The sequence below is a fragment of the Rutidosis leptorrhynchoides genome, chromosome 4 (genome assembly GCF_046630445.1).
Source record: "Rutidosis leptorrhynchoides isolate AG116_Rl617_1_P2 chromosome 4, CSIRO_AGI_Rlap_v1, whole genome shotgun sequence".
Taxonomy (NCBI): domain Eukaryota; kingdom Viridiplantae; phylum Streptophyta; class Magnoliopsida; order Asterales; family Asteraceae; genus Rutidosis; species Rutidosis leptorrhynchoides.
In genome coordinates, this window is record NC_092336.1 from 96225997 (window position 1) to 96286944 (window position 60948).

Here is a 60948-nt window from a genome sequence, read left to right on the forward strand (position 1 = left end):
AAGCAATGAGCAGTAGAAGTTATCGAGAAGACGTTTTAGTCTGGCCAATAGTGTAAACGGAGGTGTAAATGGTGACGAAGATGTGGCCGAGAGCACATTTTCTCTGTCATGCGAAAATAATGAAAGTGTAAGTGAACTTCGTGTTGATGTTCAAAATATCCGTTCAGCTACCGTGACTTATTTTTCTCAGTTTAACGAGATCGATGATGCATTGTGTGTGAATGGTTTGGTATTAAAAATAAAGTTGAAGGAGTTATCAATGTTTTGGTGGTGGAAAATCTATTCGGTAGTGTCAGAGTAGAATCAATTACTTTAGACGTGGTATATCTTTGGATTCACGCCATCGAAGGTGGATGGTGGTAATGAAGCGGGTAGGAAATTTTGTGCTTGTTCGTTTGTAGAATGTAAGGATATTTGCCGGGGTTGGTTTTTCACATCACTAAATTTCGGCTTCCCATAGTTAAGTGTTCTACTAGTAAGAATGGAGCTAAGAAGTCAAAAAAGACAAAGAATAAGGCGGACCTGGTTGACTCGTTTTGTTTGCGGGACAATGATGATGATTGATTCTGGTGACGTGGTCTAAAACTTGTTTAGGAAGATATGAGGGTTTTTCATACATGTGCTTTTATCTTGAATTTGGATGCGGGTTGCTCAGTTAAAAATATTGATATTTTCGAAGGGCTTGCAAAGCAAGGATTCCTCCCTCTTCAGGTACTCTATACGGCGACAATTCGTACTCCTTCAAATCTCGTAGGGGCAAGTTCGTAAATTTCGTTAAAGTTGATGGCATGGTTTTCAATCCGAAGAATCGTAAAGTAAAATTGGTGGTTCGATAGGTTGTCTTGTTTCCGGGTTCGATTTGCTTATCCAGTGTTTTTTGCTTCGATGTTAGTTTTCTTGGTTGTCAGTTGGGTTTTTTCGTATATGGGTTGAAGCTCACTTCAGTTAACACTAGCTCGTTTTTTGTATCGTTAGGGATTGTCTACTGCCTCGAGCCTTGATCCCTTTGTATCCCGGTATCTTCTTTTCTATTAAGAATTTGTTATAAACTTCTATTTTTTTAGGAATTTTCTAATAACAAACTTAAAGGTTATCATTAAAGAACTAAATATATGCAATAAATAATATTACAGTGGTTACTTTCATGGAGATGGAGAGTGATTATCTAATCTAATCTTATATTGGACTAAAAAATGATGTCATTAAATTGGTTTACAATTTTATTTAACCATTTGAGAAAACAATAAATAAAACTACAATTAAAAAAAATGACAGTAACATGTTTTATGTTTTAAGAGGAAAGAGTAAATAAAATTACAATTAAAAAAAATCTTCTCTTGGAAGACAGATAAATTAATAAAAGATTGTTGCAAAAAACATGTGTATCGGCAGGGACATGTTAGCTATGTGTTGACTTTGTCAACCCATCCAGCGGTCCCTGGTAGCCCACTGGAGCCTGGCGAAACACCATCACCCATTTACCCACAGCATGCCAGGCCCGAGATTCGAACCTGCATTGTTATTGTTGCAATCTTCGCATGCGTGGGACCAATGGATCATTTGGGCCCGATAAGAATGATTTTTGATTCAATTATTTGTAAAATCGAGAATCGAACCCTCACATCCGGGAGAGTGAGTCGTTCACCAATGGGGTATTGGCCCATTCTTATAAATTAATACTCTAAAAGATATGGAGCAGATACAGAGCATCTCTTGGAAGCTGCACACGCGTGACTTATTCACCCTTTTCTATGTTTCAATTTCAAAATCAAAACTTATAGCCATGAAGAAACCATCCTCATCCACCTCTTCATCCTTCATCAATCACCACCACCACCGTTGCCGCTTCTATTACCACCGTCGTCGTTGCCTCTGCTGCTACCATCCCGTTGTCTCTGCCGCTGCTGACCAGTGTCGTTTTCACTGCTGTAATCTTTTCTTCATCTCACTCATTTTTTTCCATTTAAAAATCCTTTCACCAGCTTTTTTATCCTCCGACTCTTTCAAAACAGGTTTCCATCATTTATCTTAATTTTGTCATGTGTAATTTTTGATTATGAAATTCATTCATATTTCTTAGCTTTATAGACTTTGATTTTTCTATTAACAGTAATTTAATATCCCAATTTTTTATATGAATCTCAATTAACTTTTAGAGTTTTACCTTCCACGAAGTATTATTTAACATCCACTGAAGTTATTATATATATAAATTTGTATATTTACTAGGTTAAGGTGATGTGTGGATGCTTGATGATAGATGCAATTTAAGAAAAAAGAAAAAGAAAAAAAAAGCAAGGGTAAACATAATTTAGGGAAAAAATTACGCCATAGTGGTTTGTTCACATTTTCATCACAACACCTAAAGTTTATTTTTTGCGTTGTTGGTACCTAGTTTTTATTAGAATTGCATGGTTAGTACCCATATCAAATTAACCCCTCACATGTGCCATACATGTGAGGGTAATTTTGTCTTTTTAACAATTGGAAAAATTAATATTGAAAACCATGCAATTATAAACCTCGAGAGTAATAGCGTAGTCAAGCGATTAATTATCTTTTCAGTAAATGTGTTACAGTACCAAGTGTTACACCAATAAGAGTTATCTCTCATAATTTTGACTGCTCATTCGATTATTACCAGTTCACATATTATGATGTGGTTTTTATTAATTTTATAGCATTACAGATCCTCTTATGTTTATATTAATATTAACCTGTACGAAATGAAGTTACAAAGCTTAACTTAGTTGTTAAACAAAAAGTACTACTTCGTGATAAACCAAATATCTTCGGTTTCTTGTTGACGTCTTTTTTTTAACGGCAAAGATTGATTGACTATATTAAAAAACTCTCCCTAGCAAGACGTCAAAGAGAGGGAATTACAAAGGCTTTAGTAGTCAAGAGTTCCAATTTGAAACTACATGACCTCTCGTTGACGTCTTGCTGGTGCTGAGTTTTAAAGTGGTAATTACCAATAATATATTACAAGACTTATTGCTAAAAATCAACATTATTCCATGAATAAAGTATTCTTTATAAATAAAATAACAAAAGTAAACATTTAATAAAAGTAACTAGATACTCATTCTATAAACTTCACGGTTACACATTTAATTACACAAATTGCAGTGACTAAAAACACAAATAAAGTGTGCGGACTTAATTATTTAAAAAAAAAAAAAGTCGGAAGGTCAAAGAAGAAGATTGAATTTATTTTCCACATGTTAAAAGGACGAAATTACCCTCACATGTGTGGCACATGTGAGGGGTTAATTTGATATGGGTACTAACCATGCAAGCCTAATAAAAACTAGGTACCAACAATGCAAAAAATAAACTTTAGGTGTTGTGATGAAAATGTGAACAAATCACAGGTACCAACGGCGTAATTTTTTCTAATTTAGGGTTTTTGTTGAGTTTTTTTATTTGGGGTTCGATTATAAATTGCATAATTATTTGAAAGATGTCTAAATTTTGCACATTTGCAAGTTTGGATTTTTGCTCTTATATGTTCTTAACATCTGTTCAAGTAACTGAGTTTTTAATTAAGATGATTTTTTTTGCAGGTAATGCATCTAGGATGATAATGAAATGCATGCCAACTTGGTTGTGTCTTTATTATTCGAAAATTTCCAAAAATTTTAATGTGTTTGGGTCACTACTTCTAAATAATTGGAATCCTTTGAGTTGTGAATTAAATCTCTATTCAATCATTAAGGAAACTGAGTACGAGCCACTAAAATTCCTATTGGTGTTCTTTAAGTAGCATGCTTGAGTGACAAACATTAGCAATTATTCAATAATTGAATCAAATGTGACTATGCGTCCAAGACAGTTAAATAATGTAGACATAAGTGCTAGTTTGTTGAGTATGGTTATGTCAATATTGGATCAAATTTACCATGATTTAGACTTTCCGTTTTTGATTTTTTGTAGTATAGATTTGAAGGATTAATGTGCAAGGTACAATATATAACTATATAGTTAAATTCATTTGAACCTTCGGGGTCACACACATATACACCTAGACGTCAAATGAAATATATATATATATATATATATATATATATATATATATATATATATATATATATATATATATATATATATATATATATATATATATATATATATTACTCAAGTAACAAAATAAATTATAATATTTTTTTTTTTTTTTGAATTAGTTAATTAATTTAGTGATTAATTAATTATACTCCGTAATTATATGTGAATTCATTTTTTCATATATATAAATAAAGTACTTGATTGAACCAGCAAAGTAGATATTAAAATTATTTGTTTAAGGACTTAAAAACTGTTACATATCACCTATTTCAAGTGGCTTATATATAATATTGCTAGTGGTTGTATGGAGTGGGTGAAAAGATAGAAATATAGTAATATATACCCACTGCTTTTTCTTTTGATCATTGCACAAGATTAAAGAAATAAAAAGGTTTCCAAAGAAAGTCTCTATATAGCTATTGGCTGTTATTTGGTCATGAGTGAATGAAAAAAAAAACACAAGCCAGAGATTAAGTTTCTCTCTTTTGAAAGAACAAACGAATAGATACACGGAGTACTATCGATTATTTATATTATTAATATAATTTGATTATATTAATAAGTTACTTGGGGTTTGGACTAGCATCCATTGGCAGTCGTTTTGAAGTGTAGTGTGGACTATCCAAAGAGACGGTCATACTATTGATCGTAAGTTTCTCTCCTGCAATCCGTTTCTTCAGGAAAGGTATATCGTTTACTCACTTTGTGAATTTATATATTTTGACAATTATTAGTGGTGTAATTGGATCTTGTTGGAACCGTTAATCGTGTGCATGTTTTGTAATATAAATAAGTTTATTTTAACTATCCGCTGCGTTAATCTGATTTGAAAGTGCATGCGATTTTCCATCAAGATTTAGTTATGCCACCTACTTATTTGTGGACTTAGACTAAGACTTCCTGTTTGTGCTTCTGACTTTATACAAGATATACCAGAATTAGTACACAAGGATTTGTTGTGTGGGTATGATATGCCATGGATAAAGATTTTGCTTTGTTGTTATGTTGCTTAAGATACAGTATTGTATCATCTTCTTCACTCCATTAGGTTTTGCTGTGCACTGTGCAGCCCCAAATCTTCCAGCCCAAGTCATAGCGAAATTTGTGATTGAAAAGTGTATTATGAGCTCATGAGGTGAATGATACTTAATAGTATGCACTGTTAATACTATTTATAACGAAATTCATCATTATTATTGTCAATTATTAGATTAGTCATTTTTTTGGTGGTTAAAATTGTTGGAAATATGTTCTCGGGTTGGCTAATGGTTTGACCGTGGTACATATATCCCGAAGGTATGCCCATGACATTAAATAATACAAAGTCCATTTATCTTATTCGGTCACACATAAAGGCCAATCGTAAATTGTTCGACATACTTTCTAATAGAAATTTAATTTATTAAACATTTGTTAATGGTTTTAATAAATTAAATAAGTTTTGAGATTAATATAATTAATTAGTTAATAAGTTAACTAGTAATTAATTATACATGTGCAAGTATTATGTAGTTAGTGTATATACATATATTTTATATACATGCAGAAGCATGCTACTGGAAAAGTGAACCCACATGGGTAAAAGAAAAGCACTCTTGCTTTTTAAGTCACATAGACATGCATTCTTGTAATTATGCATTTTTCATCTAATCTCACTACTTTCGGGATCCCTTTTTCTCTCTACTACAAGAAAAAAAAAATAAAAAAAAAATAAAATAAAAAAATAATTGATATCATAGAAGTGGTTCGGTGATCTTGAAACAGAGAAGAAAGGATTTGTGAAGGTAGAAGGTATAGGTCGAACAAGGTTGGAACTTTGGGTGTTTGCCGTTTAGAGGAACTCTCCTTTGAGTTCTCTACAAGCTAAGAATTTCAAGAAAGACTACAAAGGTGTTGTAATCTAACCTCTTCTTGTTCAATTTATATTTTGTTTGCTAAAAGTTTTGTACATGGGTCCTTGGGAGAGTATGATTTTGTAAATTTTTTAAATTGCTTCCGCTAGCTTTGTGTTTGTATCATACTCCAACAAGTGGTATCCGAGCCATCTTGTACAAGTTTTAGCAAACTTTTCTTATGATAATAAGTTTTGATGAATATGTTATGCATGATACTTGGAGATGATTATGCATAACGAACTTGCAAAACTATTATCATGATTTGTGTTTTTATGTTTCCTAAATAATATTTGAATCTTGGGTTTTGGCAAAATGTTAAATGGTTAATCTCATTTTAAAAGTTATTTTTCAGCTTGAACAGTCTGTCTTTCATGGACTGTTTCGAGGCTTTAAACTCCATATTTTCGTATGAGGCCAATTGTATTTGAAAGCTAACTGAAAGAACTTAAATTTGAAAAAAAAATCATCGAAAATGGATTAGAAATGAGTAAGATATGACCATTTAAAGTTGATGTATGAATCGACAAAAAATTAATTCCGAAAATTAAAAAAAAAATAGCTTGCATGTTGACTATTAAAGAATCAATGTTTAGGAAAATAAAGTACATAAATTATATTCATGTTTTTCATTTAATGAGAAAATTAAAATTGTTAATTTTAGACTTTTATACTTTGTTAAAGTAAATAAATCTCCAACATGTTTTAATTCACTTGATATGTTTGTTTAGATGGTTTTGGCATGAAAACCATACTTACAAAATATGAAGTGGGTTTACATACAAATGTTATGTAAACAATGATTGAATATTATAAGTGCCATTAAGACGACTTTTAACGGTAGGGTGGCCACGCCGTGGGGGATGAGGTGGCATCCGGCCACGCGGTGGGAGGCCCGTATCGGGGCGTGGGAGAGGGGCGGCAGAGGTGGCGTGGCGGTGGTGCGTGGGTGGGAGACGGAGGTGGTAACGGGTGTGGGGGTTTGTGATTGGAACACTTGTCAAAATTTCATTAATTGGGGAATATATCCGTTGCATAATTCGGGGTTTAATAATAATAAAAAAAATTAATCCAATATTATTTATCCTATATATACACATCTATTTTACTCATTCTATATACATTTCTTTCCTCCAATAATACTTTTCCTTTCTTATTTAAAAACACTATAAAATTTCATAATGGATAAAATTTTCAAAATGCTCGAATTTGTTATTGATGACGATTCGAATGATGAAAAAATATATAATTTTGTTAGTAGTTTGGCGGACGAAGATGTCGAGGGAGAAGCTACAAGTTCACGAGTCCCTCGCCCCCGTACCTATATTCCAAGGGATCGTGAAGATGCGGCAGTGAGGTTATACAACGATTATTTTTCTGAAACTCCAAATTATACGGAAAAGAACTTTAGACGACGTTATCGAATGAGTCGTGAATTATTTCTCCGTATCATCGAAGGTATATCAAACTTTAATAGTAGCGATATTCCCGATTATTTTATGTTTTTTAGGGAACGTCCCGATGCTACTGGTCGTCAAAGTTTGACGATACTTCAAAAATGCACGGCGGCCAAACGTCAAATGGCGTATGGAACTACACCTGATTTACATGACGAATACATAAAAATTGGTGAGAAAACAGCTGCTTTATGTTTAGATAATTTTTGTAGATGCGTGTTTCATTTGTTTGCACGTGTTTCATTTGTTTGCTAGACAGTACTTGAGAAAACCAACGCCGAAGATATTGTTCGGCTTTATAGTTTTCATGCCCAAAAACATGGTTTACCGGGTATGCTTGGTAGTATTGATTGTATGCATTGGGAGTGGAAGAATTGTCCAATTGCGTGGCAAGGTCAATATACTAGAGGTGATAAAAAAGGCCCGTCCATTATGCTAGAAGCAGTCACCTCGCAAGATTTGTGGATATGGCATGCATTCTTTAGTATGGCAGGTGCGAACAACGACATTAACGTTTTAAATTATTCACCATTGTTCAACACTATTAAAAAAGGAACTGCTCCACCTTCACCATTCGATGTTAACGGGCATCACTACGAAAGAGGTTATTACCTAGGTGATGGTATATACCCCGATTGGGCAATGTTGGTCAAAGCCCCCATTCTCCAACTGACGAACCGCGAAAAAAATTTAAAAGGTTTCAAGAAAGTGCAAGAAAAGATATTGAGCGTGCATTTGGAGTATTACAGGGTATATTTCAAATGTTAAAAACTCCGGCGAGATCTTTGGACTTCAACAAAATAGGAAGACACATGTATGCGTGTATCGTATTACATAACATGATTCAAGAAAATAACGGGTTTGTTATTGGGAAGAAAGAAGAAAGAATGATACAACGGAACCCACCACGACGGTTACACAGGGATTTGAGGGATCGAGATGCAATGGTTAAGGAAATAAGAGATAAGCAAGTTCACAAACAGTTAGAGGCAGATTTAACCGAGCATGTTTGGAACTTATCACCTTACTTTCGTACCGCTAATATTATTGAGTAATTTGTTATGTATTTCTAGTTTCGGTTAAGATTTTTAAATTATGTAATTTTTAATTTCGGTAATTTAAATTAATGTTCTTCGTGTTTACTTATTGAGTAATGTAATATTATTTTTAAACATCACTTTTATTCAACACACAAACGGTTACATTTTTTAAACAAGAACTACATTAAACTGAAATACAACATAAGATCTTAAAACACAACACAAACATCGATGAATTCAGTAGAGTTCATAAAAAAAACGACCATCTGTGTCGTACTCTGGATCCACCGGTTCTTCTTTTTCTTCTTCGGCTGCTTCATCGATGTAACGTCAACCCAACGTTTCTTCATCTTCAAGAACCACATACAGAGTAATGCGGTTACCACGATCTTCAATGGTATCTTTTATCCCGTACCATTGATCATAGGTACGGAGATAGCTTGCCTCCATCTCATCATCATAATCGTCTTCAAAAAACAACACATCCGTGTATTCACACGGTACATTTGCCTTCAGAAAGGCTAGCAGATCGTTTAAACCAACGTCACGGATATCGATTCCTTCGAATGAAATTTTTTTGCCAGACTTGTAGACCTTCATATGATTATGGAAATCACCCCCGTAATGAACATCGTATGCAACAATCATTGGGGGAATTGTTTTCATTTTCACTGATTGGAAGTGTTTTGATTTTGAGTTGAGAAGTGAAGTGTGTGAAATGAATTGGGTTAGTGGGTGTATTTATAGGTGAAAAAGTATCCGTTTTTGAAAGAAAAAAAAAATAACGGTCGGATTTTAAATCCGTTTATTTTTGAATTTTAAAAATTAAATTTGAAAATATTAATAATAAATTCAATAAAGCAAAAAATAAAACAGAAAAATTAAAAATAAAATGCCACATCAGCTTTCCACTAACCCACACCACTAACCCACACCACCACTACTTCACTCAAACCACCCACACGTCCTATGTAGTGACCCGAACTTTTCCATGTTTATATATATTATATGAAATTGTTATCTACATAATTAAATGTTTCCAACATGTTAAGCAATCAAACTTGTTAAGACTTGATTAAATGAAATAAGTTTCATATAGACAATTGATCACCCAAGTTGACTGGCGATTCACGAACGTTACAAAATTGTAAAAACTACATGTTGTGGTATATATATAGACATATATATATATATATATATATATATATATATATGGTTGACATAAGATTATGATGAGTAAATATCTCACTAAGTATATTAACAATGTGTGATATACATAAGAAATGAGATTACTAAGTTAAGAAACTCGAAATGATATATATAACGATTATCGTTATGATAACGTCTACTAAATACATATGTATCATATTAAGATATTGATACACTATATTTAACATGATAAAATGATATTTAAATATATCATTAAGTGTGTTAACAATGAACTACATATGTAAAAACAAGACTACTAACTCAAGAATTACGAAACGAGACATATGTAACGATTATCGTTGTAACGACATTTAAATGTATATATATCATATTAAGATATATTAATATATCATAATATTATGATAATATAATAATTTAACATCTCATTAGATATAATAAACATTGGGTTAACAACATTTAACAAGATCGTTAACTTAAAGGTTTCAAATCAACATTTACATGTAACGACTAACGATGACTTAACGACTCAGTTAAAATGTATATACATGTAGTGTTTTAATATGTATTCATACACTTTTGAAAGACTTCAAGACACATATCAAAGTACTTCTACTTAACAAAAATGCTTACAATTACATCCTCGTTCAGTTTCATCGACAATTCTACTCGTATGCACCCGTATTCGTACTCGTACAATACACAGCTTTTAGATGTATGTACTATTGGTATATACACTCCAATGATCAGCTCTTAGCAGCCCATGTGAGTTACCTAACACATGTGGGAACCATCATTTGGCAAATAGCATGAAATATCTCATAAAATTACAAAAATATGAGTAATCATTCATGACTTATTTACATGAAAACAAAATTACATATCCTTTATATCTAATCCATATACCAACGACCAAAAACACCTACAAACACTTTCATTCTTCAATTTTCTTCATCTAATTGATCTCTCTCAAGTTCCATCTTCAAGTTATAAGTGTTCTTCATAAATTTCATAAGTATAGTTTCATAAAAATCAAGAATACTTTCAAGTTTGCAAGTCTACTTCCAAGCTTTCTAATCCATTCCAAGTAATCATCTAAGATCAAGGAACCTTTGTTATTTATAGTAGGTTATCTTTCTAATTCAAGGTAATATTCATATTCAAACTTTGATTCAATTTCTACAACTATAACAATCTTATTTCGAGTGAAAATCTTACTTGAACTTGTTTTCGTGTCATGATTCTGCTTCAAGAACTTTCAAGCCATCCAAGGATCCTTTGAAGCTAGATCCATTTTTCTCATTTCCAGTAGCTTTATCCAGAAAACTTGAGGTAGTAATGATGTTCATAACATCATTCGATTCATACATATAAAGCTATCTTATTCGAAGGTTTAAACTTGTAATCACTAGAACATAGTTTAGTTAATTCTAAACTTGTTCGCAAACAAAAGTTAATCCTTCTAACTTGACTTTTAAAATCAACTAAACACATGTTCTATATCTATATGATATGCTAACTTAATGATTTAAAACCGGAAAACACGAAAAACACCGTAAAACCGGATATACGCCGTTGTAGTAACACCGCGGGCTGTTTTGGGTTAGTTAATTAAAAACTATGATAAACTTTGATTTAAAAGTTGTTCTTCTGGGGAAATGATTTTTCTTATGAACATGAAACTATATCCAAAAATCATGGTTAAACTCAAAGTGGAAGTATGTTTTCCAAAATGGTCATCTAGACGTCGTTCTTTCGACTGAAATGACTACCTTTACAAAAACGACTTGTAACCTGCAATTCCGACTATAAACTTATACTTTTTCTGTACAGATTCATAAACTTAAGTTCAATATGAAACCATAGCAATTGGATTCACTCAAAACGGATTTAAAATGAAGAAGTTATGGGTAAAACAAGATTGGATATTTTTTTATTATTTTAGCTAGGGGAAATGTTTAACAAATCTATACAAATCATATCCTAGCTAACTTATATTGTATTATACATGTATTCTAATATATTATGTAATCTTGGGATACCATAGATACGTATGCAAATATTTTGACATATCATATCGACTCATGTATATATATTATTTGGAACAACCATAGACACTCTATATGCAGTAATGTTGGAGTTAGCTATATAGGGTTGAGGTTGATTCCAAAAATATATATACTTTGAGTTGTAATCTAGCCTGAGACGTGTATACACTGGGTCGTGGATTGATTCAAGATAATATATATCGATTTATTTCTGTACATCTAACTGTGGACAACTAGTTGTAGGTTACTAACGAGGACAGCTGACTTAATACACTCAAATCTTTAAAACATAATAAAAATGGTTGTAATTATATTTTGATCATACTTTGATATATATGTACATATTTGTATAGGTTCGTGAATCGATCCGTGGCCAAGTCTTATTTCCGAGGAAGAAAATATCTGTGAAAGTGAGTTATAGTCCCACTTTTAAAATCTAATATTTTTGGGATGAGAATACATGCAGGTTTTATAAATGATTTACAAAGTAGACACAAGTACGTGAAACTACATTATATGGTTGAATTATCGAAATCGAATATGCCCCTTTTTATTAAGTTTGGTAATCTAAGAATTAGGGAACAGACACCCTAATTGACGCGAATCCTAAAGATAGATCTATTGGGCCTAACAAACCCCATCCATAGTACCGGATGCTTTAGTACTTCGAAATTTATATCATATCCGAAGGGTGTCCCGGAATGATGGGAATATTCTTATATATGCATCTTGTTAATGTCGGTTACCAGGTGTTCACCATATGAATGATTTTTATCTCTATGTATGGGATGTGTATTGAAATATGAAATCTTGTGGTCTATTGTTACGATTTGATATATATAGGTTAAACCTATAACTCACCAACATTTTTGTTGACGTTTAAAGCATGTTTATTCTCAGGTGAATACTAAGAGCTTCCGCTGTTGCATACTAAAATAAGGACAAGATTTGGAGTCCATGTTTGTATGATATTGTGTAAAAACTGCATTCAAGAAACATATGTCGATGTAATATATTTCTATTGTAAACCATTATGTAATGGTCGTGTGTAAACAGTATATTTTAGATTATCATTATTTGATAATCTACGTAATGTTTTTATAACCTTTATTGATAAAATAATGGTTATGGTTGTTTTAAAAATGAATGCAGTCTTTGAAAAACGTCTCATATAGAGGTCAAAACCTCGCAACGAAATCAATTAATATGGAACGTTTATAATCAATATGAACGGGACATTTCATCCTAGTCATCAAAAAGCAACCTATGCCCTCAACTCACGCCCCCTACCGTTACGAATGGTCTAAGTGTTGTTTCAATCAATCCTTATCGAAACATGTAATATGAAAATGGACGGTTGGCACTCCATTTATTATGTATGTGATTGTTGTATGAAATCGGTAGTATTTGCCTCAATAAGACCCTTGTGTGGATGTTTGGTTGTATGATTTAATTTATTATTTATTCGGATGAATGTAATAATTTATTAAACGGCTTGCATGTCGTGTTTATTATTTATTCGGGATGAATGTAATAATTTATTAAATGACTTGCATGTCGTCTTTCTATTTATATTGTATTTGTAATAGTATAGGAAATAGAATAGATTTTTGTTTGTTTTGTAAGATAATTCAACCAAGAATGGAATCAAGAAGACGATGTTCACAAGGCGGCCCATCCGAGCATATAATGGAGATGGCGGTTTTAGTGGGAGTCAATTCTCACACAAGGTTATGTCCCTAGTTGACCATGTTTTTTCGTGTGTTGGCTCACCGAAAAAACGCATAGGACTCGAGGCATACTACCGATATTTGCGTGTCATGATTATTATTGTTTTATTATTTTTCTATGCCATGCTAGCTAGAAAATGTTTTAAAAAACAAAAGGACAATAATCATATAAAATGGTTTGGTTAAAATTAGTTTAACAAACGCAACACGCAATACATAATTAGCAAATGTTTTAAAATGGTATAAACTATTTTTGCTAAAAGAAAACAAAAACCCGTTTTAAATGTAAACTTTACGCTACCCATGAGTAGTACACACATCCGAACCTTCTACCTATTAGAGTTCGCAATACCCGAGAGTCTTGGGCCGGACTTTAATTGAGTGTTGGGAAGGGTGAGGTGAATTTCGCGATATCCGAGAGTCTTGGGCCGGATTTCACGTGTATCTATCACGGACGGTTTACAATCTGAAATCGTGGTTCGCGGCAAACCCGCCACGAGGAAGGATTAGCATCGAAGGGATTAAACATGCCAAGTGAAATAATTGATTATCACTAAATCCCGCAGAACCTAAGAATTTCATAATGGATGAAATTGGTAATATAGTAACCTACCTAAATAGCTTATGGTTAGCGATCCACGGTAAACCCGCCGTTACCATAAGTGAAATATGGATCTTAGCCTTGTTAATTATAATTGTTTGAATATTGAACACACTTGGGTAATTATTTTAACAAGGATTACACATATCAAACTAACTAATACAACTTACTTTAAAAATATGACAGATGTCTGCAACTAACACAAATCCTACTCCGTCATCAATCACTAATTTCTGCCTTAAAGGGCTCCTCGAAAAGGACAAGCTTACGGGCTTGAACTACATGGACTGGCTTCGCAACCTAAGAATTGCTCTTAGGATGGAAGGAAAGATCATGGCAATTGAGGAACCCTTACCGGCAGAACCCGGATCGAGAGCTACTCAAGCGGCTAGGGACGAGTTTGAAAAACGGCGTTCCGAGTCTAATGAGGTAGCATGCTTGATGTTGGCGACTATGTCTCCGGAGCTCCAAAAGGGCATGGAGAGCTTAGGTTCATATGACATGCTTAACCAACTCAAGGACATGTTCCAACAACAAGCAAAGCAAGAAAGGTTTTACACCATGAAAGCTCTCGTATCTTGCAAAATGGCAACGGGAAGTAGCGTTAGTGTCCATGTACTACAAATGAAAGGGTACATAGACCGGCTGGAGCGCCTTGGGTTTTCCATAAGTCAGGAGCTTGCAACGGATATTATCCTGAACTCGCTGACTAGTGCATATGAAGGATTCATTATGAACTATAATATGAACAATATGGAGAAAACAATCATGGAGCTCCATGGCATGTTGAAAACCGCTGAGGCTAACATGGCCAAAGCTAAACCCGCAACTGCCGTCCTAGCTGTAGTAACCCGTCCTAATCCATCTGGACTAAGTCACCAACATCTGGTCCCATTGCGATGATCGACTCCAAATAATGTCTTTAAAATGAGCAAATGCACAGCGAAATATTTCTTTCATACCTGAGAATAAACATGCTTTAAAGTGTCAACCAAAAGGTTGGTGAGTTCATAAGTTTATCATAAAACAATAAAATTCATCATTTTGATAGACCACAAGATTTAAATCCTGCATGGTACAAATGGGCCCGAATCCTATACCCACCTGTAATGTACATGAGATATCTTTTAAATACAGTACACCTTTCTCGTGTACGAAATCATCTTTCATAAATCTTAGTAACCGTACACATATCTTGTGCACAAAAATAACATACACATAACCTGTGTATAAAATCATTCTCTCGATACATAACATTCACTTTTCATTGCTTTCATAGCTTGGCTTGGTAACCGACCTTAACATATAATGCGCATAATAATATCCCCAAAACAGAACATCTCGTCTGTATAATAATCATATAAACTTCGAAGTACTAAACACCACGCCCACTAGCCCTTCCGTCTAGTGAACATTCTGGGTGGGGGTGTTAAACCCGGTAGCTACCTTTAGGATTCGCGTCAATTAGGCGTGCACTAATTCTCAAAATTAGTGATGTTCCCTAATTCTTAGGTTACCAAGCAATAATAATTAGGGAAAAAATATTCATATCAATTGTGGCAATTATCACGTCCACATAATTCAATGGTGGCAATTATCACGTCCACATAATTCACGTCCACCATTTATGTTTTTCTGTGGTCATAACCAACTTATAATCATTTAACTCGTCCCTCGTGAATTCACATAATTTATTCAAGATTTGTTTCGGCCCAACAACCAAACTCATACACGGCCCAACTGGATAAAACAATTCGATTTCGCGAAGAGTGTGAGTGAAGCTATCGCAAAAGAGTGAAATGAGTAAATGTAGATTCGTTTTAACCGATGACGTAGTCACGATTGATTTCCGGAATTCAAGGGATTTAAAAAAATCTTCTAATCAAAAAGAAATTGGAATAGTACGATTTATTAGCAATCTGTGGGAATTACGGAAGAACAGAAATATCAAGGAAATATTTCCGTGATATGCTTAGAGATTAAGTAGAATGAAAGAGTCGTGTATCATGGTACATGATGACGTTATGGTATGTGAATCATCATGTTTTATTCGAAACTCAGCATGACTTACTGTAATATAATCACATTGATCAAGTGTCATTATATTATACTAACTCATGCATCAATTTCCAACACTACTTCAAAAACATTCATATTTTAATTTCAAATTTTTCAGAATTTAGAAACTAAAACAGTTTCCTTTCTGATGTAACATTGAATACCGCGAAGAGATAAATGATTTCAGACTAGAATAGTTATGAAAATATTTTCAGAAATATCGACGATATTTTTAATAAAAAATACGATGATATCTTAGAATTTCTAATATCGAAGAATGAAGAAGAAGATTTGTCCGCAAGGTTTAGAGTCGGGAGCAAGGTATTCGCTAAAGATTTCATCAGAAACGGAATCATCTGGATTCTTTATGTACAAGTTTAGTCCTTGTGATTTGTTCAGAGTCTCCTTCATGGTTTGCTCAATTTGTTTTTCAGTATCATTTTTTTTGAGCTTTTTCAGCATGTCATTCTTTATTATCAAACTTTTGACTGTTATGGCAGTCTTCAGTTTTTCACTGCTTCATCAGCTTTTTCAAAACTCAGAAAAACTGATTCATAGGCTAAGGCGCTCTTCAGAAATTCAGAATTGAAGTTCGTAAATTCAGGAGATAGAATTTATATATATATATATATATATATATATATATATATATATATATATATATATATATATATATATATATATATATATATATATATATATATACATATATAATTGTTATCGTAGAACCGCTGAGAAATTCGAGATTATCGATTGATGCCTCCCGGTATTTGGTATGGTAGTTATCGTTACAAGATGCCGATGAGTTTATGATAAGACATCAATAGATAAATATAGTGATTTGTCAGAGAGATTTAAGCCGAGGAGCAACGAGGTTGCTGGTACGTCTGTTGGTAATATTGTAGAATATAACAGGTCTCCTGGTAACAATAACAATGGCAAACATATATATCAAAGTTATAATAAGGTTGATTCGAACAAAAAGTCGAAGTTGACTTGCTGGAGCTGTGACAAAATTGGCTAATTTTGAAAAGGGATTGCAAAGTTATTTTTGTTAATAACAACTCCCAAAGAGTTAGCACAGATACGTTTTAAACATTTACTCAGGTTCCAAGTGTTTTCAGGTGCATAACTATATGCATCAATCTTTTCTTTCGTAGATGAAGTGCGGTTAATTCATCCTCTCGATTGAAGTGTTTTCAAGAATTATGAAATGTTTGAACGCAGATTGGAATCATCAAGATACAGATGAGGTTTAAGATGAAATCAAGTGGCAGACTTGAAGAATTGTTTAGTTTCATATGTTATAATCAATATTTTAATTCATTTTAATTGTCCAATGTTTTCTTCATTATGTCACTTATTGGATTCTGATAAGTCAAAATCCAAATATGAAATTGAATGAAAATGGTTATTCTGTGGAGAACAGATTCGTATATCTGTGGATATAAGTAGGATAGTAAATGACCGTTGAATCAGATTCGAAGGATGTACAATGTAACTTATTAAAGTGAAATCTAAATATTCATCGGGTATTACCTACCCGTTAAAATATTTTCACCATTAACCATTTGTACAAAAGAATTTTTAATTACAATCTTTATGAAAACATATATACATATATATTTTCTTCAGATGTAATCATGGATTTAGAGAGTTAATATGATATTAAACTCATTTGGTTTACGGTTAGAACTAGAGTACATAATCTCTAAAACATTAGAGGTTACATAACCATCATGTCGAACGAAGATAAATGATGTAGAACGTCATGTAGAACGGTGATTATACTCGAGGTACAGAATGAGATGTTGAGGCATGCGATGTTGAAACTTGAGTTGTTGGTGGTACTGTTGGGGCCGATGATGTTGCTGAAGCTGGTAAGTTTTGCCCCACGTTTTCCAAATTGATTACTCGAGTGCGAAGTTCGTTGACTTCTTCTATTATTCCGGGATAATTTTCGGTCGGAACGAGCAGATGAATAAGATTTAGAATTGTAGATAGAATATAATCGTGACGAGCTACTCTAGAAATGAGGCTGAAAATGGTGTTTCGGATAGGTTCACCGGTAAGTGTTTCAGGTTCATCGCCAAGAGGTGAATTCGGTTGGTGGAAGGGATCACCTTCTTCGCGTCTCCATTAATTAAGTAGACTACTAACCCATCTCCAATTCATCCAGAATAAATGATGGCTGATTGGTTGATTCATTCCGGTGACGCTGCTTTCGGAGTTTAGGTGAGCATCCATGTCGGAATAGCTGTCAGAATCCGAGGAATTTGAACTGGTTGAGGGATTCATCTTGTACGATCAGATAAAGGATTTTCGATAAGAAATATATTATAGGATGTAGATTAGTACCCTGCAATACATAATTTACATATGCATATATAATACTAAAATCCCATAAGTTACGGAAGAACCTACGGAAGCTGTCAGGCAAAGGTAACAATAACAGATATGCTAAGATATGAATTTATCTATACACTGTCTATGCAATAGAGGTAGTAAGATGTGTCTTAGACTTTAAGGATGATAAGCAAATAATTTTCGACACTAAATGATAAGCAAAACTTTTGACATGCAGACACGGTCGAAGTCCAGACCCACTAATGCATCTAAACAACTATCAGTTAGACACACTAATGCAAGACCTGGTTCGCTAAGACCACCGCTCTGATACCACCTGTAGTAACCCATCCTAATCTATTTGGATGAAGTCACCAACATCTGGTCCCATTACGATGATCGACTCCAAATAATGTCTTTAAAATGAGCAAATGCACAGCGAAAGATTTCTTTCATACCTAAGAATAAACATGCTTTAAAGTGTCAACCAAAAGGTTAGTGAGTTCATAAGTTTATCATAAAACAATAAAATTCATCATTTTGATAGATCACAAGATTTAAATCCTGCATGGTACAAATGGGCCCGAATCCTATACCCACCTGTAATGTACATGCGATATCTTTTAAATACAGTACACCTTTCTCGTGTACGAAATCATCTTTCATAAATTTTAGTAACTGTACACATATCTTGTGCACAAAAATAACATACACATAACCTGTGTATAAAATCATTCTCTCGATACATAACATTCACTTTTCATTGCTTTCATAGCTTGGCTTTGTAACCGACCTTAACATATAATGCGTATAATAATATCCCCAAAACAGAACATCTCGTCTGTATAATAATCATATAAACTTTGAAGTACTAAACACCACGCCCACTAGCCCTTTCGTCTAGTGAACATTCTGGGTGGGGGTGTTTAACCCGGTAGCTACCTTTAGGATTCGCGTCAATTAGGCGTGCACTAATTCTCAAAATTAGTGATGTTCCCTAATTCTTAGTTACCAAGCAATAATAATCAGGGGAAAAATATTCATATCAATTGTGGCAATTATCACGTCCACATAATTTATTTGAGGAATGTTTTGCTTGTGTCTATCTCGTTAAACATTTATAAAAGTATTTCATGTATTCGCAGTTCAAAATGTATTTCAAAAGCATTTAATAAAGCAGTTGTAAAAGTAGCACATGTATTCTCAGTCCCAAAAATGTAAAGAGTAAAAGGGAGCAAATGAAACTCACAATACTGTATTTTATAATAAAAATACATATGACGACATTGAACAACGAAACAATGCAGGGTTGGCCTCGGATTCACGAACCTATATCATTTATATATATATTAACACAAATAATCGTAATCAAACAAGTGTATATCTATTATTTTATGTATTAAGATTAATGTTCTTATATATATAATTTTATTAATAGTTACTTTTCATTTTGATACTTATTTGATATTTAATTAATGTTACTAGTTAAAACGAAATTTTATGTAGTATTAGTATACTTTATTTAGTATATATATATATATATATATATATATATATATATATATATATATATCGTTTGTTTTGTAAATTTTATCAATTATAGTAATATTAGTTTAATAATATTAGTTTAAGAATAATAATATTACTGATAATAGTAATTTGAGTAAAAATGGTAATTCTATTAGTAATGATAAAGAGAAAAAAATAATAATAGTTTTAGCAAAAATAGCATTTTCAATAGTAATGGTAAGTTTAATAATAATTATCGTTTTAAATAGAAATTTTTAGTGTTCATAATTAGTAATACTAAAATTAATGTAAAAGGGTACTCCTAATATACTAATATTAATGATAATGATACTTAGATTAATAATAATAATCATCATAATAACTAATAAATAATACTAATAATAATCCTAATCATGTTAAAAATAATAATACATACATTAACAATAATAATTATAATTACAATCATAATAATAATAAAACTAATAATAATGATAATAATAATAAATTGATAATGGAACTACCTTTAAAGTCTCAAAAAAATAACAAACCGCCCAAGCCGGGACTCAAACCCGCGACGTCCCGCTAACCCGATAACACAACAAACCATTTCACCATTTATGTTTTTTTGTGGTCTTAACCAACTTATAATCATTTAACTCGTCCCTCGTGAATTCACATCATTTATTCAAGAGTTGTTTCGGCCCAACAACCAAACTCATACACGGCCCAACTGCAAAAATAACCACGGCCCAACAAGTAAAACAATTTACTTCGGTCCAAGTGGGAACAATTAAACACCCCGATTGATTGATAAAACCACATAATTGAGCGGCCACAAAAACCAAACAAGAAATTATATAATGAACTGGATCCCACGACTTTTCTTGGATACCCCATATGCCATCATTTATCTAGTCACTCATCATTCTAAATTTTAATATAATACTAAAAGTAGAAACAGAAAGAGAACAGCGGTAGTAACCGAACGTATTTGAGGTTGGAGATAGCCTTCGAACAGAGAGATAGAAACGAGCAGCGATCACAGAAAATTTACAAGTGGGTTCATTCGTTCTTGCTCATACAGAAACCCATAAATAGATGCACAGTAATAGTAACCGATGATGGTTGATGAAGGTGGGCTGTGATGGTGTTGAATGATGATGGTTTGTGCTAGTGCCTGATCCACCAGGAACAAGGAATAGAAACTGCAGGTTAATAGGATGGTTTTGTACAGTGCAGTGTTTGCAAACAAAAATAGTAACAACGAACATGGGGTTTGCAGTTTGGTTCATGGTGATGGTGACCGTTCTAGCAAGTTAGTATGGCCAGTTTTTAAACAGAAATAAAACAATCGAGGCAACAACAGTTTAGTGGTTTGGGTGATGTGGGTTTGTAATTTCAGCGATATAAAAAAATGAAGGAAATAGATGTGGGTATTCTTGGTTACCTTATATGTCGACTAAAACCAAGACAGTGATGGGTGTAATAGTAGGTTGATGATGGTGATCGACCTAGTACCAGAAAGATTTCAAGAAACATCAATCATAATGGGTCTCGATTGGTTTGTAAGTGGTGATCGAATAATAGTGTTGATAAAGATGGTTTTAATGTTTCGATCTGAGAAGAGAGGGAGAGTGAAGAGAGAGAGACGGTTCTAGGAGGTTTACGGTTGTTATGATGGTGTTGTAGCCGTAGGTGGTTGATCAACATGATGAAGAGATACAAGTGAAAGCAGGAGGTGAAGGAGGTTTGGTGATGGATAGAGTGATCGATGGATTGGTGGTAGTGGTGGGTGTTTGAAGATGGAAACCAACGAAAACCTTTAGCGGATGAAGGTGTGTTGTGGTGGTTTGGGGCTTCGAAAGGCAGCAATAAAAACAAGTTCAAACGAGTGGAGGTTGGTTTGTAATCATCCAGTAAACAATAACAATGATAGGTTGTGGGTTGGTTTCGTGGGTGTTAATGAATTGAAGGTGATGGGGCTGAAATGGTGACGTGAAACAGAAACATGAATGCAGAAGCTATAGTAGATTTTGTCTAATACTTGTGTGTGTTTTATGTGATACCATCTATTGTATATAATATACAACTTGTGGGAAGAAACAAAAGAAAGACACCGAAGTCCTGATAATAATTAAACTCACGAGATTAAATAACTGTGTGTGTCTTCAATGATCAATCATCAATAGTGAAGTAATATAGAATATATAATATGTATATGAGATTCAGGAAACCCAAGTCAACAAACATAATTCAATCACGGCAATTTAGAACAGTAATATATATAATAATATTAATAATATAATATTAAATATAAATGTAATTAATATGTGATTCATAATCGTGCACCAAAAAGTGAAAAGCAACACAGTACACTCAAATTCATAATTCAATTCACGGGTGTGTTATTACTCAGCCGACACTTATTTGATATCATTATTTTTGATAAAATATAAAATAATATAATCATTGGTTAAGTCATAAACTGCCTAATAATTACACCTAATAATATTAAGTGGATGTGGACTGTTGTCATCCCATGTACGTGCTATTTTATTTTATTATTAAGAATAAAAGGTTTTACTTTATTTATCAACTGTCATTTTACGTTTAATTGAGAGTCCACAATTTAACCTTATGACGATAATATTAGGTTTTGTAATTTGGTTGGCAAACATGGGTTAACGCCTGTATACTCTCATGTAAGTACTTTAATCTTTATATTAGTTTTTGTTAAAATTTTATAATTATAATTTCATCATATGATATATATATACGTTTTATGATAAGATTGATTATATCGTCAGTTATTTTACATAACAACTAAATCATATAACAATTTAGTAATGCATTTCAAGTTATAATATATATACATATCTAATTACAAACAGTTGTTCGTGAATCGTCGGGAATGGTCGAAGGTCAACTGAATATATGAAACAGTTCAAAATTTTTGAGACTCAACCTAACAGACTTTTCTTATCGTGTCAAAATATTAAATCGTATCGAGAGTTTGGTTTAAAATTAGTCGAAATTTTCCGGGTCACTACACTAGCCATTCGTGAAGGTGGGATCAAGAAGAAGAAAAACAAAACAAAGGGAAAGAACAAGGGCAAGGGTAAGGTTGGCACGTCCAACTCCAAACTTAAACCTAAGGGCATTGCTAACTCTTCCTTTTCAAAGATCCCGCAAACCAAGTCTCCTAAAGAAGCAATATGCTTCCATTGTGGGGATAAAGGACATTGGAGGCGCAATTGTACCAAGTACTTGAAGGAACTTAATGAACTACGGGCTAAGGGAGTTTCTGTACCTCCAGGTTTGTTCATGATTGAACTAAACAATACTTCTATTTCTAATTCCTAGGTATTGAACACAGGATGTGGTACTCACATTTGTACTAATGTGCAGGGACTCACAAGAAGTAGGAAGCTGAAGACCGGAGAGCTTAATCTAATCATGGGAAACAAGAACGTTGCCTCTGTTGATATGATTGGAGAATATAAGCTCACTTTTGATTCTGGTTTATGTATTGTTTTGTCTAATGTTTGCTACAGTGCCGAAATGGCAAGAAACATTATATCTTTTGATGCTTTATTTAATGATGGTTTTGATTTTAGTTTTGATAATGGATCAATATGAAATGTCCCGTTCATATTGATTATAAACGTTCCATATTAATTGATTTCGTTGCAAGGTTTTGACCTCTATATGAGACATTTTTCAAAGACTGCATTCATTTTTAAAACAACCATAACATTTATTTTATCAATAAAGGTTTCAAAAGCATTACGTAGATTATCAAATAATGATAATCTAAAATATAATGTTTACACACGACCATTACATAATGGTTTACAATAGAAATATATTACATCGACATATGTTTCTTGAATGCAGTTTTTACATAATATCATACAAACATGGACTCCAAATCTTGTCCTTATTTTAGTATGCAACAGCGGAAGCTCTTAATATTCACCTGAGAATAAACATGCTTTAAAGTCAACAAAAATGCTGGTGAGTTATAGGTTTAACCTATATATATCAAATCGTAACAATAGACTACAAGATTTCATATTTCAATATACATCCCATACATAGAGATAAAAATCATTCATATGGTGAACACCTGGTAATCGACATTAACAAGATGCATATATAAGAATATCCCCATCATTCCGGGACACCCTTCGGATATGATATAAATTTCGAAGTACTAAAGCATCCGGTACTTTGGATGGGGTTTGTTAGGCCCAATAGATCTATCTTTAGGATTCGCGTCAATTAGGGTGTATGTTCCCTAATTCTTAGATTACCAGACTTAATAAAAAGGGGATATTCGATTTCGATAATTCAACCATAGAATGTAGTTTCACGTACTTGTGTCTATTTTGTAAATCATTTATAAAACCTGCATGTATTCTCATCCCAAAAATATTAGATTTTAAAAGTGGGACTATAACTCACTTTCACAGATTTTTACTTCGTCGGGAAGTATGACTTGACCACTGGTCGATTCACGAACCTATAACAAATATGTACATATATATCAAAGTATATTCAAAATATATTTACAACACTTTTAATACATTTTGATGTTTTAAGTTTATTAAGTCAGCTGTCCTCGTTAGTAACCTACAACTAGTTGTCCAACGTTAGATGTACAGAAAAAAATTGATATATATTATCTTGAATCAATCCACGACCCAGTGTATACACATCTCAGGCTAGATCACAACTCAAAGTATATATATTTTTGGAATCAACCTCAACCCTGTATAGCTAACTCCCACATTACTGCATATAGAGTGTCTATGGTTGTTCCAAATAATATATACACATGGGTCGATATGATATGTCAAAACATTTGCATACGTGTCTATGGTATCCCAAGATTACATAATATATTAGAATACATGTATAATACAATATAAGTTAGCTAGGATATGATTAATATAGATTTGTTACCAATTTTCACGTTGCTACATCAAGAAAAATTATCCAATCTTGTTTTACCCATAACTTTTTCATTTTAAATCCGTTTTGAGTGAATCAAATTTCTATGGTTTCATATTGAAATCTATTTTATGAATCTAAACAGAAAAAGTATAGGTTTATAGTCGGAAATATAAGTTACAAGTCATTTTTGTAAAGGTAGTCATTTCAGTCGAAAGAACGACGTCTAGATGACCATTTTAGAAAACGTATTTCCACTTTGAGTTTAACCATGATTTTTGGATATAGTTTCATGTTCATAAGAAAAATCATTTTCCCAGAAGAACAACTTTTAAATCAAAGTTTATCATAGTTTTTAATTAACTAACCCAAAACAGCCCGCGGTGTTACTACGACGGCGTATGTCCGGTTTTACAGTGTTCTTCGTGTTTTCAGGTTTTAAATCATTAAGTTAGCATATCATATAGATATAGAACATGTGTTTAGTTAATTTTAAAAGTCAAGTTAGAAGGATTAACTTTTGTTTGCGAACAAGTTTAGAATTAACTAAACTATGTTCTAGTGATTACAAGTTTAAACCTTCGAATAAGATAGCTTTATATGTATGAATCGAATGATGTTATGAAAATCATTACTACCTCAAGTTTTCTGGATAAAGCTACTGGAAATAAGAAAAATGGATCTAGCTTCAAAGGATCCTTGGATGGCTTGAAATTTCTTGAAGCAGAATCATGACACGAAAACAAGTTCAAGTAAGATTTCCACTCGAAATAAGATTGTTATAGTTATAGAAATTGAATCAAAGTTTGAATATGAGTATTACCTTGTATTAGAAAGATATATTACTGTAAATAATAAAGATTTCTTGAGGTTGGATGATCACTCTACAAGATTGGAAGTAAGCTAGCAAACTTGGAAGTATTCTTGATTTTATGAAACTAGAACTTGTAGAATTTATGAAGAACACTTAGAACTTGAAGATAGAACTTGAGAGAGATTAATTAGATGAAGAAAATTGAAGAATTAAAGTGTTTGTAGGTGTTTTTGGTCGTTGGTATATGGATTAGATATAAAGGATGTGTAAACATGAATGATTAATCATATTTTTGTAATTTTATGAGATATTTCATGCTAGTTGCCAAATGATGGTTCCCACATGTGTTAGGTGACTCACATGGGCTGCTAAGAGCTGATCATTGGAGTGTATATACCAATAGTACATACATCTAAAAGCTGTGTATTGTACGAGTAAGAATACGGGTGCATACGAGTAGAATTGTTGATGAAACTGAACGAGGATGTAATTGTAAGCATTTTTGTTAAGTAGAAGTATTTTGATAAGTGTCTTGAAGTCTTTCAAAAGTGTATGAATACATAAATAAACACTACATGTATATACATTTTAACTGAGTCGTTAAGTCATCGTTAGTCGTTACATGTAAGTGTTGTTTTGAAACCTTTAGGTTAACGATCTTGTTAAATGTTGTTAACCCATTGTTTATTAAATCAAATGAGATGTTAAATTATTACATTATCATGATATCATGATGTATTAATATATCTTAATATGATATATATACATTAAATGTTGTTACAACGATAATCGTTACATATATGTCTCGTTTCAAAATCATTAAGTTAGTAGTCTTGTTTTTACATATGTAGTTCATTGTTAATATACTTAATGATATGTTTAATTATCATAATATCATGTTAACTATATATATATATCCATATATATGTCATCATATATTTTTTACAAGTTTTAACGTTCGTCAATCGCCGGTCAACTTGGGTGGTCAATTGTCTATATGAAACCTATTTCAATTAATCAAGTCTTAACAAGTTTTATTGCTTAACATGTTGGAAACATTTAATTATGTAAATATCAATTTCATTTAATATATAAAAACATCGAAAAGTTCGGGTCACTACAGTACCTACCCGTTAAATAAATTTCGTCCCGAAATTTTAAGCTGTTGAAAGGTGTGACGAATCTTCTGGAAATAGATGCGGGTATTTCTTCTTCATCTGATCTTCACGCTCCCAGGTGAACTCGGGTCCTCTACGAGCATTCTATCGAACCTTAACAATCGGTATCTTGTTTTGTTTAAGTCTCTTAAGCTCACGATCCATTATTTCGACGGGTTCTTCAATGAATTGAAGTTTTTCATTGATTTGGATTTCGTCCAACGGAATAGTGAGATCTTCTTTAGCAAAACATTTCTTCAAATTCGAGACGTGGAAAGTGTTATGTACATTCGCAAGTTGTTGAGGTAACTCGAGTTGGTAAGCTACTGGTCCGACACGATCAATAATCTTGAATGGTCCAATATACCTTGGATTTAATTTCCCCCGTTTACCAAATCGAACAACACCTTTCCAAGGTGCAACCTTAAGCATGACCATTTCTCCAATTTCAAATTCTATGTCTTTTCTTTTAATGTCGGCGTAGCTCTTTTGTCGACTTTGGGCGGTTTTCAACCGTTGTTGAATTTGGATGATCTTCTCGGTAGTTTCTTGTATTATCTCCGGACCCGTAATCTGTCTATCCCCCACTTCACTCCAACAAATCAGAGACCTACACTTTCTACCATAAAGTGCTTCAAACGATGCCATCTCAATGCTTGAATGATAGCTGTTGTTGTAGGAAAATTCTGCTAATGGTAGATGTCGATCCCAACTGTTTCCGAAATCAATAACACATGCTCGTAGCATGTCTTCAAGCGTTTGTATCGTCCTTTCGCTCTACCCATCAGTTTGTGGATGATAGGCAGTACTCATGTCTAGACGAGTTCCTAATGCTTGCTGTAATGTCTGCCAGAATCTTGAAATAAATCTGTCATCCCTATCAGAGATAATAGAGATTGGTATTCCATGTCTGGAGATGACTTCCTTCAAATACAGTCGTGCTAACTTCTCCATCTTGTCATCTTCTCTTATTGGCAGAAAGTATGCTGACTTGGTGAGACGATCAACTATTACCCAAATAGTATCATAACCACTTGCAGTCCTTGGCAATTTAGTAATGAAATCCATGGTAATGTTTTCCCATTTCCATTCCAGGATTTCAGATTGTTGTAGTAGACCTGATGGTTTCTGATGTTCAGCTTTGACCTTAGAACACGTCAAACATTCTCTTACATATTTAGCAATATCGGATTTCATACCTGGCCACCAAAAATATTTCTTAAGATCCTTGTACATCTTCCCCGTTCCAGAATGTATTGAGTATCTGGTTTTATGAGCTTCTCTAAGTACCATTTCTCTCATATCTCCAAATTTTGGTACCCAAATTCTTTCAGCCCTATACCGGGTTCCGTCTTTCCGAATATTAAGATGCTTCTTCGATCCTTTGGGTATTTCATCCTTTAAATTTCCCTCTTTTAAAACTCCTTGTTGCGCCTCCTTTATTTGAGTAGTAAGGTTAGTGTGAATCAATATATTCATAGATTTTACTCGAATGGGTTCTCTGTCCTTTCTGCTCAAGGCGTCGGCTACCACATTTGCCTTCCCCGGGTGGTAACGAATCTCAAAGTCGTAATCATTCAACAATTAAATCCACCTACGCTGCCTCATATTCAGTTGTTTTTGATTAAATATGTGTTGAAGACTTTTGTGGTCGGTATATATAATACTTTTGACCCCATATAAGTAGTGCCTCCAAGTCTTTAATGCAAAAACAACCGCGCCTAATTCCAAATCATGCGTCATATAATTTTGCTCGTGAATCTTCAATTGTCTAGACGCATAAGCAATCACCTTCGTCCGTTGCATTAATACACAACCGAGACCTTGCTTTGATGCTTCACAATAAATCACAAAATCATCATTCCCTTCAGGCAATGACAATATAGGTGCCGTAGTTAGCTTTTTCTTCAATAATTGAAACGCCTTCTCTTGTTCATCCTTTCATTCAAATTTCTTCTCTTTATGCGTTAATGCAGTCAAGGGTTTTGCTATTTTGGAGAAATCTTGGATGAATCTTCTGTAGTAACCAGCCAATCCTAAAAATTGACATATATGCTTCGGAGTTTTTGGGGTTTCCCACTTTTCAACGGTTTCGATCTTTGCCGGGTCCAACTGGATACCTTCTTTGTTCACTATGTGACCGAGGAATTGAACTTCTTCCAACCAAAATGCACACTTTGAAAACTTAGCGTACAGTTTTTCTTTCCTCAATACTTCTAGCACTTTTCTCAAATGTTCTTCGTGCTCTTGATCATTCTTTGTGTAAATAAGTATGTCATCGATGAAAACAATGACAAACTTGTCAAGATATGGCCCACACACTCGGTTCATAAGGTCCATGAACACAGCTGGTGCGTTAGTCAATCCAAACGGCATAACCATAAACTCGTAATGACCATAACGCGTCCTAAAAGCAGTTTTTAGAATATCATCCTCCTTTACTCGCATTTGATGATATCAAGAACGTAAATCGATCTTCGAATAAACCAACGAGCCTTGTAGTTGATCAAATAAGTCGTCAATTCTCAGCAGTGGATAACAGTTTTTGATGGTAAGTTTGTTCAACTCTCTGTAGTCAATACACAACCTAAATGTACCATCCTTCTTCTTGACAAACAAAACAGGAGCTTCCCATGGTGATGTGCTTGGTCGAATGAAACCACGTTCTAATAGTTCTTACAGTTGGCTTTGCAGTTCTTTCATCTCGCTGGGTGTGAGTCTATAAGGAGCACGAGCTATTGGTGCAGCTCCTGGTACAAGATCTATTTGAAATTCAACAGATCGATGTGGAGGTAGTCCCGGTAATTCTTTCAGAAATACATCGGGAAATTCTTTTGCGACGAGAACATCATTGATGCTCTTTTCTTCAGTTTGTACTTTCTCGACGTGTGCTAGAACAGTATAGCAACCTTTTCTTATTAGTTTTTGTGCCTTCAAATTACTAATAAGATGTAGCTTCGTGTTTCCCTTTTCTCCGTACACCATTAAGGGTTCTCCTTCTTCTCGTACAATGCGAATTGCATTTTTATAACATACGATCTCTGCTTTCACCTTCTTCAGCCAGTCCATGCTAACTATTACATCAAAACTCCCTAACTCTACGGGTATCAAATCAATCTTAAATATTTCGTTACCCAGTTTAATTTCTCGATTCCGGCATATATAATCTGCTGAAATTAATTTACCGTTTGCTAATTCGAGTAAAAATTTACTATCCAACGGCGTCAATGGACAACTTCATTTAGCACAAAAATCTCTACTCATATAGCTTCTATTCGCACCCAAATCAAATAAAACGTAAGCAGATTTATTGTCAATAAGAAACGTACCCGTAACAAGCTCCGGGTCTTCTTGTGCCTCTGCCGCATTAATATTAAAAACTCTTCCATGGCCTTGTCCATTCGTGTTCTCCTGGTTCGGGCAATTTCTAATAATGTACCCCAGTTTTTCACATTTATAACAAACTACATTGGCATAACTTGCTCCGACACTACTTGCTCCGCCATTACTCGTTCCGACACCATTTGTTCCTTTCGTTCTGTTAACCCCTGGTCCGTAGACCTCACACTTCGCCGCGCTATGACCATTTCTTTTACACTTGTTACAAAATTTGGTGCAGAACCCTGAGTGATACTTCTCACACCTTTGGCATAGCTGCTTCTGATTATTGTTGTTGTTGCGGTTGTTATTGTTGTTGGGATGATTGTTGTAGTTGCTGTTGTTATTGTTGTTGTTGTTGTTGTTGTTGGGCCGTTTGTTGTAGTTGCGATTGATGTTGCGATTGTTGGGATAGTTGTTGAGATTATTGTTGTAATTGCTGTTGTTGTTGTATTGGTGATTCTTATCACCGTTTTCCTCCCACTTTCTTTTGACTTGCTTCACATTGGCCTCTTCAGCCGCCTGTTCTTTAATTCTTTCCTCAATCTGGTTCACTAGTTTGTGAGCCATTCTACATGCCTGTTGTATGGAGGCGGGCTCGTGTGAACTTATATCTTCTTGGATTCTTTCCGGTAATCCTTTCACAAACGCTTCGATCTTCTCTTCCTCATCTTCGAACGCTCTCGGACACAATAGGCACAATTCTGTGAATCGTCTTTCGTACGTGGTAATATCAAATCCTTGGGTTCGTAACCCTCTAAGTTCTGTCTTGAGCTTATTGACCTCGGTTCTGGGACGGTACTTCTCGTTCATCAAGTGCTTGAATGCTGACCACGGTAGTGCGTAAGCATCATCTTGCCCCACTTGCTCTAGATAGGTATTCCACCATGTTAACGCAGTACCTGTGAAGGTATGCGTAGCGTACTTTACTTTGTCCTCTTCAGTACACTTACTTATGAAAAACACCGATTCGACCTTCTCGGTCCACCGTTTCAATCCGATCGGTCCTTCGGTTCCATCAAATTCTAAAGGTTTGCAGGCAGTGAATTCTTTGTAGGTGCATCCTACACGATTTCTTGCGCCGTTAGCTGCATTGCTAGATTCGGAGTTATTGTTGGTATGTAGCGCAGCCTGTACTGCGGCTATGTTTGAAGCAAGAAAGGCACGAAATTCCTCTTCGCTCATATTCAAGGTGTGTCGAGTAGTCGGTTCCATTTCCTTCAAAATAGTCAAATGAAACGAGTTAATCATATAGAATATCAAGAGTAGTCAATAGTATTTCGTAGCGTAATATGAACTTATTTATAAAAGCACTTTCTTCATATTAGCGTTTTATACTCTTTAAATCGGGTAGTACCTACCCGTTAAGTTCATACTTAGTAGCTAACATACCATTTCAACTACTACAATTCTATATGAAAAACTAATCACAAAAAAAATATCATATTCAAACCTTTATATAATAACTTGCAAACTTACAATACCGCTTTTTTTTACATATAGCATGAAATATAGCACATAAAACTTTGATATAAAGTAGTTGCGAAGATAATTCTAGTTAATAAATAAGGCGTTCAGCAAAGGCAATAAAGACACGTAATTCATACGTCCAGAAACAAGTCATGCATTCTGGTTTTACTAATACCACTTCCCATCCTTGGTTTTGTGGAACATAACCGTTGTGACCAATAGTAAGACAATGTGTTGTAACGTCGTCAAAAGGATGAAGGTTACGTAATGACCAACAGTCTCGTAATAACCTAAAAACCTCATTTCTTACCCCAATTACCGACTCCGTCACTTGTGGGAACGTTTTGTTTAATAGTTGTAGCCCGATGTTCTTGTTCTCACTTTGGTGAGAAGCGAACATTACTAACCCGTAAGCATAACATGCTTCTTTATGTTGCATGTTAGCCGCTTTTTCTAAATCACGAAGTCCTATATTCGGATATATTGAGTCAAAATAATTTCTTAACCCGTTGCGTTAAATAGAATTTGGGTTCCCCGCAATATATGCGTCAAAGTAAACACATCGTAACTTATGAATTTTCCAATGTGATATCCCCCATCTTTTGAATGAAAGCCTTTTATAAATCAAGGCATTCTTAGAACGTTCTTCGAATGTCTTACAAACTAATCTCGCTTTAAATAGTTGTACCGAGGAATTTTGACCGACTCTAGACAAGATTTCATCAATCATGTCTCCGGGTAGGTCTCTTAAAATATTGGGTTGTCTATCCATTTTGTGTTTTTATACTGTAAAATAGACAAGAGTTAGATTCATCAAAAATACTTATTAATACAAGCAATTTTTACATATATCATAAAGCATAAGTACACTATATTACATATATTACACCACACGAATACAACTATCTTATTCCGACTCGCTCGTTTCTTCTTCTTCGGTTTTGGTTCGTTTTTCCAAGTTTCTAGGGATATATGATGTTCCCCTAATACGAGCCGTCGTTTTTCACATTGGTTTAGAAAAACCTGGTGGTTTAGAGGTTCCCAGGTTATTGTCACAACTTAAGAAATACGGGTGTTGACGATACATATAAAGTTCATCGTGTTTGGAATCAAATTTCTCTATTTTTATGCCCTTTCCCTTATTGTTCTCTTTTGCCTTATTAAATTGTGTTTGGGTAATTTCTATAACATCATCAGAATCCTTGTCGGGATCCGATTCATCGGAGAATTGGTAATCCTCCCAATACTTTGCTTCCTTGGCGGAAACACCATTGACCATAATTAACTTTGGTCGGTTGGTTGAGGATTTTCTTCTACTTAACCGTTTTATTATTTCCCCCAGTGGTTCTATTTCTTCTTCCGGTTCCGATTCTTCTTCCGGTTCTGATTCTTCTTTCGGTTCCGACTCTTCTTCCGGTTCCTCTTCGGGAACTTGTGAATCAGTCCACGAATCATTCCAATTTATATTTGACTCTTCATTATTATTAGGTGAGTCAATGGGAGTTTTTCTAGAGGTAGACATCTATCACATAATATCAAACACGTTAAGAGATTAATATATCACATAATATTCACATGTTAAAAATATATAGTTTCCAACAAAATTTGTTAAGCAATCATTTTTCAAGTAAACACGGTCGAAGTCCAGACTCACTAATGCCTCCTAACAAACTCGATAAGACACACTAATACAAAATTCTGGTTCTCTAAGACCAATGCTCTGATACCAACTGAAATGTCCCGTTCATATTGATTATAAACGTTCCATATTAATTGACTTCGTTGCGAGGTTTTGACCTCTATATGAGACGTTTTTCAAAGACTGCATTCATTTTTAAAACAACCATAACCTTTATTTTATCAATAAAGGTTTCAAAAGCATTACGTAGATTATCAAATAATGATAATCTAAAATATACTGTTTACACACGACCATTACATAATGGTTTACAATAGAAATATATTACATCGACATATGTTTCTTGAATGCAGTTTTTACATAATATCATACAAACATGGACTCCAAATCTTGTCCTTATTTTAGTATGCAACAGCGGAAGCTCTTAATATTCACCTGAGAATAAACATGCTTTAAACGTCAACAAAAATGTTGGTGAGTTATAGGTTTAACCTATATATATCAAATCGTAACAATAGACCACAAAATTTCATATTTCAATATACATCCCATACATAGAGATAAAAATCATTCATATGGTGAACACCTGGTAACCGACATTAACAAGATGCATATATAAGAATATCCCCATCATTCCGGGACACCCTTCGGATATGATATAAATTTCGAAGTACTAAAGCATCCGGTACTTTGGATGGGGATTGTTAGGCCCAATAGACCGATCTTTAGGATTCGCGTCAATTAGGGTGTCTGTTCCCTAATTCTTAGATTACCAGACTTAATAAAAAGGGGCATATTCGATTTCGATAATTCAACCATAGAATGTAGTTTCACGTACTTGTGTCTATTTTTTAAATCATTTATAAAACCTGCATGTATTCTCATCCCAAAAATATTAGATTTTAAAAGTGGGACTATAACTCACTTTCACAGGTTTTTTTACTTCGTCGGGAAGTAAGACTTGGCCACTGATCGATTCACGAACCTATAACAAATATGTACATATATATCAAAGTATATTCAAAATATATTTACAACACTTTTAATACATTTTGATGTTTTAAGTTTATTAAATCAGCTGTCCTCATTAGTAACCTACAACTAGTTGTCCAACGTTAGATGTACAGAAAAAAATTGATATATATTATCTTGAATCAATTCACGACCCAGTGTATACACATCTCAGGCTAGATCACAACTCAAAGTATATATATTTTCGGAATCAACCTCAACCCTGTATAGCTAACTCCCACATTACTGCATATAGAGTGTCTATGGTTGTTCCAAATAATATATACACATGGGTCGATATGATATGTCAAAACATTTGCATACGTGTCTATGGTATCCCAAGATTACATAATATATTATAATACATGTATAATACAATATAAGTTAGCTAGGATATGATTAATATAGATTTGTTACCAATTTTGACGTTGCTACAACAAGAAAAATTATCCAATCTTGTTTTACCCATAACTTCTTCATTTTAAATCCGTTTTGAGTGAATCAAATTTCTATGGTTTCATATTGAAATCTATTTTATGAATCAAAACAGAAAAAGTATAGGTTTATAGTCAGAAATATAAGTTACAAGTCGTTTTTGTAAAGGTAGTCATTTCAGTCGAAAGAACGACGTCTAGATGACCATTTTAGAAAACATACTTCCACTTTGAGTTTAACCATGATTTTTGGATATAGTTTCATGTTCATAAGAAAAATCATTTTCCCAGAAGAACAACTTTTAAATCAAAGTTTATCATAGTTTTTAATTAACTAACCCAAAACAGCCAGCGGTGTTACTACGACGGCGTATGTCCGGTTTTACAGTGTTCTTCATGTTTCCAAGTTTTAAATCATTAAGTTAGCATATCATATAGATATAGAACATGTGTTTAGTTGATTTTAAAAGTCAAGTTAGAAGGATTAACTTTTGTTTGCGAACAAGTTTAGAATTAACTAAACTATGTTCTAGTGATTACAAGTTTAAACCTTCGAATAAGATAGCTTTATATGTATGAATCGAATGATGTTTTGAACATCATTACTACCTAAAGTTTTCTGGATAAAGCTACTGTAAATGAGAAAAATGGATCTAGCTTCAAAGGATCTTTGGATGGCTTGAAAGTTCTTGAAGCAGAATCATGACACGAAAACAAGTTCAAGTAAGATTTCCACTCGAAATAAGATTGTTATAGTTATAGAAATTGAATCAAAGTTTGAATATGAGTATTACCTTATATTATAAAGATATCTTACTGTAAATAATAAAGATTTCTTGAGGTTGGATGATCACTCTACAAGATTGGAAGTAAGCTAGCAAACTTGGAAGTATTATTGATTTTATGAAACTAGAACTTGTAGAATTTATGAAGAACACTTAGAACTTGAAGATAGAACTTGAGAGAGATTAATTAGATGAAGAAAATTGAAGAATGAAAGTATTTGTAGGTGTTTTTGGTCGTTGGTATATGGATTAGATATAATGGATGTGAAATTTTATTTACATGTAAATAAGTCATGAATGATTACTCATATTTTTATAATTTTATGAGATATTTCATGCTAGTTGCCAAATGATGGTTCCTACATGTGTTAGGTGACTCACACGGGCTGCTAAGAGATGATCATTGGAGTGTATATACCAATAGTACATACATCTAAAAGCTGTGTATTGTACGAGTACGAATACGGGTGCATACGAGTAGAATTGTTGATGAAACTGAACGAGGATGTAATTGTAAGCATTTTTGTTAAGTAGAAGTATTTTGATAAGTGTCTTGAAGTCTTTCAAAAGTGTATGAATACATATTAAAACACTACATGTATATACATTTTAACTGAGTCGTTAAGTCATCGTTAGTCGTTACATGTAAGTGTTGTTTTGAAACCTTTAGGTTAACGATCTTGTTAAATGTTGTTAACCCATTGTTTATTAAATCAAATGAGATGTTAAATTATTACATTATCATGATATCATGATGTATTAATATATCTTAATATGATATATATACATTAAATGTTGTTACAACGATAATCGTTACATATATGTCTCGTTTCAAAATCATTAAGTTAGTAGTCTTGTTTTTACATATGTAGTTCATTGTTAATATACTTAATGATATGTTTACTTATCATAATATCATGTTAACTATATATATATCCATATATATGTCATCATATAGTTTTTACAAGTTTTAACGTTCGTGAATCGTCGGTCAACTTGGGTGGTCAATTGTCTATATGAAACCTATTTCAATTAATCAAGTCTTAACAAGTTTGACTGCTTAACATGTTGGAAACATTTAATCATGTAAATATCAATTTCATTTAATATATAAAAACATGGAAAAGTTTGGGTCACTACACAATACTTGTTTACAAGAATGGAATATTTTATTTCAAAGCTAGTCCTTGTAGAGGTATCTTGAAAACAACAATAAAGCTAAATGATAGTTCAATCTATAATGTTGATTCATCCAAAGATGGTTTGGATAAAACGTATCTATGACATTGTCGTTTAGGCCATATAAACAAGAAACGCATAGCAAAACTCCAGTCAGATGGAATTTTAGAATCATTTGATGTTACATCATATGACGAATGTGAATCTTGCTTGTTAGAAAAAATGGCAAAAGCACCTTTCAGAGGAAACTGTGAAAGGGGTAAGGATCTGTTGGAGTTGGTACATACTGATGTATGCGGTCCGTTCAGATCGCCTACTAGACACCAGGAACGATACTTCGTTACATTTACTGATGACTTCAGTAGATATGGTTATATTTATTTAATTAAACAAAAGTCTGAAACTTTGGGAGTGTTCAAGGCATACCAAAACGAAGTAGAAAATCAACTGAACAAAAGAATTAAGATTCTCCGATCTGATAGAGGTGGTGAATATCTTAATGACGAATTCCGTGATCATCTACGGGGTTGTGGGATAATATCACAATTAGCTCCTCCTAGAACACCACAACATAATGGTGTGGCTGAAAGGAGGAATCGAACATTACTTGATATGGTTCGATCCATGATGAGTCGCACAATTCTTCCAATTAGTTTTTGGGGTTACGCCCTACAAACTGCCGCAAGGATCCTTAACCTCATCCCAACCAAGAAAATTTCCAAAACACCTTATGAGATATGGCATGGCAAAATCGTGTCTCTCTCGTATCTTAGAATCTGGGGATGTGAGGCTTACGTTCATCGTGAAGCTCAAGATAAACTTGAACCCAGATCTGAAAAGTGTTTATTTGTTGGATACCCGACTGATTCTTTTGGATATTTGTTTTACAACCCTACTGAGAACAAAGTCTTTGTGTCTCGAAAGGGAGATTTCCTTGAAAAGGATCTCATATCAAAAGGAACCAGTGGGAGCAAAATTGACCTTGAAGAAATTCAAGAATCAACCGACATGAAAACCGATATTGGAACCAATTCTCCTCAAGAGGTCGACGAGCCTGCTGTTGAGAGAGAAACTGACCTACAGCCACAACCCATACGTAGATCTGATAGAGTGCGTCAAACACCAAAGAAATATAGTTTACACATATTTGAGGGTGATGACAAAAATATAGATTCTGATGAACCTATTACCTATCAGGAAGTGATGACAGGCCCCGAGTCTGCCAAATGGAAGGAGGCTATGGACAAAGAGATTCAATCCATGCATGATAATCAAGTCTAGACCTTGATTGATCATACACCAGGAATTAAAACCATTGGGTGTAAATGGGTCTTCAAGAAGAAGACTGACATGGATGGAAATGTACACACATTCAAAGCCAGACTTGTGGCTAAGGGTTACACGCAACAACATGGTGTAGACTACGATGAAACTTTTTCACCAGTGGCTATGTGGAAATCCATTAGAATACTTCTTGCCATAGCTGCATTTTATGACTACGAAATATGGCAAATGGATGTAAAAACAGCTTTCCTTCATGGTAAGCTAACAGAGGATGTGTTTATGACACAACCTGAGGGTTTTGCACATCCTAAGTATTCTAAAAGTGTGTGCAAGCTTCAAAATTCCATTTATGGACTTAAACAAGCTTCTCGTAGCTGGAATCTTTGCTTTAATGAGAAAGTCAAAGAATTTGGTTTCATCAGAAGCGAAGATGAGCCATGTGTCTATGTTAGATCTAGTGGGAGTGTTGTAGTCTTCCTTGTACTATATGTCGATGACATATTACTCATGGGAAACGATATCCCAACATTGAAAGATGTCAAAGCTTGGCTAGGGAAATGTTTCTCCATGAAAGATTTGAAAGATGCATCATATATTTTGGGAATTAAGATCTATCGAGATAGGTCAAGGAGATTGATTGGGCTAAGCCAAAGTGCATATGTAGATAAGATACTGAAGAAATTTGGTATGCACAACTCCAAGAAAGGGTGTGTTCCTATGAACCCTGGAATGATATTGAGCAAGTCTCAATGTCCTAATTCTGACTTTGAATCAGCTACCATGAGTCGGACTCAATATGCTTCAGCTATAGGGTCGATCATGTATGCCATGATATGCACTAGGCCTGACGTATCGTATGCACTAAGCATGACTAGTCGTTATCAGGCCAACCCTGGTGAAGCTCATTGGATAGCAGTCAAGAACATTCTAAAGTATCTTAGGAGGACTAAAGAGATGTTCTTGGTCTATGGTGGGAATGACGAGCTGAGCGTCAAAGGATACTCTGATGCTAGTTTCCAATCAGATAGAGATGATTACTCTTCAAAATTAGGATTTGTGTTTATGTTGAACGGTGGAGCCGTCACTTGGAGAAGCTCCAAGCAAAGTACTATTGCTGATTCTACGACAGAAGCCGAGTATATAGCGGTAAATGAAGCTGCTAAAGAGGCCATGTGGATAAAGAAATTCATCAGGGATCTAGGTGTGGTTCCTACAATCCATGATCCTATTGAGATTTTCTGCGATAATGTGAGTGCGGTTGTCTTGGCTCAAGAACTGAGGTCACAAAAGCGCACACGGCACATACTCAGAAAGTACCATTACATCCGTCAACTTGTAGCAGAAAATGACATATTATTAAGTAGAGTAGACACGACTAAGAACTTGGCTGATCCTTTCACCAAGCCTTTGCCACAGACTAAACATGATGCTCATAGCATGTCTATTGGCATTCGTGTCATTGATGATAAAGTTTGATTGTATTTATTATGTTAAGTTTGAAACTTTAAACATTGGGCAATAATGTATGTTGCAATTGATCTGATGATTAATATATTGATATTATATTATACGCACGATGCGATCATTTCATTGTATATTGTCATGTTTCATTTTGCATGTTTTAACTTCCAATGAATATTATTTCATAAACCTCCACAGTCAGTCATTCTCAGAGGAAGAGAGAATTGAATTAAGGCTGCTATGAAGTGTAGTAATATAGGCTTATATGAAACTACATTCATGAGGAACTTGATAGTTGATTCAAGGTTCTGGAATGACCACACTTAGACGCTACTTCATGGTTTTAAGTCACAAGTAAGCTCTAAGATGGCAACATCATTTATCCTAGAGTGGATATGTATGAGGAATCCTGACACAAACTATATTCTACTTTGACCTGTATTTAACGCTGTGCGTAAATGCCAGTCATAAGGGTGCAGATCAGGTATAATATGGGATGTGGTGGATGTCTATACAGTTGAAGCAATTTGTTCCTTCTTCTCTTAGCAAGTTGAAGCGATATCTCTGGGGCCCTCGTTGATTTGTGCTGAATTAAATGCATGGCCATGCTACGACTGAATTAATGCAATTGCAGTCTATTTGATCACCACAAATCTCTATCGGAAAACATAATCTTGAACGAAGATGATTGATACTTAACCATGTCACACGTTCATATAGATTTCTAGAACAAAAGGATGATTGATATAAATCAAAATATAGGAGTGTAACTTAACTGACTAATTGTTACACATGGTGTGTCTTTTAAGACTAACCAATATTATCAATGTCAGTGCAAGTGGGAGTCTGTTGGAAATATGTTCTCGGGTTGGCTAATGGTTTGACCGTGGTACATATATCCCGAAGGTATGCCCATGACATTAAATAATACAAAGTCCATTTATCCTATTCGGTCACACACAAAGGCCAATCTTAAATTGTTCGACATACTTTCTAATAGGAATTTAATTTATTAAACATTTGTTAATGGTTTTAATAAATTAAATAAGTTTTGAGATTAATATAATTAATTAGTTAATAAGTTAACTAGTAATTAATTATACATGTGCAAGTATTATGTAGTTAGTGTATATACATATATTTTATATATATATGTAGAAGCATGCTACTAGAAAAGTGAACCCACATGGATAAAAGAAAAGCACTCTTGCTTTTTAAGTCACCTAGACATGCATTCTTGTAATTATGCATTTTTCATCTAATCTCACTACTTCCGGGATCCCTTTTTCTCTCTACTACAAGAACACAAAACAAAACAAAAAAATAAAAATAAATAAATAATTGATATCATAGAAGTGGTTCGGTGATCTTGAAACAGAGAAGAAAGGATTCGTGAAGGTAGAAGGTATAGGTCGAACAAGGTTGGAACTTTGGGTGTTTGCCGTTTAGAGGAACTCTCCTTTGGGTTCTCTACAAGCTAAGAATTTCAAGAAATACTATAAAGTTTGTAATCTAACCTCTTCTTGTTCAATTTATATTTTGTTTGCTAAAAGTTTTGTACATGGGTCCTTGGGAGAGTATGATTTTGTAAATTTTTTAAATTGATTCCGCTAGCTTTGTGTTTGTATCATACTCCAACAAAAAATAATTTTTGTTGTCTGTGTTCATGTTGAATTTAATGATTTTTTTTTTTTTTTTTTTTACAGGTAATGCATCTAGGATAATAATGAAATGCATGCCAAACTAATGCCTGTTATAACATGGTTTCATATATGTTATGGTCAATGGTAAGTTTCTAAAGTTTCTTCCTTTTCAATACAGTAAGTTGTGATGAGATGCACTATCTTGCATTTATTTATGGGTCATATTATGGAATCCATTGATAAAGAAAGCATATGCTATTTGATTTACAGCAATTTTAAATAAATTATAGAGATATAGAGACTATATGACCCGTGACTCTAAATATGATTAGATCACCTACACTTGGAAAAAAAATGTTTTTCTTTAGTTTATGCAAGGTTGACTTATTTTAAGCTACCACTTTATACTTTTATATGTTAATAATCTATCATCACATGTTAATTTTGTACCTCAAAAGTTGTAAACTGTATAGTGTTATAAGAACTTGACCTCATTGTTATTATATGTAAATGTTCTATTTGTGCTTTCCATTTTTATATGATTTGGTATTTCTGAATTATATACAGGTTTCTCCAACAACTGATGGTATCAAGTTTAATGAAGTTTACTGAAAATGGAATTATATCGATTTAGTGTTGTATTATCTTCATGGAGTTACATCATTACCTACTATCTTAAAAAATTAAAGTTTTCAATCATGGCAATATGGATCCACTAATGGATTTAACCATGAAAATGTAATATTAAAAGTTACTTCGCTTGCGCGGGATTGAGTATTGTTGTTGTAGAAGTTAATACGTACAAATTATGTAGCATTACGTACTAGATTTGTTATAACCACTTCCATTCTTAAGATGCTTTTCCTTTTATTTGTCAAGATTTTGTACTTTAAGACTTCATTTGTATTGCAACTTTTTATTGTCGTTTTTTTAAATTTTCAATTAAATATTGTTAGTTTTTTTATTTCATCCATGTTGAGCAAGTATGCTATTTTTTCTACACGTTGATTATAAAAATATCAAAATACACATCATAGTTAAATAACCATCGTCAAATAAAACTTATCATTCAATAAAATTTCCTTTAAAACCTCGTGTTAACACGGGTCCTTGAACTAGTTAAAAAGCATAATTAATATGTGTTAATTCCCTAATGACAATCTTTAAGTGGTAATTAGATTTTTTTTAAACATAAATAATTAATAATTAAATAATGAATAATAATAATAATAATAATAATAAAACAGCGTAGAAGTAACGGTGTTTGATTTTTTTTAGTTTATCGTTAACGTAGAACTCAAAGTCACTCGCGCACACAACTGAAAAAAAGAATGCAAGATCCAAACACCAAACCGCCAAACACGGCGTCCTCATTTCCGTTCAGGCCGTCACACCACCGTCGTGCACACTCGGAAGTCAACTTCCGGTTACCAGAAGACCTAGATCTGGCATCAGATTTCTTCGATGCACCTTCTGGAAGCTTCGAAGATATTGGATCTGAAGACGATTTGTTTTCTACTTACATGGACATTGAAAAACTCGGATCTAATGTGAATCACGCTCCGGAAACTGTACGGATCAACAATGCTTCTAATACCGGCAGTGAAAATGGAGCTTCCGATGATAATTACGCCGGTAGTGCTTGTGGCGAGGGTAGCGGTGATGGTGAAAAGACTAGTATGAAACCTAGACACGGATATAGTAATTCGGTAGATGGATCGAGTTTTTTTGGGAAAAGTATTGAAGCTAAGAAAGCAATGGCGCCTGATAAACTTGCTGAACTTTGGGCTGTTGATCCCAAACGAGCTAAGAGGTATATTTGTTTTTATTATAATTTTATTTATTATTATTATTATTGATTTATCTATTATTTATTGATGATGTGGAAATATGATTCATTGATAATGTTAGAATTAATACAGTCTAGTCAGAGAGGTGATGTGTAGTTTTGTAGTGTGTAAACATTTAGGAGGTGATGATATAATAGTAAGAGACGGAGGTTGGGATAAGGCTTATAACTATGATTGTTTATGACTTTATGAGCTAAAAGAAGAATCTGATTGGAGGTAATTTGAGGAAAATCGAACGGAAACGAACTACTGTCATTGAGTATTGACTTCATTCAACTTAGGCAGATCTCTGTAATGACTAATGAGACATTATTGTATTTCTACATAGCCAGCTTAAGATTTAGTTAGTACGAGTAATAATTACAGGAAAGTCATCCGTGGCGGGCCATGTTTTAGCCTATGTCTGGTTCACTTCTTGTTCAAGTGTATCACTTTTACAACACTTATAGCTTATCACTGTATCTGCCTAATAACCTCATTAGTTGTATACTTATATACTCTGCATAACTTTGAATTGATGCATTTGCTTTATGTGTCAACAAACATGCAATGATCAACTTTGTGTTTCTTGTTGCATTGTCAGATAGATAGGATGATACCCCGTATAACATTGATGTGGACCAATTTTGTATTTTAGTTGAAGTGTAAGATTATTTGCATATATGGAGGAATTATTGCGAAATTTGATTGATGCAATTCGACTTATGTTGGATCCTCACCTTGAGGACACGTGCTTTTAGGTAGGGATATTATAGGGAGTAGAATGGTATAATTTTTATGCTTGATTTGATTTTGGTTATTATAATTAAATATCTTGCTAGAGAAGCTAACTGCAGAAATTGATAAATCTGGATTGTTATCTTGATTGATCAACAAAATACGAATTACCAATATGCAATAGCAACTGTGTTCATAAGAAGCAACTAAAGTTGTGATTAAAACTATTTAAGCTTTTGTACTACACAGGATTATGGCAAATCGACAATCTGCTGCTCGTTCAAAGGAAAGGAAAGCCCGCTATATTACCGAGCTCGAGAGAAAAGTTCAGACCCTACAAACTGAAGCAACAACCCTTTCTGCACAATTGGCTCTCTATCAGGTGATCATTAATATACATTTCACTATAAAGTGATTCAGAATCACATAAATGTACTCAAAATATGTTAAATGTTGATGGTAACTCTTAACTAGAAATGTTGTTTTTTAGGTTTTTATCATTTCAGATAATCTCATGTTTATTTTCTTCATACAGAGGGATACTACTGGTCTTTCTTCTGAAAACACAGAACTTAAGCTCCGATTACAAGCTATGGAACAACAAGCGCAGTTACGTGATGGTAAGTTTTCATGTATTAATTTACCTTTCAGGGGTCTTTTTGACCAAGACCAAAAAATTCATCTGTTTTGACCCGTGCCCATTTTGCCATCTCTGATTTTTTCCAATTGATATTACAGCTTTGAATGAGGCGCTTAAGCAGGAAGTGGAAAGACTGAGAGTAGCAACGGGGGAAATAGCCAACTGTTCAGATGGTTACAATTTGGGCATGAACCATCTTCAATATAATCAAGCCAACTTCTTCAGAAACAAGAAACAAACAGAGCCGCCACAATACCAAATCGGCCACCACTCCAACATGTTAAAAAACCATCACTATCTTCTTGCAGCCGCCAACACCCAACAAGATCCTCTTGGCCATTTCCAGGGGCTTGATATCAGTAACAGAGGTGGTGGTCATCATCCTATAAAGTCAGAAGGTGTTTCTATATCTGCAAGTGAAAGCAGTGGTACATTTTAATTATATAAACGTTGTCCTTTTCGTGCACCTCAGTAGTAGCTATACGTATTGTCTTCTAAATTTAATTGATTTATTTATTTTTTACAAAATTAGTGATGTAATTATTTAATATTTAATTAACTAGTCCGTCAATTGTATCGGATGTTGTTTGTCGGGGTGATGGTGGTTTTGTCGTGTTTTGTTTGTAATTTTATTAACTCGTGTAACATTATGAATTTTGAAGTGTTTATTTGTTTACTGAACTCGATGAAATGGTATTCTTGTGTTATATCTTTTTACTTGTATAGCAGTTTTCAGTGTTTTGGAATGTATATATCTGTATTTTAGTTAATGATGTTACTCTGGCGTACGCGCCCATCCATCGTCTTACACTGACTTTGTTATTACATATTTAATTCCTTTGATACACATCGTACTCATCGTTTATGGGATCGCAACAATGTGTTCGTTAATGTGCCAGGTTATTAGTTTGAACAACCCAAACTTATGTTAATCCCCAGTACAGTGATATTCCACTTTTAGGATTGTATAGGAACCCGATCTACTGTCCACAAGGTGAGACCAAAAGTTGAAATAACAAAAAAAGTTCATTTTCTTTGGATTTTACTTCATCACATTATTCAAGCGATGAAACCCGACGAAAACTTAACCACATCCGCATAAATTCAACAAAAAGTATGAAAAGAATAGCCGAGGAGGCGAAGAAACAAACAATAATAAGAAATTGTGAAATAATAGACATTAGCCCAATTCAACTCCAAAAGCAGTGACAGAACTTGAAAAGTATTTTTGGGAGGGCGGAAGCTAAACCAGTATCGGATACAAGCATCAACATACTCATATTACATACGAAGATGAAAAATATTACAAGTCGGCTCGACGTCCTTTAAACCTTTAAAATTTAAATAGCTACTATTGTACAAGAATGTGAACTAAAAACAAACCATATACATTCAAGTGCTAAAAAATCAAACAGGGATTATATATAACATATATAGAACAGTATATCGAACTAATTTGGTATTAATGTGGCTTGGAATTTAATAAACTAACAACACTAAGTGAAGAAAAATAAAAGAAATTATATTAATAAACGCATGATTTGCATGTGTCAAAGTGATTTAATTTGGGATAATTAAAGTTAACTCGAGGGAAAATGTGTAGCTCTGATACCATGTAAAATAATAGACTTGAGCCCAATTCAAACACAAAAGTTAACTCAAGAGGATGAGTAACTCAAACTATTATAAGTATCACAATATTTAGTTAACTAGCGGATGTGGGATGAGTCATGAGAATGATATTACTCACTAATTTCACTACACTAATAATATTGGAAAACTTGTCACCGTAAGTTCATTAAATGCTCTTCAACACCAAGTGAACCGAGATTACGCTTTGTGTTTCCCACCACTACCCGAAAATGAGAATGAGGACGACATCTTAACTATTAGTTTACTTTTACATTTTTCTCTAAATATTCTTTTCGTTTAATTAATGTATATTTTAATTTTATTTCTAATGAAAACTAGAAAAAAATTCGACCGCGCGTTGCTGCGGTTGTATTCGACGCGCGGTCAAGTTTGAATATACGTTGTTTGGTACCTAATATATCTAGTAAGTTGGATTGTTTGTTGGACGTGTATGTATATGTATGTAATATAAACCGAAATATTTAGTGTTTTTTTAACGATGTCCGTTTCGCGTATAATTAGTCGCGTTGTATCCTTAAAATTATTTCGAGTTAAACGGTGGTCTCGGAAAAATTTAACTCGCACCGAGCGAGAATATAGGGTCCGTTATCTAGTGTTTTTTTAACGATATCCGTTTCGCATATAGTTAGTCTCGTTGGGTTTACCTGATTTTTTCGAGTTGAACGGTGGTCTCGGAAAAATTTAACTCGCACCGAGCAAGAAGATAGGGCCCGTTAAAAGTTCGGGTGAAAGTAGTTTATTTTATTTTAATAAAATTATATATTTATGCTTTATACCCCTAAAAAAGTGTAAACTTGAGGGGCCGTTTTGTAAATTGAGCAAAAGTTGAGGGACCCTTTGTAGTGTGGGGCCGTTTTGTAAATTGAGCGGAAGTTGAGGGATCCTTTGTAGTGTGAACGCAAACTCAAAACGACAGTTCGTTAAAACTGAAACGGCCAAAATTTGGCCGACATTTAGTGTGTAGGTAAAAATAAAAATAACAGTTCGTTAAAACTGAAACGACCAAAATTTGATAATGTTTCATATATTAATTAACGATATTTATTTATTTATTATTTATTCGATCCTTAAAAATGATCACGTGCATTCGTGCAACCCTTGACTCGTATCATCGTTTATCTGCTACCGTAGAAATAACGCAACTATCAGAGTACTGTTACACTACCACAGTGTCTAACACAACAAATGCCCCAAATTTTACCATCAATTCGCTCTTTAATCGCATCTCCTCTTTCTAATATTTCTCTAAACCCTAAATTAATCTCCAGATACACACCGCCAATATCTCAATTCAGCATATCTGTTAACCTTCATCGTACATCTCAATCAGTTTCATCCAGCAGTAGATCTAGGGTTTTATCAAGTATGTCTACCAATGGGGGTAACGCTGTAGCTCAATTCAATCTATCTCCAACCACTGCCCTCAAAATTCAAAAAGGGGATATCACTCGTTGGTTCATCGATAGCTCTTCCGATGCCATTGTATGTGTATATATATGAACGTATATGCATTAATTAAAATGTTTAATTGATATATTGTAATGGTGATTTTGTTTGTGTTATGCATAGGTCAATGCAGCAAACGAGCGGATGCTTGGCGGTGGTGGTGTTGATGGAGGTTAATAATAATTTATTACTATTAGTAACTATTTGTATATATTATGCTATTTTTTTATTCATGATGATTTTGCTTACAGTACTAACTACCTGATATGTATGATCAATGAATTTTTAATAAGTTCTATATCATCGGTAAATTTATAGTAAAAAAAAAACCTCACTTCTTTTCGTTTCTGTATGTATAGAGTAATAATTATAACTCAAATAGTAAAGCTTGATGTTGTATTGTTTGGTATTATGATAAAAAAAAAAACTGTATTTCTTGAAATAGCAATTGCTGCTTCATGATAACAAAGGTGTTAGTACCTTTATTTTATCAAAGGTGTAGATCGGATAATAATTTCTTCAATCACAACCCTTGATTTGTTGCTGCGAGAAACTCTACTTCTGCAGTTGATTGACCTACTGTGTCTTGCTTCTTTACACACCATGATATAATACAAGAACGAATACTAAAACAGTATTAATAGGTACTCTTCTTTTCGTCAACAGAACCACCCCAATCACTGTTTGAAAAACCAATGAGATAAAAGTTCTGACTTTGTTCGAACTTGACACCACAACTGAGAGTTCCTTCGATGTATGATATATCTTGTTTCGCTCCTCTTAAGTGAACTTCATTTAAAAAGATGCAATAAAATCATATACACCCTTTTTATTAACCATAAGAATAGGTTCTGACAAGCTTCTTGTGAATCCCAAGCTATGCGAGTGTTCATCTCTTTTGATGTACCAAGCTGTTGGTGCTTGCTTCAAGTCCTAAATAACCTTTTTGAGTGGGTATACGTTATCCTTCTTTCGTCTGACAATGAAGCCTTTAGGTTGCTCAATGTAGCTTTCTTCCTCCAATTTCACGTCCAAGTAAAATACTTTCCAACCCCTAATAGTTGATAAGTTATTAACAACCTTATGGTGTCTAAATGAGCGACCACAACCTATGTTTCATAATAATCAACACCAAAAATTTGAGCATACTTCTTGACGACAAGCCTTGCTATTTACTTGTTAATGGTGATATCAGCATTTAGCTTTGTTCAAGTAAAACCCATTTTTCTGGTTTTTTTGACTAATTACCATGTCTTGTTCTTGTAAATGATCGGCATCTTTTCCTGCACAAGACTGACTAATAAAATAAACAAACTCTAACTAAAGCTAAACACTTAGAAATGAAAGCAACCCACGTGACTGAAGCATGTTCTCAACAATTGTTAATAAATGTATGTAATTATGATAGCTATACACCGAGCTGCGGGGCCAGAATTGCGAACAGCATGTTATAACGTTCCTGAAGTTCGTCCAGGAGTTCGTTGTCCAACTGGAGAAGCTAGAATTACTCCGTATGTTTTTGAGACTTTGATCTATCATAATTATGTATGCTTTGTTTCATTGCGGGGCTCATATATTTAATGATTTTTACAGAGGATTCAAATTGCCTGCATCTCATGTGATTCACACTGTCGGACCTGTTTATGATGAAGATAGCAACGCTGCAGTCTCATTGAGCAATGCTTACAGGTATCTTTTTAGAGATTTGCGGTCACCTATTTAAATACACTTATTTCCTTTGCAAATGACATAATGTTAGTAACTGACTAACTGTGTATTAAATTTGGCCTGTCATGGGCTGGTTGGGGTTGCCACTTGCTAGTATTTCAACTCCATATTAATATCTCACATAACGTTTTACTGATTTTTGTTGTAAAAAGTTGATTTTTTTTTCCCCTTTCATATGGCTCTGTTTCAGTAATAGTCTGCGTGTTGCAAGAGAGAAGAATATTCAGTATGTCGCATTTCCTGCCATATCTTGTGGCGTGTATGGGTGAGTTGATACATTTCACATCTGAATGATACATATTAAGAAAAGTGAATTTTTTCTGCAATCTTCCGTAAAATCTTAAAACCAAGTGAAATGACCTGCAATGCAACAATGAATAACAGATGTATGTCTTAATCTTAAATCTTTGTTAAAGATACAAAGTAACTCTTCTAATATTCCTGTTGACCTGTTAATGTCAAAAGTTGACGTAAATTTTGCCACTTAAGTAAATGAATTGAAGTTCTGGGCTCTAGTATTTATATCTTAATCTTTATTTGGATTACAGTTCTACTAGTTATGAATGTAATAGAGTCGTAACTATCATTTCAGATATCCTTTTGATGACGCTGCTACTGTGGCCATATCTACAATAAAAGAGCATTGCAATGACATTAAAGAGGTAATAACGCCCCTAGAGTACGCTAGTTTTTCATATAAGCTTACTAGTTAACAATCAACACCTTTAGACCGTATGATTGTGTCGTATTTGCAGGTTCACTTTGTGCTTTTTTTGGATGATATATTTAACGTTTGGTTGAAAAAGGCTGAAGAGTTACTCCCATAGTATCGCATGCATTGACATTAAATATCTATCGTCCAAATCAAGTAATGTTAGTCTAGGTTGCTCTCTCAAATCTCCGTATCCTTTCATTTATTTGCTTTCTTGGTTGGTAATGTAGGTTTCAGGGCCACTTTTAGTTATCAACTTCAAAATTATTGGTATTAGCTACTTATCACCTGTTATAATTTCTCGTCCATGGTGTACTATTCATGAAGATTTAGATGCTTTTTACTACCTATTTCACATGAGTATGTTTTGTTTTTGGGATACTTGATTTGAATATGTTAAGGGAGTATCCAACTATGACTCGTTATTTACAAGGTGTACCATTTTGGTATATTGTGTGTACTTTCAGCGTTGGATATTCTATATATTCACTTCGTTTTACTTGTAGTTGTAATGCAATTAAAATTGTACGTGAATATGCATGTGCATCTATCCGTGATTTGGTGCATTTTCTGGTGGTGACATTAGTATTTTCCGACCGGTTTGCTCCAGATATGCTTCTGGTTGTTTAGGATTGTGGTGGTGTACCGGTCTTCTTAGGTGTAGTTTTTCTTGTCGGGGATTTGGTTGAGTTAACCTGGAGATACCCGGTTAGTCCATTGCTTTTAACTTACGAGAGGCGATTGTCTCTCGGGTTGCGACGGGCACTCGGCTCGTGCATCTCTTGAGGCCGACTCGAGGGTCGTTTCAGTTCCGTAAAAAACCACCCTATTTCCTTTTTTTGTGGAAAAACGATAAAACTTTTATATAAACTAAGAGTTTCTCAAAAACATGAAACCCCTAAAACTTATAAACTACAACATAACGAAAGCTCACGACATAATACGAATAAGGAGAACACAAAAACCACAAAACAAACAAATACACGACAAAAGCAAAACAAGAACAAAGAGGGTAACCAATCTACTTGTATTAACTAAATATTAGAATCCATTTAAACGAAATGTCAACATCCGAGACGGAGCCAATGAGGTCGAGTCAAACCACATTAGTGACATTTACACTTGTATTAATTTTGATAAATCCTCCAATCTATGCATCCAATCTATGCATCAAGTATTTGTATCATACACAAACACAAGTAGTTAAAAAATAGTTGACCATGAAAATATAACACGTTTTTTAGACCATTCCTTATCGTCCACCGATTTTCATTCAACTCTTTTCTTCTTATAAGTGCCACATCAACATAACCATTTTCACTATCATTTCAATAATCGCTCACTAAACACTACATATTCATCACTAGTCAATACCTACAAATACAGTTCACAATATCTGAAATGTACAAGTTACACAATACAAATTACTATTCATAAAACATTGGTTTTCACAAATACCATCAAACGACCATATGAGCAACATCACGAAACTTTCACAGCATACCATTTAACGAGATGATATCTATACCCATTAATACTTTGGCGGAGATTTTGGAGTTTCATGGAGCACTCACAACTATATAGTGAGTAATATTGGCAACTTTTTTGGCGAAAAAAGAGAATAGATTAATATTGCGGAATTTTCATCGAAAGATGAAAATGTGAATGTTACAAGACAGAGAATTGTATACCGATTCTCCAAAATTGAGGATAATTATGATCAAATTCAAACTATTCACGCTCTAAGCGTCTCGGACAAAGATCAAAGCCTCTGATAATTAAGTTGGAGTTGATGGGAACGGCATAACTTTCCATTTTAATCGACCGAACCATGAATTTCCAGCATGATAACTCTTACGCAAATAAAGCTTTGTTGCGCGAGATCCAGCTTTATATAGTCGCGGGTTCGCTTAAAGACCAAATTGCCCAAATACTAGCCGGTGGCCACTCACCACTAGTTTATTACAGTTACTACACACTCTCAGAGATCTCTAAAGCGGATCCATCTATTTTATTTGGGAGATGATCCTCACACACCACTTTTTGATCCATGTACACATAATAACCTATGTTACCCTTAATTATACTTACAATAATAATATACGTTTAACTCTCTAGGAGCATAACTGTGATTTTATGAAACAAAAGTGTAAATTGATCAAAAAGTGGTGTATGAGAATCACTCCCATTTTATTTTATTTACTGTATAAAATATTTGATTAAATAATAAATAATAATATAAGTATATGTATTATATTTTATATGACCGTCACTGGTGTCATCCGTGGGAGGTGATTCTCACTCACCACTTTTTAATCCATACACGTTTTTGTACCATAAACTTAGACCACTCCCTATGGTTCCATTATCCGTCATTACCCGCTCATTACCCGTAATGAACCATAGGCACTGCTTAGTTACCCGCGTTAGTTACCCGCACTCATCATGGATTTAATGGAAGAGTTTTGGTTAGTTATAGGAATTGTGGGTTCCAGTAGCTTTTTATTATTGGACTTGATGTTTTATTGCTTGTACGTTGTATATTAAGAGGAGTATTATTTTAGCCATGATAGGGAGTGTTTAGTTATGAGTTAGTTATAGGATATTGGTGTTGATGTGGCGCTGATGTGAAAGGTTAAGAAGATGAATAGTTTAGTTATGATAGGAAGTGGCCTATTGTATTCTTACATTTATCTAAAGAGCTGAAGTTTAATTATTATTCTTAACATAATTAAGGGTATGGATCAAAATGTACTGTGCTAGGATATGTAGGTAAAAAGCCCATGAGTTTCTACAATTTTCAATATTTAATTTAAAACCTTTGTTTATCACTGCATTAAATGGCGACTGAATGCCCATTCTGTTTCTAACCTTAAATTCCTTTGCATTCTACAACCCTAATTTCACTACTCTTTCATTATTCCTTCTTTTTAACATATCCACCAGGTATGATTTTCATTTTCATTTTTATATTTATTTATTTTTTGTTCAAACTGCAAGGTAGAAGAAGTTCCTGATGAACAAACAGGAAACTGTTTATTTACATATTAAGTTTTGTAATTTAAGTTAACTGTTTATAATAAGTAACTTGATTCTTACTCAAAACACTTCATATATTAAAACACATTAACCAATACAGTTCGTGTTGAAATACCAATTTGTACTAAAATAAATATTTTTTATTTTTTATTATTGTTATTTCAGTTAACGTTATTATTGTTTTAAGTAATAATTTGAAGTGGAAATTAGAAAGGTCTGTGAAATTCCACTTAAAATAGTTAGAGTTGGTGAGCTTTTGCTTTTCCAGCAGGCATTTGGGATGCTTAGAAAATGACCACTATAAATACATTTAAGTTGAAGGACCACTAGTACCAACCCAATTTATTTTCTTCCATATAGATTTTCATAAAATTCTGTTGAATAATAGGAAAAAAACTTTTTAAGTATTGTGAATCCAATAGTTATAGAAACTCTAACAAACCTAAGCTCACAATCGGGCAGGACTATACTAGCGAGCCTAACATAATCTGTTGTTTAACACTCCTCACAGTTGGAACGGCGAAATCTCGAAAGTCCGAGACGGTAAGAGCACTAATAAATGAACAAGTATTGTAACTTTTTCTTATTTGTTGCATACTCGTCGATTTAGTTGCATATTGCTTAACAGTGGTTTGTTTTGCCCAAGGATGAAACCGTATTTGGTAGACAATTGTTATTGATGACAATAATGTTTTTCAATGCTACAAAAAAAGTTTTTATTCATTTTTTAGGGATTAGAACCTAGTCAATCTAGGTGGTTCATCCCTGATTAGGTTGCAGAGGGTTGCCTGAAATTAAGAATAATAGAATAGAAAAAAAAGATAGATGCATGTTACCTTGATAAAAAACAAATATTCAAAGGTTGACTACTATGCATAAACAAGGAAAATTTAGTATCAACCAAACTTAATGATTTGGTTACGCATATGTTTGCATGCTCATATGTGATTTGGTAAAGGATAAAAGAAAAAATATGTTGTGGCAGACAGAAAGTGATAAGTGTTTGGGGTTTTAGTTTGTTTATATTGTAGTATGAGACGAGGAAGTAGATAGATTTGGTGGGGTGGTATAGAGACAACAACACGTGGCGGCAGACTAGATCTCGAGATCAGACCCGCTCTAATACCATGTTAAATGATTAGACAACCCCCATATGTAATTGTGTATTATTAACCCCACTATTTTTTAGAATACATCGAAACCTAGAAACCATAAATAAACCTTAACGGACATAAGCCCGCAATCGGCTCTATTCTAATCTATCATCTAACAAATTCATATGGTATGTTTTAGTGTCCTTATTGTATCCTAACAAAACATGATTGTTTCATAATAGGGAAAAAAAACTAGCCTAGTACAATTTTTAAGATCCAAGAAATGCTACTACATAAACACTGTATCAGAAGCTTGTTTGTCTTCATATAAATACACAACAAATATCTTATCACTAATAATGACTATATTTAAAGATGTACAATTATTATAATAATCTTACATCGTGTTTGATTAAACGGAATGATTAAATGTTGAATGGCTTAAAAGATGAATAATTCAAAAGTTCTCATTGAACTTCGGTCCGAATGACAATAACATTTTTGTAAACACTCAAAATAATGTAAAATTACCGTATTACATTTTTACATTAATGATAAAAGAAAATAGTCGTTTGATAATTGTTCCATATATAATTTAAGAAAGGTATTAAAGGAAAATGGAAGTGTTGAACGGTAAGAGAGTTTTTTACTCAGCATCGTCACACATTGAATGTTGATGGGGTTCATTCAGGGTTAATCAAACACCAATAGCCTTAGCTACATATAAAGGAGTATATATTAAGGAGTTTGTAATAATTTGATGTATGCTGCTAACAACGCCTAAGTTAAGTGTGTTACAAAAATAAAGCATTTTTAGTTGTTAATTTTATTGATATATGCATCAAGCATCTCATACTTTGTGAAGGTGGTGGCACCAAACTTTGTGTCCCTAACAATTGTTTTTTTCATTGTCTATACTCTTAATTTACAGAAGTAGTGTTCTATAATTCTGTTGCTGCATACAAATGTTAATGCCATATTTTCTGAAGTTGTTTAGCTTATTTATTTATTTATTTCATTTTTTTAGGATGATTTTATATTCGTTAGAAGGGACCATTTTCTAGATGGAAGGTGTAGTTTCATTGTAACAAGATCTGGTTTAGTTTTTGGATATATCTTCTTGCCTAATTTAACATAAGTACATCTTCATTAACCAAAATTTGGCCACTTTGGTAGGAATTTTAATTCTCAACAACCCACATGTAGGCATATTGTGTATGTTTTTAACTTCTTATTATATATTATATTACATATTACATATTATATATTATATGTGCATAAGAGAGATAGGTAAATTCCAAATTTGTCCTTGAAAGTTGCATTGAATTGTGGTCACAATTTAGATGTAGTGATAAACTGATAATGCAATTTTGCTGTTAAGTCATGTGATTTTGGTTTGCCTGTTTCTGAACATTCTCTTGTTTTGCTTCTAATCTGGTTCATGTGAACTTGTATTTATATATTCATTGAAATTAGTTACCACCACTTGAGTACAATCTTCTTTAATTTATTGTTTGATTTTAGTGAGGTTTGTGTTCAGCCTCCACTTGTTATTTTATTAATTTAAATTTGTGATTCTTATGTTTTTATTCTTTTTGTCAAAGGACAATCTTTTTGATTGGATTTTCATCATGATGTACTACTGCTTGATAACCTTTAAATTATTTTACTTTTTTTTAAAAAAAAAAAAAAAAATGGGTAATTTTAAGAACTTGGTTCATCAAGCTGTTTTCATTTTTCTTGAGATCAAATCTAGTGGGTCACTATTGTTGGGTTGCTATCACTTGATGTTACTTTCATTAGTCTTTTAATAATTATCCTCATGTTTGTTTAAAGTTTTGTAATAGTTTTTCTAACAAAAATGCAAACTTGTATTTGTTTTGTTGCAGCTGGGATCTGCATTTAGCTTGTTTCATAATCATCACTTTAAAGGAAATATGTATTTCTGAGAAACATGGATCTTGAAGACAAAAAAATTTCTGGAAATGCTAAGGTTAGCTCACCAAATTTTGTAATTATTGAATGTGTATATAAAGTAATTGGCTTTTGGTTGCCATTAAAACCCCATATCCTAAATTGTAAAGATGAATGCAAGAATCTTTAAATTGTAAAGATAAATGCAAGAATCTTTAATTGTAAAGAATGCCATAAAGATACAATCTTTTCATGGTTTGTGAGTAAATAATTATACGTATTTTAAAATTTAAATTGATTCAGAAGGATTCTTGGAGAACAACATTGCTGTTAGCTTACCAGAGTCTCGGTGTAGTTTACGGAGACCTCAGCATTTCGCCTATTTATGTCTACAAAAGCACATTTGCAGATGATATTCATCATTCAGAAACAAATGAAGAGATATTTGGCGTGCTTTCATTTGTTTTCTGGACTTTAACTTTAGTCCCTTTGTTCAAATACGTGTTCATTGTTCTTCGAGCTGATGATAATGGTGAAGGTAAGCAACTTTAGTTTATTAAAGTAAACAATGTGCTCTATCTTTTTGTAAGATTTAAGAATTTTCATTGTATATTTAATTTATTGTGTACTAAAAGTTAAACTGATTATAGTTGGATAATGATTTTTTTTTTTTTTGGTAATACGCATAAACTTTGCATTAAAGTACATCAAATGAAACTTTTTAACGAAGAAGTATCCATTATTTCTAACTGGTTTCTTTAAAGGCCGGTTAATATGTGCATGTTGGGTAATGGGTCAAAAGGGGATGGAACATAAACCCATTAGATAAAGGGAATGGGTTGAAATTACCACCTCTATTTCTTTTAATGTAGTGTTTTTAGCAATTGAGATTCAAGACCATTATTGTTGAATATATAGGTGGAACTTTTGCTCTTTATTCTTCTATATGTCGACATGCGAAAGTAAGCCTACTACCAAACCGACAAATTGCTGATGAATCACTCTCAACGTATAAACTCAAACAACCTCCAGAAAGTGAAAATAGCTCAAAAGTGAAAATGTTGCTCGAAAAGCACAAAACTTTGCATACAGCTTTACTAATCTTGGTTCTTCTTGGTACTTGTATGGTAATCGGAGATGGATTACTTACTCCAGCCATATCTGGTAAATACAAAAACTTAATTTTTTTTTATATATTTTTCTAGAAAAGAAAATACAGAATCTTCTTATTGAGCTTTGTGTGTCGTCCCTTGTTTACTTTTTACATTTTAACGTAATATGTTTTTTACATTTTACAGTTTTTTCGGCGGTTTCTGGGCTTGAGTTATCAATGTCTAAAGAACACCATGAATGTGAGTTCACCCATTATTATTATTTGTGATCCATTATATTTTAGTATTTATATCTGAAAAAATGATGCTTTTTATGTTTGACATAGACCCTCACAGTTAAACTTTGACTATGAGTCTATTTGGCTTTTGAAACTGATTATTTGGTTTATATGTCAATAAGTCAACTATTTTTATTCTAAGATTATTTTTTTTTCATTCGCAGATGCCGTGATACCGATTACCTGTTTCATATTAGTGTGCCTATTTGCGCTCCAACATTATGGCACACATCGAGTGGGTCTGTTTTTTGCTCCAATAGTTCTGTTGTGGTTGTTATGCATCAGTGGACTTGGATTATACAATATATTTTATTGGGACCCACATGTTTACAAAGCACTTTCGCCCTATTATATGTATAAGTTTTTGAAGAAGACAAAGAAAAGAGGGTGGATGTCTTTGGGAGGCATTTTGCTGTGCATCACAGGCAAGTTATCTAAAATTTACTACATATTGGTGTTTAGTTAGGTACTGTTTGACTTTCAGGGTCAAACAAAATCTAAAATTTATGGTGTTTGCAGGATCGGAAGCAATGTTTGCTGATCTTGGTCACTTCTCATATTCTGCAATTCAGGTACATTTTCCTGTACATGTGGGATCAAAATCGTTTTCTTTCTTTTTTTTTTCACTTTTGAATTCATCCACGTTTTCTCATTTGGTATTACTGGCTAGTGACACTTTTTACTGCTTACTTTTGAATAGGTCAATATGGATTAAATAGGGAGCGAGTGTATATTTTACGTGTACAACTTTAGTTGAATTTTTTTAATGTTCGGATCATTATCGTAATATAGTTTCCAAAGTTGTAAAAATTGTTAATCGGGGATTAATCAGCCTGGACCAGGACCTTGCAGCGATTAATCGGCCAAAATGGGGATTAATTGGATTTGACCAACTTTGACCGATTTTGACCCAATAAATTCGAATCTGACCGACAAAACTGACTTTTGACCGCTTTTGACCTTTTGCAGATTGCTTTCACCTTCCTTGTATATCCTGCACTAATACTAGGTTACATGGGACAAGCCGCTTACTTGTCAAAACATCACCAAATGACACACAATATTAGCTATTATGTTTCGGTGCCAGGTATTCTTTTAAATTACATTTCTCAATCTTTTTAGACTTAAAATCTTTGAAAATATTAAGTACTGGTAAATAACACGCGGTTATAATGTACATAAGCAGAAAGTGTAAGGTGGCCGGTGCTTGTTATTGCTATTCTTGCGTCTGTTGTCGGGAGTCAAGCAATCATAAGTGGAACATTCTCGATCATTAACCAGAGTCAATCATTAGGTTGTTTTCCGAGAGTTAAGGTTGTTCATACATCTGACAAGAAACACGGTCAGATTTACATACCGGAGATCAACTGGATACTCATGATCCTATGCATTGCTGTCACCATTGGATTCAGGGATACAAAACACATGGGAAACGCATCAGGTTCGTAACTTCATTTTGTTCATCTTAAAATGAACTTATCTTCTAGCTTATAGTAGTGTTGCGGAACTTGGAATTACTCGCCGAGTACTCGGTTTTTGCAAGTCGCTCAAACTTGGTCAAACTCGGGATTGCACGGATATCGGTCAAAAATCAGCCAAAATTTGGTCAAAGTCAAACTTAGTCAACATCCGAGTACCCGAGTACTCCCTAAAGAGTCCGACCGAGTACTCTCGAGTAGCGATTTTTCCAACCTTGGTTTATAGTTTACACTCCATTTAACCAAAGAGATCGATTATTATTGTGTATTGATATTGTATTTTGACTTTGACAGGATTGGCAGTTATGGCGGTAATGCTCGTTACAACTTGCTTGATGTCATTAGTGATTATTCTTTGTTGGCATAAACCTCCGATTTTGGCTCTTTGTTTCCTACTATTCTTCGGGTCAATCGAATTACTCTATTTCTCGGCTTCTTTAGTCAAGTTTCGTGAAGGTGCATGGCTCCCACTTCTCTTAGCACTATTTCTCGTTACCGTAATGTTCGTTTGGCACTACGCGACTACCAAAAAGTACGAATATGATCTTCAAAATAAGGTCTCGTTAGAATGGTTACTAGCTTTAGGTCCAAGTTTAGGTATGTCTAGGGTCCCCGGGATCGGGCTCGTGTTTACGGATCTCACATCGGGTATACCGGCTAACTTTTCACGGTTCGTGACTAATCTTCCTGCGTTTCACTGTATTTTGGTGTTTGTGTGTGTGAAATCTGTACCTGTTCCTTTTGTTCCTAGAGCTGAGAGGTACCTTATGGGTCGAGTGGGACCCGCGAGTCTTAGGTCGTATAGGTGTATTGTACGGTATGGGTATCGTGATGTTCATCAGGATGTTGATTCGTTTGAATCTGAACTTGCGAACCGGATCGCTGACTTTATCCGTTATGACTGGTCCCGCCCTGAACTCACTACTGATCCAGGTAACTTTTTCATATGATTAATGCTCATGAGGAGTCACTTGACCCATGAATGGGTCATGTATGGGTCAATTTTGTCATACCTTAATTTGCATCCATCTTAATGGATGTCTATGTTAATATATTTTGATCTTATCAAATTTGGTTGACAAAATTACGCGGACAATCCCTGTTGCGAGGCCAGTCCCTAAACTTTTTTTTTTGTGTGGACAGTCCTCGTGGTTTGTCAAGTATGTCGCTTTTAAAACCCACATCCAAAGACGCCTTATATAAAAAATATAGTGTACGAACGTACATCTAACTTTCTTAAACATGGCCCACCATGCAGGTAACGAAGATAACGGGCTACCATCAAGCAGATCGTCAGGGGAATATCGGCTTGCCGTAATAGGAAACTCAGACTTTTCGACATCTCGGCCTTTTGAATCAGAACAAAGTATGCAACAAGTTAGTGTATCTGTCGGGTTTTCAACAATCGAGAGCGTAACGGGCATAATCGAAAATGACCCGCAACTAAAAAGGAGGGTAACATTTGCCATTGATGATCACAATGATTCTGACGATCCAAAAGACGTGCAGATGAGAGAAGAACTTAACGATTTATTTGATGCTCAACAAAGTGGAACTGCATTTATACTTGGCCACTCGCACGTGAAAGCAACACAAGGATCGTCGGTTTTTAAGAGGTTAGCGATTAATTTTGCGTATAATTTTCTTAGACGAAATTGTAGGGGACCGGATGTGGTGCTAAAGGTGCCTCCAGCATCTTTGTTAGAAGTTGGCATGGTTTATGTTGTATAAAACTTATTAATACAAATCATCTTGATTTATATATGATTGTACATTTCTCTCTGATAATGGATGTTATCAAATTGCAGTTGTTATATGTTCTTTGATATGTTAAGTAGCAATAATTACTTACATAATTTCGGCGGCCTCTTGCTATAGCCACACTTCATCACTAGTTTTAAATGATAGTGATGATTGATTGGACTTTTTGACATTCGAGGAGATCACGCAGTAAATACATGATATTAAAATATAGATAAAATCTATGGAACAAAACGAGTCGAGCTTTGGCCAAATTACCTACAAATAGGTCGCCCTTACCATATTACCAAAGGGTCGACCCTTACCCAAATTTCCAAACGGGTCAACCTTTAACCATATTACCATTACCCTTGTTACCAAGCGGGTCGACCCTTGCTCAAATTGCCAAACATGTCGATC

At 33.9% G+C, this 60948-nt stretch overlaps 4 protein-coding genes and 1 long non-coding RNA gene across 5 annotated transcripts; all 5 read left to right on the top strand.

The window, feature by feature from the left end:
- The first annotated feature begins 7141 nt into the window (after window positions 1-7141).
- LOC139840839 (uncharacterized) lies at window positions 7142-8472 on the top strand. The gene is made up of 3 exons (XM_071831081.1): window positions 7142-7589; window positions 7677-8065; window positions 8167-8472. The coding sequence occupies exons 1-3, from the start codon at window positions 7142-7144 to the stop codon at window positions 8470-8472; spliced, it is 1143 nt and encodes a 380-aa protein (XP_071687182.1).
- Window positions 8473-41169: 32697 nt separating this feature from the next.
- Window positions 41170-42005, top strand: LOC139839686 (uncharacterized). The gene is made up of 2 exons (XR_011757027.1): window positions 41170-41271; window positions 41695-42005. It is a non-coding gene; the product is annotated as an uncharacterized lncRNA (long non-coding RNA).
- A 429-nt stretch (window positions 42006-42434) lies between these two features.
- On the top strand, window positions 42435-45015 carry LOC139840384 (transcription factor RF2b-like). The gene is made up of 4 exons (XM_071830656.1): window positions 42435-42940; window positions 43944-44076; window positions 44230-44314; window positions 44433-45015. The coding sequence occupies exons 1-4, from the start codon at window positions 42459-42461 to the stop codon at window positions 44771-44773; spliced, it is 1041 nt and encodes a 346-aa protein (XP_071686757.1). The 5' UTR covers window positions 42435-42458; the 3' UTR covers window positions 44774-45015.
- Window positions 45016-47098: 2083 nt separating this feature from the next.
- LOC139840063 (uncharacterized) lies at window positions 47099-50331 on the top strand. Its single transcript, XM_071830285.1, has 7 exons — window positions 47099-47469; window positions 47557-47605; window positions 48842-48944; window positions 49027-49122; window positions 49352-49426; window positions 49754-49823; window positions 49917-50331. The coding sequence occupies exons 1-7, from the start codon at window positions 47173-47175 to the stop codon at window positions 49986-49988; spliced, it is 762 nt and encodes a 253-aa protein (XP_071686386.1). The 5' UTR covers window positions 47099-47172; the 3' UTR covers window positions 49989-50331.
- A 4767-nt stretch (window positions 50332-55098) lies between these two features.
- On the top strand, window positions 55099-60596 carry LOC139839950 (potassium transporter 2-like). Its single transcript, XM_071830167.1, has 11 exons — window positions 55099-55221; window positions 55896-55999; window positions 56227-56458; window positions 56839-57084; window positions 57219-57272; window positions 57475-57735; window positions 57830-57882; window positions 58280-58397; window positions 58497-58751; window positions 59083-59721; window positions 60047-60596. The coding sequence occupies exons 2-11, from the start codon at window positions 55961-55963 to the stop codon at window positions 60517-60519; spliced, it is 2370 nt and encodes a 789-aa protein (XP_071686268.1). The 5' UTR covers window positions 55099-55221; window positions 55896-55960; the 3' UTR covers window positions 60520-60596.
- The last annotated feature ends 352 nt before the right edge of the window (window positions 60597-60948 follow it).

Coding starts and splice junctions, on each gene's coding strand:
- LOC139840839 (XM_071831081.1), top strand. CDS start 7,142: ATGGATAAAATTTTCAAAATGCTCGAATTTGTTATTGATGACGATTCG. Junction 7,590..7,676: donor TGACGAATACATAAAAATTG/GTGAGAAAACAG, acceptor TTTGCTAGACAG/TACTTGAGAAAACCAACGCC. Junction 8,066..8,166: donor ACCCCGATTGGGCAATGTTG/GTCAAAGCCCCC, acceptor GGAGTATTACAG/GGTATATTTCAAATGTTAAA.
- LOC139840384 (XM_071830656.1), top strand. CDS start 42,459: ATGCAAGATCCAAACACCAAACCGCCAAACACGGCGTCCTCATTTCCG. Junction 42,941..43,943: donor GATCCCAAACGAGCTAAGAG/GTATATTTGTTT, acceptor TGTACTACACAG/GATTATGGCAAATCGACAAT. Junction 44,077..44,229: donor CACAATTGGCTCTCTATCAG/GTGATCATTAAT, acceptor TTCTTCATACAG/AGGGATACTACTGGTCTTTC.
- LOC139840063 (XM_071830285.1), top strand. CDS start 47,173: ATGCCCCAAATTTTACCATCAATTCGCTCTTTAATCGCATCTCCTCTT. Junction 47,606..48,841: donor CGGTGGTGGTGTTGATGGAG/GTTAATAATAAT, acceptor TAATTATGATAG/CTATACACCGAGCTGCGGGG. Junction 49,123..49,351: donor TCATTGAGCAATGCTTACAG/GTATCTTTTTAG, acceptor GCTCTGTTTCAG/TAATAGTCTGCGTGTTGCAA.
- LOC139839950 (XM_071830167.1), top strand. CDS start 55,961: ATGGATCTTGAAGACAAAAAAATTTCTGGAAATGCTAAG. Junction 57,085..57,218: donor ACTTACTCCAGCCATATCTG/GTAAATACAAAA, acceptor TACATTTTACAG/TTTTTTCGGCGGTTTCTGGG. Junction 57,736..57,829: donor CATTTTGCTGTGCATCACAG/GCAAGTTATCTA, acceptor TGGTGTTTGCAG/GATCGGAAGCAATGTTTGCT.